We start from the raw sequence: 72,089 nt of genomic DNA on the forward strand, positions 1-72,089 counted from the left end.
TACTTGTAGGCTACATTGCTGGAGGCAACAATTGGGAAAGCAATTTGGAACTTACTGATCAAGAGTGGCAACAAATACCCGGAATGGCCCGATTCGGTGAGTCCGATTCGGTGAGTTCCCTATTCGGTGAGAGCCCTATTCGGTGAGTTTTTTTTTTAAATTATTGCGCGCCGTAGCCTAATTATCATTGCCGTTATAGGGGTTAGGGGATGGGGTTTTTTGGGGTTTGGGGGGATTTGGGGGTCTTTGGGTTTTTTTGGAGTTTGGGGTTTTTTTTGGGTTTGGGGTTTTTTGGTTTTTTTGGGGGGTTTGGGTTTTTATTGGGGGGTTTTGGGGTTAGGGGTTTTAATTAGGCTACGGTACCCGATAATTTTCAAAAACAAATTCAAAAAAATCACCGAATAGGGCTCTCACTGAAAAAGGCTCTCACCGAATCGGACTCACCGAATAGTAGCAGACCCACAAATACCAGTATCAAAATGGAAAAATTTCAGTGATTATAAGAAACTAAGCAAATTCGTTTTGAACGTAAGGATGGTCAACGATATTGCGGAACGCGGGATTAAGCTAATCACTGATTTTATTGACAGGTGTTCTGACGAAAGCCACCGGAAAGCTCTCTTGCTTGTCGTGCAAAGGCACAGAGAACAGTTCTCAAATTACAAAAAGCTACCTTAGCCAAACTCAATTGTTAAAGGAATTTGTCAAAAATTCAGTGAATTGCATGTTTGCACAACTCTGATAGGCTATTGTGTTGATGAAATACTGGGAATTGAAATCAATCAGGACCGAAGCATAAGGAATAGCATGCAGAAGAAAGAGGGATGGATCGTGTTTGAGAGTGATTAACTCAATTTGTTTGTAAATGAATCGTGTTGTTATTTCAACAGTTTGACAATAGTTCAGGAATGCTCATTCTGGGGTGAGGTATTCTTGGTCAGGTTGCGTCCAGTCCATGTCTGCAAAATTTCACCATAAATTCCAAGTGGTAAAATTTCACTTTGCAAAATTGTTGTCGTAGAGTGTTTTTGACTTCAGATTCGAGTTCTGCGACCTCAAAAACCCCGTAATCGACATATTATTATATGATCACATTACGCCAGTTTAAGGCTGTAGACTTTCATAATATCTTATCTGGACGCCATTTTTTCAAAATGGCGGCAGAACCACAGTTTTGGCGGGAAAATTCTGAAACTCTACCAAAATACTTTTTAACAAAAGTGGAAACCCGTAATACATAGCCGCAATAATTTCTAAAAACTTTTTGCAAAATGGTACACCCTACTGGACAGGGTATTGAAATTAAATATAATATGTTTAAATAAAATTTAGTTATTACTCTCTAAACTCTTGACAGCCTGTTTCAATCTAAAAGAAGGATCATCAAAAGGTCCTGAAAAATATGCAAAAGCAATAAATCGGCAATACCTGAACAGTTATTAAATAAATATACCCGGTAGCCTAATATATGTTTAAATCAATGTCAATGATTTATCAATGTCAGATAAATCGGTAATACCTAAAAAGATATTAAATATGGTTATAATATGTGTAAATGTAATATCTTGAAAAATATCCTGAAATACCTTAATATCCTGAAAAGATACCTCATCATCATCATCGGCCATGCCTGAATAAGGCGTCGGCTACCGTGAGTCTCCACAACGATCGATTGTCCATACTTCTAATTAGGTTTTCAAAATTTTGGTTTGTCCATTTTGAAAGATTTTTGAAGATTTCCAAACGTGGACGTCCCCGGTGCCTCTGACCAGGAAATCGCCCCATCATTACCGAGTGTTCAATTCCGCGTTTGCGGTAGACATGCCCGATAAATGTCATTTGTCTTTTTTTGATAGTTGTGATGAGGACGCCAGGGGTGCACCCAGAGCGTCTCCACACTTCTTCGTTAGTGATTTTATCCATCCAGTTAATTCCCATCATTCTACGAATGAACCAAATTTCAGCACTGTTGATCTTCTTCTCTATCTTCGGGCATACAGTCCAGGATTCACAGCCATAAAGATACCTATATGGTATATATTACCGATTTTTTGCTTTTGCATATTTTTCAGGACTTTATGATAATCCTCCTTTTACGGTGAAACAGACTGAAGGGTTTTAAGAGAGTAATTACTATATTTGATTTAATTCGCTTTTTGCTCGGCATTGAGCACTTTTTGTAGTATTTATTGTTTAATATATAATAATATTTGTTTATATAACTTATAGGGTTAATCTTTATATTGTAGTTTTAAAAACATCAACAACCTAGGAAATATTTGTGTTTAACATGGGTGTTAATGTTTTTGACTTGCAACTGCTTGTTGGAAGGGAAAATATTATGGGTGATAAACCTCGTATTTGCATTGAAAGTTTTGAAACATCTGGAAAAAATTTGTATATTGGAACTAATGACTGTTTTATGTATCACTTTGTTTTGCAAATTCACGAAATCGAAGATTCAGAAAGACGAAACTATTCTGTTAAACACCAGGGGAAAAAGTACATTGGTATGAAAAAACCTATAACTCAGATTAAATCTGCTGCTGCACTGAATCATTTACTTATTAATTGTGACAGTACTCTTGTTTTGCTGAGCATGTTGGACTTTTCCATTGCCACTGCTGTGTCTGGAAAGATTAAAAATTTAAGCAGATTTTGTGTGAATGAAAGGCCATTAAACCGAAGCCCTTTTTGTGTTGAAATTTGCGTAGCATTTTCAAAACGTAAATCTTTGCAAATTTATCAAGTGGATCAAGATCGTGTTGTTCCTATGCATGAAATATCTCTTCCTGACCATCCAAGAAATATGTGTATTGATGGAAGGTACATTTGTGTTGGAACGACTAACGCCTACTTCATGGTAAACTTTGAGACTAATACCAGGCAAGAGCTATTTTCCCTTGATAACAATTCTAAAAACTTATGGATGATAAACAGGGTTAGTTCATCTGAGTTTGTAATTACTGCTACAAGTGGCTTGGGTGTTTTTGTTTCTGCAGATGGTACATCTAACAGGCCTCCACTGCAATGGTCGGAAGGGGTGTTTTCTTCCACTTTGGTTCATCCATACATTGTTGCTTTGGATGATGAATTTATAACTGTGCACAGCTTGCTTGATCAACAACAAAAACAATCAATTGCCTTTCAAGGTGGTACTCAAATTTCTTTTTGTGACGATGGAATGGTGGTTGTATGTACCGCTAAAGATGTGTTTATTCTGACTCCTGTAGCACTACAATCACAACTTGAGACATTGATAGCCAGTAAACAAGTCGATGAAGCAATTTCTTTGATAAAAATTTCAAAACGCAAATTACAACCCGAACAGTATTCTACTTTGTTAAACCGAGTTTATTGCATGTCTGGGTTTGTTCGTCTTCAAGAGCTAGAATTTGACAATGCCTTGGAATTATTTACTGCTGGGAAAATAGATCCAAGAGAGCTTATTTCCTTGTTTCCTAAGTTGCTGCCTGAAACAAGTGACTTCAAGAGGATGCTCCCACCACTGCACAGTGTTGCAGATATAAACGACATGTGCAAAAATGACAAGGCTCAGGTTTCCAGTTGTCAAGAATTTTTAGCTTTGTATTTAGAGATGGTGTGTTCTGATGAAACAATTCCAGTTTTAAAATTTGACCCTGAGTATGTTGAAGGGAATACCTCAAATGATATTGGAACAGACGTTTTCTATTCTATGATCATACTTTTGGCTCAGCTGGGAAAAGTTGAAGATATTCTACATCACATTCCAATTGATTCTAAAAAAAATGGCATATTAAGGAGAATGTCATTTAATGATCAATACATATCAGATTTAATTGCAGAGCTTGAAAAGTGTGGCTGCTATCATGTTTGCGCAATGATTTATTTGAGCCTTGGAGATATTGAAAGTTCAATGAAAGTCTGGCACAGTATTGTGCAACAGCATCAAGATTCTTCCTTTCCTGGCTTATTATTTGTGGCTGAATGCTTAGCCAAGCATTGCCAGAATGCACAAGTTTTGTGGAAAAATGCTGAATGGATTTTAAGTCAGGATCAGAAGGCTGGTGTTCAGATTTTTATTTCTCAAACCATGCAGGATATTACACCTGATGATGTCATTAACTTCTTACATAAATACCCTGATGCTGTTATGGAGTATCTTCATCATCTTGTCATTGTTCAATCTGTTCAAAAAGAAAAGTTTCACACTCATCTTGCTGTTTTGTACCTTGAGAAAGTACTGTTGCTAAAGTCAAAACATATGAGTGATTATAACAATACGGATGAAATCTGTGATGCCCGAAAGAAATTACAAGGTGTTTTGTTGCATTCGGATCTGTACAGAGTTCATTTGATTTTGGGGAAAGCAGAAGAAGCTGGTCTTTATAAAGAACAGGTAATTCTTCATAGCAAACTTGGTGAACATAATAAAGCACTGGGAATATTGGTGCACAAAGTCAACGACCCCAAAGCTGCCAAAGAATACTGCATCAATCACAGTGGAGATGATACTAACTCATGTGATCAACTGTTTTTCAACCTCCTTACTGTGTATCTTCAAGACATATCTGTTTCTACTACATCAGGGACATCTAGTGCTGCTGCGATTGATTTGTTAAACCTTCATTCACAATATTTTCAATCTGAAAATGTCTTGCATCTTTTACCCAATCATTGGGCTGTTTCTGTTGTACCCCAGTTTCTGCAGAGTAGCATGAGAGAGCCACTTCATGACTTAAGAAACAAAATGATAGAATACAAACTGTTGAAGGCGCAAGTTTTGCAGTTGCAGCATCAATGTGTAAACATGCATTCTAAGCCCATTTATATTCAAGAAGGAAAGATTTGTCCAGTGTGCAATAGGCAATTTAATGATAGTGTCTTTTTCAGATATCCTAATGGTGTAGTCGTTCATACCCATTGTACAAAAGACCCACACATTTGTCCTGTGACTGGAAAAATATTTAAAACGAAAGTACCCCCTGTGAATCAGCTTTGAAAGTGCAGTATAAGTTATCCAATGTTTGTCGGTTAGAAAATAACACAATTGTGGATTTAGGTGCTTTAAATGCTTCATCTTCTTTAGTGTGAGACATAATTGTTTAGATTTATTATTATATCAGTTGAAGTGATGTATGACTGCTTACTTTTAACTATTACATCTTATGTATTTATGCCAGTCAAACAATATCATAGTGGTCTCTCAACATGTATCAGATTGATCCTTTCCTTGATTTTTGAAAGTTCAGCAATAATTTTATGTTAATCTAAAATTCACCAACGTTTAGTTGCACATTGATTAAATTGAAATTTTCATGCAAAAAACTAAGAAATCTTATTGAAAAGTGTAAACTCTGCATTCTACAGCATGCAGTAGGCCATGTGGCCATAAAAACAAAAATTGATTTACCATTTTTACCTTAAACTTGATTTACCATAAAAACATTGCTTTTGACTTAAAATATCTTGACTTTTACATGTTATTGTTTTTTGAAATTTAAAACTTTTCTGTCAATTTTTAACCAATTTGGTGCTCGTTTACCTTGCCGGCCAAAATGATACCAAAATCAAGATGAAGTGAAAAAAGTTGGACATCAGGCAGACCATGGTATCAAGTGCAATAGTCTCTAAAAAAAATTCTTCAACTATGATTGTAATAAAACAATAGATAGACATGTTTTGTTAATTGTGTATACAGTGGAACTCGGGTTGCACTTTGTTTCAATATCACAACCATACCGGTTTACAGACTGCAACCACTAAATAGTTTATCTGAAAATGTAAATTTAACTCTTCTGAAGTGACCATGTGTGTTCAATATACACGATTAGTGCAAGAAAAGATTATGTGAAATTGCGCAGGCAGGCATACCCTAAAGAATGCAACTGCACAATAAACAACCTGTGTGAAGTGCACAACAGTGTTGCCAACTTATGCTTTTTCCATATTTGTGCGTGTTTGTTAGTGTATGCATTTTTTAGAGATTTGCAAGTTGCTTGTTATTCCGGCTAGCTTTTCCAGTTTTTTTCAATCTAGGCTTTGTTTTTAAGATTGAAATTGAGAGTTTTTATAGTGGCCAATGTTTCACTTTTAAATATTTTTTTTTTCATTATTTCTATAATTGTTACGTGCCAATAATCCAATATGTCACATCAATAAGCATCTGCTTCTACTGTTGTCGGATAGAGAATTTTCTTGGAAATTTGAAGTTCTTTAAAGTAAAAGGTTGTAACATTGAAATTTGTTGATGATATGAAATATTTTTTGTTGGAAAAAAATGCAGCCCATCTTCTATCATCTCTTCACGATATTGTAAATTAACTGTGATATGTCAACAAATGCGTAAAGACCAAAGTTTATTTCTAATTTTTTCAAATGTAGTAAATAATGTTATAGTGATGCCTCATTCTTTTGAAGTAAAAACTAAATTTCGTTTTTGGATTGTCATCCATTAGAGGCTATCTACGGTATGTGAAATTTGTTAATCACTACTTGCATTTAAGGGTATATACTTGCCCAAAGCCTGCTAGCGTGACCGCTTGAATACAGTCCTGTGGGTGGCCGAGTAAGCCCGGTTCCACTGTATTGTAGAATTTTTATTACGACTGTGTTAACAGCATTTTATCTGGGAGATGAATCACAGTATTACAATTTAAGTTCTGAAATTTTTGCAGTCTTATTGCTAGTACTTAGCAGAATGCAAAAATGCCGCTTTATGAAATAAATGTGATGTGACTTCAATTGATTGCATAGAACGTGGGCACAAAAGAGCTTCGAATGTATGCGAGTTAGTGTGCTGGAAAAGTGAATAGAAATAGGCCTAGATGCTGTTCAATTTCAATATGACTCTCTCATAGAGTTTGTTCTATCCACCAGATTGCTTTCTATTTCTATCATTTGAGAAAAGCTTTATATATATATAGGTTTTAATTTATTGTTTTCTGAATTCTATAATTTATATTTTGCTTTATTTCAATGCTGATTTTTTGACATTTGTATTTTTGTGTTTTGAATTAATAACAAACTATTTTATTTGGCTTAATTGAAGCATAGTGTAAGATAGCCTCTCTATCAGTTCACATATTATAACATTATTTAGCTGCATGCCAGCTGCATAGCCGAGCGGTGAGAACCTTGGAACGGTAATCCAAAGGGTGCCGGTTCGACACCGCTCAAGAGCATGCGGCTGTGTCTGTGGCAGGACACTTAAAGGTATGCCAGAAGGTGGACACGAAGATTGGCTTCCTTGCCTTCCCGTCCACTTAATCTAAATCTTCAACCACCGGGTGTAAGCCTGGATACGACAAACAAAAAAACATTATTTAATAATAGAGCTTCAGTAGAGAGTTTGTATTGTTGAACCATGTAGCCGTACGAAGCCGAGTAACGTGATCAAATTTTACCTATTGACATTTATCTTAAAGGATCCACATGGGGGCACTTGATGATATGATAAAATAAATGACACATCAAACATTTTCATCATCACATGATGTCCCCTTCAGGAAGACATACAGTAATTTTATCTACATCTGAACATATTATAACAAAATTTGGAAGGCCAAACAAAATTTTGCACCTTGTCTATCTGTACTACAAAAAATATTGACGCCGTCAGCGCAAACGTTCGAAAAACCATACGCCGTATGCGTCAACGCAACTTGTAAAAAAAGTTAGCGGCGTCAGTGCATACACTAGCGTAAACTAAGTTTGTTTGCTAGGTGCCAAACATTCACGCGGTATGAACCACTCGAAACAAACAAGTTTTATTTTGAATTTCCACGAAGAAACACAAGCATCTGAAAGTGTTCATCTGACATTTTGCTGCGTTTTGGTTTCAATATGTCTTTGCCCATTGAAAACATTCTTTCAACTGCAGCGCTGGAAGGTATTGGCGTGTTGTAGCGAAAAAAAGACATTAAAAAGTATGCGTTGACGCTATGCGCTAAAAAACCGCGAAAACTTTACGGCGTAGCCTCAAGCGACAACTATCCAAAAAATGTGGCCGTTAGCGTAAACAAAAAGTCTACGGCGTAGAAATTTGCGGCGTATACGTATTACGTAATCTCTGATATCACATCATGTGATGTTTTAACGTTGTTTAATGCAGTTACCTTTAGATCCTCGTGTAGATTGTTGAGTGTTGAACTAGTGAGAAGTTTTTCCTGTTAATAAATTTATTTCTCAACCATAGTGTTTTATTCAGATGTAGATAAAATTACTGTATGGTATTCCTGAAGAGGACATCATGTGATGTCGAAAACGTTCGATGGTTGATTTGTTCTATGTAGTTTTTTGTTTTCTGTACATGTTAAAATGAACGTGAATATGTTGAATCTGATTTAAGTTACTCGGTTTCGTATGCCTATTTAATAATACCACAAATTTTATTACAAAAAATAATGACAAAGCTACATAATAGAACTACACACTCTGGTGTGGTCACCATTTTCTAGTTCCTACATGTTCTCCATCCATGTTTAGTTGATGCAACTTAATGTGTACCTACTGTACCAGTGTTGATTTGAAAATTAGGTGAAGATCATTTCATGGTATTATTCATTGTTAGAAATTACAATACCCATATTTATCAAACACAGTATTGAATAGTCATTTAATTGCTGTTTAGTGTCGGAAGACATGGTTTTGCTTGGTTTTATTCATAAGGTTTTGTTTTCGTTTTGTAGTAACGTGTGATGTCTTGTCTTTAAATAAATAATTAACGTTTTCTCACCGGCCATTGTCCCATGCTTACGTTTCATGATATTTTTTGATGTAAAAAAATGAATCGACATGGTTATGATTAGACATGGTTATTTGCAGTTTAACTTCTTAAAAGTATTGAGGCAATTCTGTACCAGAATATCACATACTTAAAACTGAGCAGTTCATTAATAGTTAATTATTAATGTTTCTCGGAAGCTTCACCTGATTGTTATTGTATTCAACATGGGAGGATTATTGTTCCATCCTAATGCCCGTGTGATTTAATTTCCAACAGTGAAATGGCAAAACGTGAAAGTAGTGTCTTTTAGTTGTTCAAAAGGAGAAGGTCGCATGGCATTGGCACTGCAGTCAATTTCTGCTTGGTTTTATATTTTCAAGGTAGATTGGCCAGCGTGGCTCGAAATTAACTGCTAAGAAAATTTACTTGCAGATAGACATAATGTTGATGTTTTTGCAATGTGCGGTTTTGTATGTATCGCATACATAAGTAAAAATGTGACCAATTGACTATCACTTTATGCTAAGCTTTATTTTTGGTTGTGTTTTCTTGTTGTAAAAATGAGCGAAAATTGACGTTTAGAATATACTGAGTTGTATAAGCGAGGTACACAATATTTCCCGTGGCCTGGGTCTATCTGCATCTCTTGAAAATCACTTGGAAATTTTACGGAACCCGCCATTTAAGTGCAGTCACTTGGAAGCTTGCCAGATAGGCGTTTTCACTTTGTTGCAGGATGATTTAGATGTTGATTTACTTCATTGCATAAACCAATACCAAAATAGTCATGCAATAAAGTGACCCAACATCTTAATCACATGGCGAAACAGTGAGGACTCCTGCTTGACATGCACTTTCAAAGAGTGACTTTGCCAAAGATGTCGAGGACCCAAAATATGTTTCATTTCATCTTATGTTTAAGCTTTGGTAGAGAGTTTGCTTTGTTGAACCATAGAGAAATAAAACATAGTAACTTTAGCGGGTTTAGCATACTTTATTTCACACAAAATATAACATAATTATAATAAAATAAACTCAAACGTTTTCGACACGTACGTGTGTCCTCATCAGGCATTAAATCTGCAATACATAAAATGAAAAATCGTAAGATAAATTTGACTATGCACTGTAACGACACTCTGGACTGAAAGCACAAACTGAACAAATGATACGAGAATGATTGCGAGTAAATTATGCGGTGGGAAACAGATCACATGAGGTGTAGACTACAGGTAGACTACATGGAAGCCTTAAGAATCAAACGTAACAATCCATCTCTCAACCGGCAGTCATTCGCCTGTGGCTCATCGTTCCTTTTGTGTGTGTTCTAATTGTTTTGTCCAATGCCTGTAGTCTACACCTCATGTGATCTGTTTCCCACCGCATAATTTACTCGCAATCATTCTCGTATCATTTGTTCAGTTTGTGCTTTCAGTCCAGAGTGTCGTTACAGTTACAGTGCATAGTCAAATTTATCTTACGATTTTTCATTTTATGTATTGCAGATTTAATTCCTGATGAGGACACACGTACGTGTCGAAAACGTTTGAGTTTATTTTATTATAATTATGTTATATTTTGTGTGAAATAAAATATGCTAAACCCGCTAAAGTTACTACGTTTTATTTCTCTATGGTTCATCTTATGTGTACTGTACTTAAAATATATTTGTCATAGCTTTAAAGTGTTTTCGGAAAGGCATTCTGATGTACGAATTGCCAGGCTGTGCTGTAGGCCTATTGGAAAATCTGTATTCAGCTTGTTTCATAATGGGAGTGCCACTTGAAGTCGTTTGACGACATCAAATTTCCGTTTTTCTAAAGCCTGTTTAGGTATGGTATGGCACTATTTTCGTGCTTTCTGCTTTATGACATTTGTGACCAAACTGCGGTTTGTGCTTAGGGTCAGCTTAACTGCGCCTTCAAACCACTGTTTGATGTCAAATCTTTGTTTTGTGGTAAAGTGTATGTTGACAACCCCTGCTTTCACACTTAATTGGAGGCGGTTCGCCAAAAAACCTTCAAGGTTATTGACAGCTGATAATGATATAAAACTTTGCACCTTCATTTATTTCAAGCAATTTATTTCACTCAATTTTGCGTTGTATCATTTTGAAAATGCCCTAAATACTTTCGTGTTATTATTTTTATGATAGCTGTGTAATTAATTTCTTGTGCATTGGACTAATGTTCTCACGTCATCAACACAAGTAGGCTGCCATAGCCCATATGAAATGTTGTAGCACTCCATTTTAACAGCGTAACTTAGCAAGTAGATGGATGTTACAAGTCGGTTCATCTCAACTGTTTCCTTGTTTTCTTTGTTTACATCATGTGCAATATCGGTAGTAACAACAATCGTATTTACTATTTTCAAGTCATTTGTCATTTCTAATTTTATACAGCCGATCACATCACATACAGCAGATCTCGTTTTCTTGTTTTGGGGGTGAAGCCTGTCATGCTATTGTCAGGCAAAAAATGGTGACGGCTTCAAATGAATTGGACCTAGTCAGCTTAACATAACAAGGCTATTTTCTTTGATTTAGAAAGCAATTATCTGCTCTAATTTCCTCACCTGCACCTGCCAGTGGCGTAACCAGATCCATTTTACAGGGGAGGGGCAATGCTTTTTCCAGGAAGTGCAACTTTTTTAGCGACATCATCATAAACGAAGGCGATATGAATTACTTTTAAATTGAGGTTAGCGTTGAATATTAATTGACGATAAAAGATTAACTTTTTGTCTTGGAAGGCTCGGACTTGCCATCCGGATTACACGTGCTGATTCTAGTTATATAATTGAAGGAAATGCGACACAAGTGAGAGAAAAAAAAACACTTTTATTTCGTCTGTTGTGACAATAGTAGCCTACGGTAGGCTCAGACGCGGATCTAGGAGTTTTTTTTGGGGGGGGGACAGAAAATTCGAAAATCAATTAAAAAGAAAAAGATAAAACAGATATGAACAATGATCTTACGACATATACGATATGCTATAAAATAGACATTAAAACAGCCATTTTCATCAATTGTGAATGTTCAAAAAATAAATTTTGCTTGAATAAAAATTGTTACGCATGCAAACTAAACTTGCAATCTGTTTAAAACCCTGTATGTAGAGTCCATGACCAATTGGATATGTGTATGTTTGTAGGCATATACGGTAATTGATTGAAATTATAATGAAGACTAAAAAGTCTAAAACAGCCATTCAACGTTTCAGATTGTTTCAACTGGCGTCATTTGGTTCAGCGTTGGTTTCAGCTGAGTCAGCTCCCTACAAATGTTGCTATTAAAATGTATTTGAAGTTGTATGAAAGACGACAACGGAGTTTAATCGATGGATAATTTTAACCACAGTAATAACAAAAAATTACCCCCCCCCCCCCCCCGAGATAAGTTAAGTTCGCCGTGGGACCATGGGGAGATGCGGCCTGATTTGTCACATTTTGCAGATTTGATTACCGCTACTGCTAGTGTTTGGCTGACATTTATGAGATTTTTTTACTTTTTGTTCTCTCCGAATGATATAGCCTAAAAACTCTTTTTTGGTTTGGGGAAGCAGTAGCAAATGAGAAAAAGTAGCCTAGTACCTACGTTGAATCAGACTGTTATTAAAAATTAACAGTCTGACTAAAATCTTCAAAATCAAATTGTCTTTGTTTTTAACCTCTGAGGATGTTAAAACCTACTGTGTCATCTGGGGAAAACAGTAAAGAAAGCGTAAAAATATAATATTTAGAAAAAAATATTTAAACATTCGTCTAAAGCAGTCAAAATCTGGAAATTTCTGCAAAATGTGACAATAGGCCGTATCTTTAGGTAGCCATGGTGGGACTAATATCAGCTGTTTAGAAGCATATCAAACCATTTGATGCGGAAACATAGCCTACAATTTCAACAATTCCTTACAAACTTTCGGAGGGGCGGGGCCTCCTCATAAATCCGCGCCTGGCTAGGCTACAATTGAAAACAACACAAATAAAATAGCACCATAACAAACTAGATTTCACAACAGATAGGAAGCAGCGAAAGACTATACCAGTCATCGAGCCAGTTTCTAAAGAATGAACAGTCGAACACGCTGAATTAAAAATACATTTCGTGTTTATGTGAAAAATTAACCGATGAATCGCGAAAAGCACATAGAAAAGTTTGATGCTTTTCGCTGGAGAAGTCGAAATTCGAACAAATTTTTATAACAGTTGTTTCAAAAATGTTGGAGGAAAGCCTTGAAACTTCTTTTGGTTTACTGCAGTAGGCCTACAAACAGATTACAATAAAGTGGTTGCGGGAAACAATGTAGCCTAAATACCCTAAGCCTTGAAAACTTTGTGATATTTTGCAAAATTAAATAATCGGCACCACTTAACGCAAAAATAATTCTTTTATTATTTTGGTCATTTGCATGTAGGTTACACAGGCATGGAGGGACCACGTGGGTCCACCTACTTTATTTTCTGGGTGGGTCTGGCCCACCCACTTTTGAAAACCAAATTTCTTTGACAAGCTTGTAGGCAGCTCTGGGCTAAGTGTGCGCCACGAAAAATATTTACATGATTCAAAAGTTGTTGAACCCTTGAGCTATTTTGTGTTATTCGCATTGGCTCGTATCACACTACAGAATTTCATTTCGGTGTGGAGTGGATTCGGAGTAGCCTATAAAATGATAAAAAAAAATTTGGAATCGGATTGGAGTGGAGTCTGGTTTCATGGAGTCGGAGTCTCAAAATCACTCTCCGCTCAACATTGATGTGCATCACATAATCTTTTAGTGCGAAAATTCGAAGCGTACCGTAGCTTATCTGCGAAATGAGAGGGATCGAGCTTTGCTACTTATTTTAATCTTTCTAAGCTTCGCAGTGCGAAGGTTGTATGAGGAAGATCTTTCTTTTTAGCACTCAATAAGTCAATCACACGACCAAAATGTGTTTTTTTACACTCATAGGAGTCATTGCAGAACAAGCATGAAAAGAGCTTGCATCAGGGACGATTATGCATGCAGTTCGGCCAAGTTTAGGTGTCCTCCACAACATCACATATGTTGACTGACTAACCGGAACTTAATTCTTGTTTACGAAACAGTACACAGGGACAAAGCATTAAAACCAGGGATGGAGGAACCACGTGGGCCTGGGCCCACCTACTTTATTTTCAGGGTGGGCCTGGCCCACCCACTTTTGAAAGCCAAATTTCTTTGAAAAGGTATCGAAAATGGCAAATCAGAGAGGGAGTTCCAAAAAAGGTCTTCACTCATTTGATACACACTCGTTTCATTATCTTTGATAGCTCAGTAATGAAATCCAGTCTTCAAACTTTTCTGTTGAGTCCATTATTGAAGGGCAGCACGTGTGGGTGTGGTTGCGTGTGACTGGTGGAGCAATGTATCAATCAATATAATTATTCTCTATGCTCTTTATGGTTAGAACAGGGATATCATTACAGTAGCCTACTGTATAATGCTGCATATTAGCCTATTACTCCCAGTCCCAGTATTATAACTGTGTGTGTAGCCTACTGTAGCTATTGTTGCCTTTTTATTTGTCCTACATTGCCACATTTTGTACAACGCTATAGAGCAATTCAACAATTCTGTGAATTTTTTGACCAAATCCGGCCCAAAAATGGAAAATTTTGCCTGTTGGCACGAAAGGCAATTATAAAAACGCGATGTGTAAATCAGGGGTCGGCAACATTTTTCTAACAGCGGGCCAAAGCCAAACTTTACGTGGTCTTGGCGGGCCGTAGCCTATTAATAGGCCTAGCCTACCAGTTTTGATAGATTCAGAGGCATGACTTTAAGGCGTTGACGTAGCCTGATGCTTTCAGAATATCGGCTAGTAATATCCTTGACGGGAATCTGCTGAACAAATTCTTAAACATCAAAATCTTTGTTCACTGCACGCACAAACACTGCCAGCTCAGCTGAAGGCTTATCTGTCGTGTCTGTGCTCTCATCTATTGCGAAGAACTGTAGATATGTTTTGTTTGTTTGTTTATCTGCATTGCGGGAAAGCGCACTTGAGCGCTATGCATCGGTGTACGCATTCCGATATAGGCTACACCTGACCCACGCTGCAGCCGACGGCAATGTCTGTTTCCGGTTGTCTACTCTACTTATGACTTAAATTTGGTACTACCCATTACTCGAAATCGATCACTGGGTAGAGGCAATTATCGTAAAGTTTCTTTCCCAGAGAAACAACAGCAAGTGCGGGTGACTGGAGTCGAACATGCAGGCTCTCGACTGCGAGCCCAACGCGCTAACCACTCGGCCACTGCTGCCAAAGCGGTACAATAACTTTTTGCTAGATGTTACGTTCTCCGATATCTCTTCTTTTCGTCGAGTTATGGTTCTTGTTGAAAGACTTAGGCCCATATCTGAAAATTGTTTTTTTTTTTCTGGACATATGTTTTCAATAACATTCATCTTACACCTTTTTCTAAATTCTCCATCACTATAGCCTACGATTTCTTGTCTTTTTCTATTGATTTTCTACCTTGTAGCTAGCAAAAGAATTTTCTGATTCATTGGTTTTCCTTTCCCTTGTAACAGAGAAATTTGCTGTTTTAAAGCTATTTTTGAGTAGATTAACTTTGCCGTTCCTTGTTTGGCCCATTAACTTGGAAAAAATAATATGTTTTGTATCATAATGGCGCTTTATGCTGAGTTCTTTGTTTATACAAACAGAAACGCTGCAAATCAACGTGGTCTTATTAAAATGATTACGGTACCGTAATGAAAAGTAGCTACGGTAGGCTACTTGTTCTTCCATTCGATTATACTGTTATAAACCACTGGCCTGCCAATATTGGGAAAAGAGCGGCGGGCGGATGATTCAGTTCAGTTCAGTTGTTTTTATTTCTGACCATCATATCAAAACAATACACGTCAACATAGCAAAGGTCGAGAAAAGGGTAGAAGCGACAAAACGCGAACGTTAAAACGTGCTTGAGACCGAAGTAAGTTATTGATTTGCAAGAAATTTGGCACGGTCGCAACACCTTCAAAAAAATTTAAAATATAAAGGGAAAATACAAAAAGAAAATGTTACAAAAAAACAATTAAACAACATATATTTAGGCTATAGCTTTATTAGCCCACACAGCTTTAGCTGATATATTTAAGATTTGTATGGACAGTTGCTATGAAGATCGGCCATGGTGCGTTATCAAGAGTGCTGATGGTCGTAAGGGGAACACGTCTTGATGCGTTTAGCTCATAGCAAAGAAGAGCAAGGCAGGCAAAGAAAACCCCACAAAGAAATCCTACCACGGGCAAAGCCATTTCAAGCGCAACGCACCATAGGCCTTGCACGACTCACAAAATAGATAGGCTATAACTTGATGACAGGAAAACAATGACAAAAACAAATAAAACAAACTAGCAAAAACAACATGCGGAAATTCAATTATACCCAGGGAAGTTATATCTTAAAGATATCAATTCTTCTTTGCCCCCCAGAAGTTGGATTGAATTTGACTGCTGGGCCTCTGGGTCCACCTACTTTTAAAATGGTTCCTCCATTCCTGGTTAAAACCAGGGAGTCAAACCGAACCGAATTTTTGTAAACCGGTTTTGGTGCAATTTTGTCTGAACCTTAACCGGAACTGAACCGAAAATTTGAGTTAGCTTAAACCCTAACCGAACCCGAACCGGTTGAAAAAAGCGGTTCACTCCAGCATTACGTCATTGTTCGCATTGTGGTAAGTGAAGTTGTACGTAGCATGCTGTTATCTTGGAGGCCACATTGTACGGATGAATTATAGCCTATTCCGTAACACACGATCCACTATCATCGATGCTTTGGAGAGGAATTTTTTGACCAGTGTTGGATTTCAATAGTAGTCCTAGGCCTAATTTTATCGGACCCGAACCGGAACTTATAAAACCGGTGTTGAGACTATTTTTGTCGAAACCGAACCGTACCCGAACCAGAAATCATTGTTGTTGAACCGGAGCTAAACCGGAACTCTTAAGTTTCTTCAAACCCAAACCGGAACTGAACCAAATTTTGAAACAGTCTTTGAACCGGACCCGAACCGGAAAAATCAAACGGTTCGACTCCCTGGTTAAAACTAGGACTGAACCGGGACGTATGGCGAGTTCGTCTGTAGCAGGGGTCTCAAACTCAAATTGTTCAGAAGAGTGAATGGATGTTTGTAAATTTACCCGAAGGCCTCAATAAGCTACACAAAAAAATCAATAAACAAAGAATGCAATCAACGAAGTAGGTAGGCTACGATACGGAGTAAAATCGCACTAAGAACATAAGATCGCAATAAAAGAAATAGAAAAGCAGTGAGAACCCAAAATATGCAAAAGGAAAACAAAAAAGAAAGCAAATGCAACGACTTGGACCGAGAGAGCAAAAATCTTGCAAACGACTTTCAAAAATCACAGGAAAAAACTAAATCCTTGAAGAACTGACACCACAAATATCGTGGCTATTGGTTAGGGCCTAGCGTGGTCCAACTTCTTTTCATCGCGGGTCAAAAACTTTTTTTTATCTTTCGGGCCAATGTTTTTAAATAGCGATTGATGGTTTGGCCCGCGGACCTGCAGTTGGACCACGCTGCTCTAACTGTTCTTTCGAAACGCAACCTGTCACTCTTTTTAGATAAAAATCCAAGGTTCCCTGCGATCTGCGTCGTTTCATTTTACTGACAACTTTTTTAGAAACAAGTTAAGAAAATTAAAAAAAAAATTCAAATTATCAACAATTTGGCTGCTTATTTTGGGAAAAATTGGTGTGTGAAGATTCAGAGTGGTAGCAGTTCGGTCGAGCATAGCCTACTGGGATAAAATTCTACTGATCAATTCCTTTTTGTTGCATGTTAGAAATTTGGATGGAGTAGCGTTGGGTTGGCAACACTGTGGTCAATTTTTATATTAATCAACATCACTGTTGCACTTGCAGGTTAACAATAAAAAACAAAATTTGAGTAAATTGAATTGAATTAAAGTACAGTAGAACTTGGATAACTCGTCTTCGGAAAACTCGTCAGTTTGCCCAAGTCGCCAATGATTGCCACTTTGCCAGGTCCCGGCAGAAAGCCTATCTTTTGTACACAATCAAGTTCGGTTAAGTGGTCATCGCATAATTTGTCAATTCGATTATGTCGTCACTGTTTTTCTTTCCCTGGGACGTAAAATTCGTCTAAGTTGTCATCCACCCAAATGCTGACGTGGCATTTACAGACTCTTTCGAGAAGAAATTAGGCCTACTGCGCTAATACGTGTGCAGTGTGCACCCACACACTCTATCGCAGGGGCGTTGACAGGGGGGTCTAGGTTAGGGTTACCATATTTGAAAAAGCAAAATTCCGGACAGTGCATGACTATTTTCATGAGACCATATATATGCGCTACCAAAATGCTAAAGTTGCAAAAGTTGTACGATACTCATGCTAAAGCGCCAGCTACCGAAATGAAAAGTATTGTCTTCTGTCACGAGCAGAATCTCACACCAGGCAGGGTAAGCACTCTCTAAATATAGCTACGGACCGTCACTGAAAAAAATCTCAAGTTCAGAGTGAAACATAATAATGAGAATTAGGTTGTGCCGAAAAAGGAAGAACAGCAATTACATGCTTAAAACAAATTAAAGACACGCTTGTAAGTCAAGTCACTACAAATTTACTCTTCCGACGATGCATATTTTTCTGAAGATCTAATTCTCTTCAATAGGGCCTTGTGTGATTTCAAAAATAAGAAAAATTCACTACAGCACATATCTTTGAAATTATATTGAAGAATCAATATGCCTTTCATAGCCGCAACGCTCAACTTGTTTCTTTCTTTAGTCCACTGACTCTGCATCAGTGAAAAGACTCTCTCTACATTGGCATTGTGGGATGTAACAGCAAAGAAAAACTGTACAATCCTTAAAATTTCTGAGTGGCATGTGATGTTCGTAGACTGATCGAAATATTTGCACCATTTCTTATGCGTTGGCAATTTAATAAATTCTTTGTCGTAGGTAACTTTCCACAAACTGCTTCAAGTTACAGATTTGGTCAAAGCACTTTGCATCGTCCACTTCAACCCCTTTACCAATCAGATATCCAAGGCAAGGCTCTACATCCTTCCAACTTGGTACCTCGTTCAAGGTCATCCATTTGAAACAAGCAAACTCTTCCATTGGTTTCATCCATTTGCACAGGTACTCCAAGCATCTCTCATAGAGGTTTGCAACTTCGGAAAGAAAATTGTTACATTCATCTTCCTATCCCTCTTCTCTTTTTTCAACTAAAAGCCTTTTAACTTTCAAGGACATAAAGTTTTCATTCTTCCTTTCCACAAGCACTTTATGAACCAGCTCCAAATTTTATAGCACTTCTGCAACGGAATTGTTTTCTCTCTCAACTACTTGAATACGTCCATGAAACACGGACATTAGTGAGTGCATATGCCAAAGGTATAACTCGCTCATTTCATTCTCAAAGAACCGTTTAATAACTATGGTGGATGTTCTTGTGACAAAAAGTAGGACTTCAGGGGTGAAAACATTTCTAACAATCTTGAAATTCCAGGAAACAAGCAGAGCCAGCGAGTCTTGCTATGAGAGAGAAGTCTCTTGTATTCACAATTTGCAAATTCACAGTATTCTTTCAGTTGTTCAGTTCTAATTGTGTAAACAGAAAAATATTGATATATATATCTTATTGATATTATTTTCAATATCGATGTTTATTCTTTCAGCCCCATGATGGATAGGCTACAATTGTTCAAAACGTGTGCTGAACAGCCAACCCCAATCAATGATGGTTTAACATTTTCTTTAACTTTGCATACACATTATTTCCTTGCTCATTACGTCGAAGTCCTCCAAACATAGTATTGCAGTTGTCTCCTGTAAATGCCACACATTTTTTCAAAAGTATCCTTTTTCTAAGGTGTCTTTTGCATAAGTGGCTATTGTGTCGGCAGTCTCGTTTGCCTTGTTTGTAAACTCAATCAATTTTGATTGCAAACCACCTTTCCTCCAGTCAAAATATTGAATAGTTATAGGAAATACTTTCAGTTCATTGTGATTGCTGCCATCTGGCATTAACGTCCAAGGCATTAATATCAAAGTAGTAACGTGTTGGACACCCCTAATTTACAGGATTATTCCCGCAATTTTAATTCCCCCAAAACGCGCATCATAAAATTCCGGACATTTGAGCATTTTTTAAAATTCCTCCCGGACGCAAAATTTAACCCTAAATTCCGGACATGTCCGGAATTTTCCGGACGGTATGGCAACCCTAGTCTAGGTGGTACTTTTGGACCCGGGCCCGGATTTAAACGATTCCCCGCGACTTCAAACATTATCAAGATCTTAATATAATCAGATCTAAAGGAATTGCCATCAAAGTTAAAACAGCCACTTCAGCCGTCAGATGGTAAAGTACCGGGCCCCCTTCCGGGTATAGGCTAGTGATTTCCCAAACCACAATTTTTTTTTTCAAAATCACGAAATATTTTTCTTCAGCCACTTTTTAATTCTGAATATATATATATTTTTGGTGGTAATCACTTCTAGCTACTTGCATCTGCATCATAGCCGTAGGAGATGGGGGGCGGTCGCTACCCCGCTGTTAAAAAAATGTTGCAAATTTGGGCAAAAATGTCCAGTTATTTGGGCAAATCAATCTTACCACAATGTTTCGACGCCTCACCAGTTTAGAAACTTTACATAATTGTTGTAATTTATGAGATACATTAATATTTTCCAATGAATGTAAATGTATTATCACCGACTTTGAAAACTGTTCCATGTGGTATTGCAATCTGGGCAGAATGATAAGTTTCGATTCAACAACTGTAAAAAAGCACAGTTGGGAAACAGAGGTAAGCTTATTACTGATATTCACTAACCTGTAGGCTGCATTTCTTCATGGATAAGATTTAAAAGCCTACTGGGTACTGGAAACTTTATAAGGTTTTTTGTTTTTTCTCAATATCCCACTAAAAATCTAAAATAAAATCACTCAATATCCCACTTGATTATAAAAATCATTTGGGCAAAAATGTCTAGTTATTTTCTTACCATAAGTTTTCAACATTCTACCAGTTTAATAACTTTATAGTGTTGCATTTTGTATAAAAAATATTTTGCTTTGAGTGTAAAACAGAGTATCAACAATTTTAAAAACTTTTATATTTGGTATTAAAGTTTGGGCAGAATGTTTCGACGCCTCACCAGTTTAGAAACTTTACATAATTGTTGTAATTTATGAGATACATTAATATTTTCCAATGAATGTAAATGTATTGTCAACTTAAGTTTCGATTCAGTATTTGCAGAAAAAATGCAAAATAATGCTTCGACAAGCTGAGATAAGCTTATTACAGATGTTCATTAGAATATCACACTAGCCTACATTCCTTCATTGGTAGAATTTTGAAACCCTGCTGGGTTCTGGGTGAGCTTATGAAGTTTTTGTTTTTCTCTATATCCCATTAAGGTAGTTGTTTGTAAAAATATTTGGGCAAAATATCCAATTATTGGATAAGTCAATTTTACCATGAGTTATGCTAATATGCTCGCAAAACTTGACTTAAATACTACAAAGATAGCTTATCATTTTTAGATATGGTCTAACAAAATAAGCATTTGTTATATAAACTTTAATAATCAACACTTGTGAGGCCACATGTACAGTGTACATTGTACACCACTTTTGTGAGCGTTGATCCCGGCCACTAACTATAGTTATGTACAAAGTGAAAAAGTATATTAAATGAAAACAACTTGTGAATTTTCCTGTATTTAATTTCATGTTTTTGTGAGCTATGGTTTAACTGCTTTCTATATTGAATTTTTTTGTATAAACTGCTGTTTGTCTTTGCCAGTCTTGGGGTTGATATGCTCAGCTATTTACTATCTATGACACAGTATTAGAGCAACAACAATCAAATGTAACGACACATGTTATGTTGTTTTGTCATCCAATTAATGCAGTTAATCTATCAGGCAATGTAAACAGTGCTATTTTTTTGTCATGTTTTGGTAATGTGGTCTGTATTTAGTGGCAACGATTGAGTTTGAAGTTATTATCTGGGAGTCATTTTTCTTCAGTGCTTGTGATTTGAGTAAGCCCAGTTGCTTCATTGTGAAGTAAAAATATCTTTGAAATGATCTTCTGAAAAAACATTGACTATACTTTCATTGTAATATAATATCAATATTTTTGGAATCAAAAGTAGTTTTGTTCAAAGGTGGAAATTTGATTCACATAGCATGGTAAACTGTTAAATTCTTTTCAGGCTGTAGGATTTGAAGCAGCATGGATTAAGTAATGTTACTGGTTTGATAAGTAAACGGATTGTCATTTTAGTTTTTTTCAATGCAAATTTACAAAGATTGAGTCTTTGGACTATCTTTGAATTGAAAAGATTGAGCTACTTTTGGTCAGGCCTTTTATTGAAGTTGAGCTGGAGATTTTCATATAATCTGGTGACATGAATATCCAGCAATTATTGTTATCCAGTTATTGGTGAAATCTCAGTTCAAATTTGTTTGAATCCAGTTAGGCTTAATATACTATAACAGCCTATATTTTTTTGTGATACACAAAAATGTTTTAATTTGATCGTTTATTTAATTGGGATACAAATAGGTCTATTAACGTAGATTAAATTATGTTCAGCCTTGTTTTGCTGTTGTACGTGTTTTTTTGGCTGTGGCTATATTTACACTATATAGTGTAAGAATGGTCTCAATAGTGTTGCCAGATAAGAAATTCTGCCCTAATTTGAGCAAAGTTTAAGACAAAAACTTGTATTTGGAATTTTTTTTAGTCCTGGGCAAAGATCAAAGCCCCAAACTTATTCCTAACTCTATCCCTTACCTTAACCATTCTTAACTCTGGCAACACCTCATTGTGTAAAAATAGCCACTTTCCTTTTTTTTGCTTGTGTTTTGTACAGAGTTGATGACTTTCAGAGATTGTGAGCAATTTTGTATTTTTGATAATATATACGCAAAGACAAAATTTGGGCAAATTATGTTCGCCCCCCCCCCCCCCCAAAAAAAATGTTTTACTCTCCTACGGCTATCTACTTTACAAAGAATTAATTTCCAGCCAAAAACTCCAACAATTTTAAACATACAGACAAAGATCGTGATTGAGAGCAATGATTTTGCGGTTTACGGAGAAATACCTAAATGCATAATTGCACAGTTGGGTTTGAGAATATATAAATTATTTCCTCTTAGTTTTCTACTTTGAACGGCATGTGTCATCCTCATTTTAACAGCACATCAATAAAAGTTTGTATAATACACATCCTTTATATTCATAACATTGTCGATGATGGGGGCCCGAAAATAAATGGGTACCGGGCCCGAGAAATCCTGTCAACGACCCTGCTCTATCAGGCCAGACGCACATGCGTGCAGTATGTTGGTCTGGTCGATTGCAGGTGTGTGCGCACGTGCTCTGTTGCCGATAAGAGAAGCACTATTTAGCATGTGCGTGGTTCATTTGCGACAATACTGTTTCGTGTAAACAAAAGTTGCAGCAACGCAGGATGTCGAAGAGAAAGTTAAAGTGCTTAAACTTACAAGCTAAGTATGAAATTGTAACCAAATTCAAAGAAGGGGAAATTAGGAACAAAACAAAGTTTTCTGAAAAACATGACCTACCAAGGATGACGTTGAACACCTTCCTAAAAAATTCAGAAAAAATGACTGCGGATTATGAATCTGGTAAGAATAGCACCTCAAAAAGAACCTAGCATCTCAAAAAGAAGAAGTGCGTTATTACTGTCCTACTGTACTTTATACTGTACCGTAATTAAATTCTTTTCTCGCTTTCCTCTTCGTCTCACTTTACCACCATCGCATTTAATTAGGTCGCAGAGCACCATGAAATTAATGCGACGCGAAACAATGGCAAAATTTAGCTGTTTGCATTGGTCGTCAGTTCGCGTAAGTCGTCACTTTTTCTGTTCCCCCTGGGGTGACGAGTTATCCAAGTTCTACTGTAGTTAATGGTTTGTTTCATTGAAAGTGGTGTACATTTTTTTAAGATTTGCTTGTTGTGTCTGGCAACACTGACAACTTAATTGCAGAAAATTTGCCATAGTCGTCATGGTTTCTAAGGGAGCCTCTTATACTGATTTTGAGGTACTTTCTTCTGCAATTAAGCAATGGGAAAAAGAAAATTGTGTGAACTTGTATGTGCGAAGTTCCAGGACAGTTAAAGGAAAGGAAAAAAGTCCAGGAAGATGTCCCGGAATAAAACCTGATGAACGTTTGAAGTACTACGACCTTTGTTATGCTTGTGTACATGGGGGAAGATCAGGAAAGTCACAGAGCCAAGGGATGAGGCCAAATCAGAGGTAGATTGTATTCATGACAACTTTTAATCAGCGAAATAGTCTTTTCAGCTGTAAGTTTGACTATATGTGTAATTTTTTTTTACTTTAAAGGAAATGGCTACGTTTGCAGCGTCGTAAATTCAGCCTTTCCATGCCCTTTTTAGTCTTGGCACTTTTAATGAGGGCAGTGGCTATTTGACCGGCTCCGGTCTTTTAATCTAAAACACTATTTGACCGGCATGGCGTAACGTATATTTTCTTTCAAAGCAAAAGACGAGAAGAGAAAAAATGAAAAAAGTGCCTATAAGTTATATATAACTTCTAAATTTAACAATTTTATTCAACTGGATCACTCAGTGGCGCATGCAATATTTCTCTGGCTGGTGTTCCTGAGGGAATGAGTTCATTACTACCCGGAAGCGTTCTTTTTTTTTAACTAAGTCTTGACCCGAAGTGACTTAATCGTTAGGCTGACTGCATTTTTGTGGTCAATTTTTAATTTGAGTAGCCTACAGCCCAATTTTTTATGTCTTTTCAAATATGAGTAATAAGAGTTTTTTTTAATTTGCTGGAATTTGAAAATTTCTCTGGGTAAGTTTCCGTTTGTCATAAGAGGATATGACCGTGTTTGCCGAACGACGCAGTACATTTTTGTTTTCAACAAATTAGTTTGTGGTGGCTGTAAAAAGTTACAATACTTCTTTTAAAAAATGGTTTTATCAATGTCAAGTTTACTTTTTGGCAGTGTTTTTTAGCAGGCGATTTAGTTTGAAATAAAATGCTTCAGGGTAGTTTCGAACTCATACCTTGGGGATACCATTCTGAGAAACATCATACGCGTCGCTTATTTAGTTGAATAAAACTATTAAATTTAGAAGTTATATATAGGCACTTTTTTCTTCTCTTCTCGTCTTTTGCTTTGAAAGAGAAAAAGAAAAAAATACGTCATGACCGGTCAAATAGTGTTTCAGATTAAAAGACCAGTGCCGGGCAAATAGCCAATGCCTTTAATGAGCGCGCGCCTTACTGTGCTTGCTTGAAACCAGGGCTTTGGAGCAGGCGTAAATGCTAAACTGCTTTGGAGCTCTCTTTTATCATAAGTTAGCTCCAGCTCCGGAGCTTATTGATACCACAGTTTCGGCTCCATTACATCAAAAACTGAGGTTTAAGGATGAATGTCGGTCAGTAGTCAGTACCATCGGTTGCAGCTATGAACATGTGACTGCTCTACTGTCAAATCCCCAGCAACGTGGTTAATTAGAAAAGATGGCGCCAAAGAGGCAACAATTCTTAATTTTGTGAAGGGTTGCTGTAAATTATGTGAATTCAGCCAATAGTAGTAGCATAGCATCTTATGAAATACATTGGAGCCGGAACTATTTTTCAAACAACTGGCTCCAGCTCCTGCTTCATTTGAATTTCACATAGAGCTCCAGCTTCGTTGAAAATGCACGGCTCCAGCTCCAAAGCCTTGCTTGAAACCATCGTGAAACTGCCACGTCACACAGCAATGAAGGCTGGCACAGCAGTATGATTGACAGTCTAGTCAAAGGCTTTAGGCAGGCACACTAGGTTGATAGCTTATTTATAGTAAAGTCAGAGTTTTTTTGATTGGTTATATACCGTATGTGTTATTTATCCCAACGAAAAATAACAAAGCTAGTTTGACAGCTTATTGGAGGCAGATGTTATTTTTGATTGATTGTCTAATTTTACTCAGCAAAATTGTGTTATTGATACAAAAAAAAGAATAGGCCTTAAGCCTTAACTAAGGTGATTTAGTAGATTTTTTTCAATTGAATGTGAAAATTTTATTGAACTGAAAAAAGGTAGGCGCAGCAGTATCAACCTTCAAAATTTTAGCAAGTTTTTATTTTGGCAAAATCATTGTCTACCGTACTTAAAATTACAGATTTTGAAATGGTGTCGGCAATTGGCAAAGTAAATTTACGAGACATAGTAACTGTTTTTGACCTTTGACTAGACTGACAATCAGACTGCTGTGTGTGACGTGACTGTTTCACTATGATTTCAAGGAAGCACTGTAAGACGCACAATCGCACATTATGCGCAGTAAAAGTGCCGTAAATATTAAAAAATAAGCATGTTTTTATGGCGCTGTAGACTTGTATATGTAGTCACTTCTTACTTTAAAAGTAACTCGCTATCTGCTACTCCGGCTAAACTAGTGCGTGCTATCGCTACTTCTTCCGCTAGCTTACCGTACTTTTGTTTTAACTTAAAGTGACACATGAAGTACAAAATGATCTTGAAGACAAATGATGTCATTCGTTCCATTTGTGTTATAGAAAATACGTTCTAGGTGAAATTAATTGTTATATACTCATGCTAGACGCTGAGTCCTGGTCGATTTGGCTTCAGCACGTCTTACCCAACAGAGAAAAATCTCTTTACCGCAGCACTGGAAGGAATGGGAGTGTTGCATTTAACATAGAGACATTATAAATTGGCACTGGGAAAGCTTAAGGATTTCCTTCTGTCTGAAGAAAATACCTCTACAATTGACTTTCTTCCATACTGCTGTTTCATGTGATGGCCAAAACACACCAAAAAATTTATCCTTGGAGTTGTGATTGCTGTCACTTTTGTCGGTATCAATATGACTTGATGTTTCCAGCAATATTTAAATGATTTCTGCTTTTATTTTTTCTCCCATTGTTTCCATAAAAAAATCTCTATCAACGAGTCATTTTTTTCACTTTAAATTAGAAAGTAGTGGGAATGTGATTGAAAGAAATGTAGTGCCTCTCTGCTATCGCTACATTGACAAACAGTAGCACCTCTACTGGTGCTCCAACAAAAATCTAGCAGCGCTACCGCTAACAAAAAGTAGAGATTATTGCACTACTGCCCACCTCTGCCTTTCCAAGGGTTAGGTAATCATAGCTTGTTGGACCATCTTTGGTCGACCACAATAATGTCAAGTACCTGTCTAAACATTCATGAAAAAACTTGAAAGATTTCAGGCTCGTTGGGTGTTTAATATTTCATTTCAGGCCCAATAAGTTTAATACTTTATTCTTTTTCAGGTAAAGTTGATACTGTGGAGTTTGTGCCTGAGTTTTGTGCTGACTAAAAATTAGTACAGGCCTCTAAGTTCCTTTATTTTTCCAACGACCAGATATGGCCTACCAGAGCCTTTCCTGGCAGCCAAATTTTTGCGCCTGGCTGCCAAAATAAAAGTCCTTTAAAAACGTGTTTTTAAAATTTGTTAACTATTATTAATAAGACAGGCAAGACACAACAATAACACAGGGTTGAGCATTACAACAGTATATTACATATTTACAAATAGTTCAACATTCAAACGTTTTCGACTTAACTTAAGTCCTCATCAGGAATCTGTAAATAATTATAAACTACAATAAATTTCACTTCTTGACAGTGACTACCGTAACTAACTGACTAACTAAAAGCATCGAGAAACACGCACGATTAAAAGCACTGGAGTGGAAAACATACAGACAGACGAAAAATTACATTAAGAAAAGGCAACTGCATGACTAAGTTACAAACGAATTTGCACCACGGAGTACGTGATACAACTAGGCTAATAAATATTGAGGAGAATGGAGGCGCCACCGGCAAATAATTGTTTGTTTAGATTTGGATTGTAGCGTTTGATTAACAACGCTTCCTGAATTTTTGTGTCAAATTGGGATTTGCCTTTGCGTAAAATTTTAAATGATTCAGCAGAGAATTTTTGATCAGTGCAAAAAGAACAATCCATGATATGGTCCTTGATGGCACTTTTCTTTAAGTCTCTAAAGTTCAGATGCTCCCGTACTCTCGTGGTCAAATGTCTGGTGGACATACCGATGTACGTCAATGCCGAATCACACGGACATGTAAAACAATATACGACATTTGAGCAGAGAGACGAAGGCGTCTGGGACTTTAGTTGAAAATACGAACTAATTTTAAATGTTTTATAAACAGGAAAAACGTCCACATCAAATTTATTTTTCATAAACTGTCCGATTTTACGAGCAAACGTTTTGGATTCTTTTCCCACAAACGGAATGGACAAGCAATGCTTCACATTTAACTCATTTTCAGCCTTTTCTTTTTGGTTGGAATTCTCAGAGATAAAACGATTCAATATTTTCTCAAAGTACAATTTTGGATAACCATTATTATAAAACATTTGTTTCAATTTCTCTATTTCAATATTAAAAAGAGCATCATTGCAGCAAATCATTTTAGCCCGAGCTAATAGGCACAAGATCAAACCAGACTTCCATTTCAATGGGCATAATGCATCAAAGTTCAAAAACAAACCAGTATGAGTTGGTTTGCGCCAAACCCAAGTATCAAATCCAGTGGCATTAATTTTAATTTCAACGTCCAAAAAAGGAAGGGTTTCACGTGCTTTTTCGATTGTAAATTTAATGTTTTTATGTTGAGAGTTCAGCATATTTAAAAAGGTTTCACATGAGGTTTCTTTATTGAATACCGCAAAAATGTCATCAATGTAACGTAAGAACAACTTCGGGTGAAATGCTAGATGTTTTTCAAATAATTTTGTTTCCAAATGTGCCAGAAAAAAATTAGCAATAGTAGGGCCCAATGGAGATCCCATGGCCACACCGTCAATTTGTTTAAACAATTGGTTTTTATACATAAATATGCCTTCGGTAGCTAAATTCATCAACTTGACAAATACGTCACGCTTGAAAGGTAATTGAGTTGGTTTTGTTTCCGAATAAATGTAGTCAGCAATGATGTTAACAGTCTCTTTCAAAGGTACGTTCGTAAACAGAGATTTAACATCAAAACTGACCATCATCTGTCCAGAAGACGGAGAATAATCTTTTAGTTTTTCTAAAAAATGACTTGTGGAGTTAAGCATATACGAATTAGGAATGTACGGTTTAATCATGCTATCTAAGAATTTTGCCAGTTCATATTCCGGAGAGCCTATCATAGAAACAACAGGCCGAAGAGGATTACCATCCTTGTGCACTTTTACCAAGCCGTATAATTTACCGGGGTTACTGCCCGATGGAATCAGTTTTGTTATCAATTGTTTGTCGAAGTCTTTAAAGTACTTACGGATGTAGTACGCAATTGACTTTTCTTTTGAAATGATGGGATGTGATTTGCCGCTGTCTGAAATACGTTCAAACTTCGATTTATCATTGACTATAGAGTCCAGTTTCAGATAGTAATCCGAGGTGTTTAAAATTGCTGTCCCTTTTCCTTTATCAAATTTACAGATCTTGATGTCTTTGTTTTTTGATAGAGTGTTGAGAGTTCGGTGTATTATTTGATTTCGTTTTGACGAGCAAGCACGTTTTGCATCAGACATGAATCGTTTAACCATAAACTTAATTTCATCCTTAGATTCATCGTCAAGCGTGATTTCTTTTTCTTTCCTTGCCGAGTAAATTAATTGTTCCATGTTCGTTTTTATGCTGTCAATTTGAACTTTTTTCGGCAAAATGTGATGGTCTAATCCAAACCGCAAAGCGTCTTCTTCCAATAGACTGAGTTTCTTGCTACTCAAATTTATAATACAATTAGGAGATTTGTTTCGCTGTCGTCGCCAGAGGTTGGTGAGCTTTTTTTGGTGAACATCAAGAGTTTGTTTTGCAAAGACTTTAAATTGTTCTGACAACAAAGATATTAAACATGTTTTCTGAAAGAAACTGAGTGCTGCTAGCGTCTGTCTCTTGTTTTCCTCATATTTGCTTTCCACAATGCGCAATTCCCGGCTAATTTCTTTTAACTTTCTGGTTACAATGATTTGATAGAGTTCATCCGGTTTTTTATAAACACTTAATCGTGGCGGTTTAAATTTCAAAAATTCTGGGCATATTTTTAAATTTAAGCATGTTTCAAAATATCGTTTGTCCAATCTCAATTTGACTAATTTTCTTCCGCAGCGCTCTATGTTTCTGAGCTGGTTTACAGGAATACCTCTCTTGTTGCTGATATGATAATATAGTTTCGGGAGAGAGTTTGCTTTTTTATACCAAAGACAGGCAAGACACAACAATAACACAGGGTTGAGCATTACAACAGTATATTACATATTTACAAATAGTTCAACATTCAAACGTTTTCGACTTAACTTAAGTCCTCATCAGGAATCTGTAAATAATTATAAACTACAATAAATTTCACTTCTTGACAGTGACTACCGTAACTAACTGACTAACTAAAAGCATCGAGAAACACGCACGATTAAAAGCACTGGAGTGGAAAACATACAGACAGACGAAAAATTACATTAAGAAAAGGCAACTGCATGACTAAGTTACAAACGAATTTGCACCACGGAGTACGTGATACAACTAGGCTAATAAATATTGAGGAGAATGGAGGCGCCACCGGCAAATAATTGTTTGTTTAGATTTGGATTGTAGCGTTTGATTAACAACGCTTCCTGAATTTTTGTGTCAAATTGGGATTTGCCTTTGCGTAAAATTTTAAATGATTCAGCAGAGAATTTTTGATCAGTGCAAAAAGAACAATCCATGATATGGTCCTTGATGGCACTTTTCTTTAAGTCTCTAAAGTTCAGATGCTCCCGTACTCTCGTGGTCAAATGTCTGGTGGACATACCGATGTACGTCAATGCCGAATCACACGGACATGTAAAACAATATACGACATTTGAGCAGAGAGACGAAGGCGTCTGGGACTTTAGTTGAAAATACGAACTAATTTTAAATGTTTTATAAACAGGAAAAACGTCCACATCAAATTTATTTTTCATAAACTGTCCGATTTTACGAGCAAACGTTTTGGATTCTTTTCCCACAAACGGAATGGACAAGCAATGCTTCACATTTAACTCATTTTCAGCCTTTTCTTTTTGGTTGGAATTCTCAGAGATAAAACGATTCAATATTTTCTCAAAGTACAATTTTGGATAACCATTATTATAAAACATTTGTTTCAATTTCTCTATTTCAATATTAAAAAGAGCATCATTGCAGCAAATCATTTTAGCCCGAGCTAATAGGCACAAGATCAAACCAGACTTCCATTTCAATGGGCATAATGCATCAAAGTTCAAAAACAAACCAGTATGAGTTGGTTTGCGCCAAACCCAAGTATCAAATCCAGTGGCATTAATTTTAATTTCAACGTCCAAAAAAGGAAGGGTTTCACGTGCTTTTTCGATTGTAAATTTAATGTTTTTATGTTGAGAGTTCAGCATATTTAAAAAGGTTTCACATGAGGTTTCTTTATTGAATACCGCAAAAATGTCATCAATGTAACGTAAGAACAACTTCGGGTGAAATGCTAGATGTTTTTCAAATAATTTTGTTTCCAAATGTGCCAGAAAAAAATTAGCAATAGTAGGGCCCAATGGAGATCCCATGGCCACACCGTCAATTTGTTTAAACAATTGGTTTTTATACATAAATATAACTCAATTACCTTTCAAGCGTGACGTATTTGTCAAGTTGATGAATTTAGCTACCGAAGGCATATTTATGTATAAAAACCAATTGTTTAAACAAATTGACGGTGTGGCCATGGGATCTCCATTGGGCCCTACTATTGCTAATTTTTTTCTGGCACATTTGGAAACAAAATTATTTGAAAAACATCTAGCATTTCACCCGAAGTTGTTCTTACGTTACATTGATGACATTTTTGCGGTATTCAATAAAGAAACCTCATGTGAAACCTTTTTAAATATGCTGAACTCTCAACATAAAAACATTAAATTTACAATCGAAAAAGCACGTGAAACCCTTCCTTTTTTGGACGTTGAAATTAAAATTAATGCCACTGGATTTGATACTTGGGTTTGGCGCAAACCAACTCATACTGGTTTGTTTTTGAACTTTGATGCATTATGCCCATTGAAATGGAAGTCTGGTTTGATCTTGTGCCTATTAGCTCGGGCTAAAATGATTTGCTGCAATGATGCTCTTTTTAATATTGAAATAGAGAAATTGAAACAAATGTTTTATAATAATGGTTATCCAAAATTGTACTTTGAGAAAATATTGAATCGTTTTATCTCTGAGAATTCCAACCAAAAAGAAAAGGCTGAAAATGAGTTAAATGTGAAGCATTGCTTGTCCATTCCGTTTGTGGGAAAAGAATCCAAAACGTTTGCTCGTAAAATCGGACAGTTTATGAAAAATAAATTTGATGTGGACGTTTTTCCTGTTTATAAAACATTTAAAATTAGTTCGTATTTTCAACTAAAGTCCCAGACGCCTTCGTCTCTCTGCTCAAATGTCGTATATTGTTTTACATGTCCGTGTGATTCGGCATTGACGTACATCGGTATGTCCACCAGACATTTGACCACGAGAGTACGGGAGCATCTGAACTTTAGAGACTTAAAGAAAAGTGCCATCAAGGACCATATCATGGATTGTTCTTTTTGCACTGATCAAAAATTCTCTGCTGAATCATTTAAAATTTTACGCAAAGGCAAATCCCAATTTGACACAAAAATTCAGGAAGCGTTGTTAATCAAACGCTACAATCCAAATCTAAACAAACAATTATTTGCCGGTGGCGCCTCCATTCTCCTCAATATTTATTAGCCTAGTTGTATCACGTACTCCGTGGTGCAAATTCGTTTGTAACTTAGTCATGCAGTTGCCTTTTCTTAATGTAATTTTTCGTCTGTCTGTATGTTTTCCACTCCAGTGCTTTTAATCGTGCGTGTTTCTCGATGCTTTTAGTTAGTCAGTTAGTTACGGTAGTCACTGTCAAGAAGTGAAATTTATTGTAGTTTATAATTATTTACAGATTCCTGATGAGGACTTAAGTTAAGTCGAAAACGTTTGAATGTTGAACTATTTGTAAATATGTAATATACTGTTGTAATGCTCAACCCTGTGTTATTGTTGTGTCTTGCCTGTCTTTGGTATAAAAAAGCAAACTCTCTCCCGAAACTATATTATCATATCAGCAACAAGAGAGGTATTCCTGTAAACCAGCTCAGAAACATAGAGCGCTGCGGAAGAAAATTAGTCAAATTGAGATTGGACAAACGATATTTTGAAACATGCTTAAATTTAAAAATATGCCCAGAATTTTTGAAATTTAAACCGCCACGATTAAGTGTTTATAAAAAAACCGGATGAACTCTATCAAATCATTGTAACCAGAAAGTTAAAAGAAATTAGCCGGGAATTGCGCATTGTGGAAAGCAAATATGAGGAAAACAAGAGACAGACGCTAGCAGCACTCAGTTTCTTTCAGAAAACATGTTTAATATCTTTGTTGTCAGAACAATTTAAAGTCTTTGCAAAACAAACTCTTGATGTTCACCAAAAAAAGCTCACCAACCTCTGGCGACGACAGCGAAACAAATCTCCTAATTGTATTATAAATTTGAGTAGCAAGAAACTCAGTCTATTGGAAGAAGACGCTTTGCGGTTTGGATTAGACCATCACATTTTGCCGAAAAAAGTTCAAATTGACAGCATAAAAACGAACATGGAACAATTAATTTACTCGGCAAGGAAAGAAAAAGAAATCACGCTTGACGATGAATCTAAGGATGAAATTAAGTTTATGGTTAAACGATTCATGTCTGATGCAAAACGTGCTTGCTCGTCAAAACGAAATCAAATAATACACCGAACTCTCAACACTCTATCAAAAAACAAAGACATCAAGATCTGTAAATTTGATAAAGGAAAAGGGACAGCAATTTTAAACACCTCGGATTACTATCTGAAACTGGACTCTATAGTCAATGATAAATCGAAGTTTGAACGTATTTCAGACAGCGGCAAATCACATCCCATCATTTCAAAAGAAAAGTCAATTGCGTACTACATCCGTAAGTACTTTAAAGACTTCGACAAACAATTGATAACAAAACTGATTCCATCGGGCAGTAACCCCGGTAAATTATACGGCTTGGTAAAAGTGCACAAGGATGGTAATCCTCTTCGGCCTGTTGTTTCTATGATAGGCTCTCCGGAATATGAACTGGCAAAATTCTTAGATAGCATGATTAAACCGTACATTCCTAATTCGTATATGCTTAACTCCACAAGTCATTTTTTAGAAAAACTAAAAGATTATTCTCCGTCTTCTGGACAGATGATGGTCAGTTTTGATGTTAAATCTCTGTTTACGAACGTACCTTTGAAAGAGACTGTTAACATCATTGCTGACTACATTTATTCGGAAACAAAACCAACTCAATTACCTTTCAAGCGTGACGTATTTGTCAAGTTGATGAATTTAGCTACCGAAGGCATATTTATGTATAAAAACCAATTGTTTAAACAAATTGACGGTGTGGCCATGGGATCTCCATTGGGCCCTACTATTGCTAATTTTTTTCTGGCACATTTGGAAACAAAATTATTTGAAAAACATCTAGCATTTCACCCGAAGTTGTTCTTACGTTACATTGATGACATTTTTGCGGTATTCAATAAAGAAACCTCATGTGAAACCTTTTTAAATATGCTGAACTCTCAACATAAAAACATTAAATTTACAATCGAAAAAGCACGTGAAACCCTTCCTTTTTTGGACGTTGAAATTAAAATTAATGCCACTGGATTTGATACTTGGGTTTGGCGCAAACCAACTCATACTGGTTTGTTTTTGAACTTTGATGCATTATGCCCATTGAAATGGAAGTCTGGTTTGATCTTGTGCCTATTAGCTCGGGCTAAAATGATTTGCTGCAATGATGCTCTTTTTAATATTGAAATAGAGAAATTGAAACAAATGTTTTATAATAATGGTTATCCAAAATTGTACTTTGAGAAAATATTGAATCGTTTTATCTCTGAGAATTCCAACCAAAAAGAAAAGGCTGAAAATGAGTTAAATGTGAAGCATTGCTTGTCCATTCCGTTTGTGGGAAAAGAATCCAAAACGTTTGCTCGTAAAATCGGACAGTTTATGAAAAATAAATTTGATGTGGACGTTTTTCCTGTTTATAAAACATTTAAAATTAGTTCGTATTTTCAACTAAAGTCCCAGACGCCTTCGTCTCTCTGCTCAAATGTCGTATATTGTTTTACATGTCCGTGTGATTCGGCATTGACGTACATCGGTATGTCCACCAGACATTTGACCACGAGAGTACGGGAGCATCTGAACTTTAGAGACTTAAAGAAAAGTGCCATCAAGGACCATATCATGGATTGTTCTTTTTGCACTGATCAAAAATTCTCTGCTGAATCATTTAAAATTTTACGCAAAGGCAAATCCCAATTTGACACAAAAATTCAGGAAGCGTTGTTAATCAAACGCTACAATCCAAATCTAAACAAACAATTATTTGCCGGTGGCGCCTCCATTCTCCTCAATATTTATTAGCCTAGTTGTATCACGTACTCCGTGGTGCAAATTCGTTTGTAACTTAGTCATGCAGTTGCCTTTTCTTAATGTAATTTTTCGTCTGTCTGTATGTTTTCCACTCCAGTGCTTTTAATCGTGCGTGTTTCTCGATGCTTTTAGTTAGTCAGTTAGTTACGGTAGTCACTGTCAAGAAGTGAAATTTATTGTAGTTTATAATTATTTACAGATTCCTGATGAGGACTTAAGTTAAGTCGAAAACGTTTGAATGTTGAACTATTTGTAAATATGTAATATACTGTTGTAATGCTCAACCCTGTGTTATTGTTGTGTCTTGCCTGTCTTTGGTATAAAAAAGCAAACTCTCTCCCGAAACTATATTATCATATCAGCAACAAGAGAGGTATTCCTGTAAACCAGCTCAGAAACATAGAGCGCTGCGGAAGAAAATTAGTCAAATTGAGATTGGACAAACGATATTTTGAAACATGCTTAAATTTAAAAATATGCCCAGAATTTTTGAAATTTAAACCGCCACGATTAAGTGTTTATAAAAAACCGGATGAACTCTATCAAATCATTGTAACCAGAAAGTTAAAAGAAATTAGCCGGGAATTGCGCATTGTGGAAAGCAAATATGAGGAAAACAAGAGACAGACGCTAGCAGCACTCAGTTTCTTTCAGAAAACATGTTTAATATCTTTGTTGTCAGAACAATTTAAAGTCTTTGCAAAACAAACTCTTGATGTTCACCAAAAAAAGCTCACCAACCTCTGGCGACGACAGCGAAACAAATCTCCTAATTGTATTATAAATTTGAGTAGCAAGAAACTCAGTCTATTGGAAGAAGACGCTTTGCGGTTTGGATTAGACCATCACATTTTGCCGAAAAAAGTTCAAATTGACAGCATAAAAACGAACATGGAACAATTAATTTACTCGGCAAGGAAAGAAAAAGAAATCACGCTTGACGATGAATCTAAGGATGAAATTAAGTTTATGGTTAAACGATTCATGTCTGATGCAAAACGTGCTTGCTCGTCAAAACGAAATCAAATAATACACCGAACTCTCAACACTCTATCAAAAAACAAAGACATCAAGATCTGTAAATTTGATAAAGGAAAAGGGACAGCAATTTTAAACACCTCGGATTACTATCTGAAACTGGACTCTATAGTCAATGATAAATCGAAGTTTGAACGTATTTCAGACAGCGGCAAATCACATCCCATCATTTCAAAAGAAAAGTCAATTGCGTACTACATCCGTAAGTACTTTAAAGACTTCGACAAACAATTGATAACAAAACTGATTCCATCGGGCAGTAACCCCGGTAAATTATACGGCTTGGTAAAAGTGCACAAGGATGGTAATCCTCTTCGGCCTGTTGTTTCTATGATACAGGCCTCGAAATTCGTTTTTGTTGACGGCGGACAAACGTGTCCGGTCTGAGCAGCTATCTCGGCGGACAAATTAAGTCTCACGGCAGACACACCAGTTTTAGCGTCGATCGTCACACTTAATCACTTTATCTTGATAATTCTTCGCCATTTGAGAACTATAGCTACGGTTGAGAAGTCTTTTTAAAATTTCAGCGAAGTCACTCTGAAAGGCTTTCATCAGACCAACGACGTGCGCTTGAAGAGTCAAAGCGCCGCGTAGCTGCTTAATACGCCGCATAACTAATTAACTTCCACCGAACGAGGTCGTGTGGCTTCTTACGTCACAATGCTCTGGACACGAGTTGAAAAACTTTTACACTAACGCTACTATTTTCTGTTGTGCAAAGTTTCACTAGGCTTTTTTCTTTAGGTTTATTTTTGCGAGTCATGTGAGCGAAAGTGAATTTTCTCTGGGCCTTTTCTTTCTTACTGTAATACCAAAACTAAACAAATTTTGCTGCATCTTGCTGTAATAGCCTACTCGTATAATCTAATTTTGTAACCAACCTTGCCTTATCAATATTACTCGGAGATCAAAGCCAGACATTGTGACGTAAGACTTGAACTAAGTTGCGCGTGATTAGTGTAAAAGTACCGGTACTCCCATCGGTTCTTAGCAAATAATTCACCTTTGTTACGCTGATTCAATGTCACCAATCGTTGAAGCAACGTAAAAATCAAGTTTTCCTGCTTGAATGGAAGCTAAGGGATACAGTATTAACATTTTCTAGTATGCGCGCTAGAATGCGCGTGAAATTATATATTCGCAACAATTGTTCGTGCTATGCAATGACGATTTCTACCACTATTTCTCGGCGGACAAATATGACCGATCTAGATGGTACTTCCCGCGGACATCACATGCTGTGACGGCGGACATGACCGCCGTGTCCGCCGTGAATTTCGAGGCCTGTGATAGGCTCTCCGGAATATGAACTGGCAAAATTCTTAGATAGCATGATTAAACCGTACATTCCTAATTCGTATATGCTTAACTCCACAAGTCATTTTTTAGAAAAACTAAAAGATTATTCTCCGTCTTCTGGACAGATGATGGTCAGTTTTGATGTTAAATCTCTGTTTACGAACGTACCTTTGAAAGAGACTGTTAACATCATTGCTGACTACATTTATTCGGAAACAAAACCAACTCAATTACCTTTCAAGCGTGACGTATTTGTCAAGTTGATGAATTTAGCTACCGAAGGCATATTTATGTATAAAAACCAATTGTTTAAACAAATTGACGGTGTGGCCATGGGATCTCCATTGGGCCCTACTATTGCTAATTTTTTTCTGGCACATTTGGAAACAAAATTATTTGAAAAACATCTAGCATTTCACCCGAAGTTGTTCTTACGTTACATTGATGACATTTTTGCGGTATTCAATAAAGAAACCTCATGTGAAACCTTTTTAAATATGCTGAACTCTCAACATAAAAACATTAAATTTACAATCGAAAAAGCACGTGAAACCCTTCCTTTTTTGGACGTTGAAATTAAAATTAATGCCACTGGATTTGATACTTGGGTTTGGCGCAAACCAACTCATACTGGTTTGTTTTTGAACTTTGATGCATTATGCCCATTGAAATGGAAGTCTGGTTTGATCTTGTGCCTATTAGCTCGGGCTAAAATGATTTGCTGCAATGATGCTCTTTTTAATATTGAAATAGAGAAATTGAAACAAATGTTTTATAATAATGGTTATCCAAAATTGTACTTTGAGAAAATATTGAATCGTTTTATCTCTGAGAATTCCAACCAAAAAGAAAAGGCTGAAAATGAGTTAAATGTGAAGCATTGCTTGTCCATTCCGTTTGTGGGAAAAGAATCCAAAACGTTTGCTCGTAAAATCGGACAGTTTATGAAAAATAAATTTGATGTGGACGTTTTTCCTGTTTATAAAACATTTAAAATTAGTTCGTATTTTCAACTAAAGTCCCAGACGCCTTCGTCTCTCTGCTCAAATGTCGTATATTGTTTTACATGTCCGTGTGATTCGGCATTGACGTACATCGGTATGTCCACCAGACATTTGACCACGAGAGTACGGGAGCATCTGAACTTTAGAGACTTAAAGAAAAGTGCCATCAAGGACCATATCATGGATTGTTCTTTTTGCACTGATCAAAAATTCTCTGCTGAATCATTTAAAATTTTACGCAAAGGCAAATCCCAATTTGACACAAAAATTCAGGAAGCGTTGTTAATCAAACGCTACAATCCAAATCTAAACAAACAATTATTTGCCGGTGGCGCCTCCATTCTCCTCAATATTTATTAGCCTAGTTGTATCACGTACTCCGTGGTGCAAATTCGTTTGTAACTTAGTCATGCAGTTGCCTTTTCTTAATGTAATTTTTCGTCTGTCTGTATGTTTTCCACTCCAGTGCTTTTAATCGTGCGTGTTTCTCGATGCTTTTAGTTAGTCAGTTAGTTACGGTAGTCACTGTCAAGAAGTGAAATTTATTGTAGTTTATAATTATTTACAGATTCCTGATGAGGACTTAAGTTAAGTCGAAAACGTTTGAATGTTGAACTATTTGTAAATATGTAATATACTGTTGTAATGCTCAACCCTGTGTTATTGTTGTGTCTTGCCTGTCTTTGGTATAAAAAAGCAAACTCTCTCCCGAAACTATATTATTAATAATCACCACTCACCTCTTCCTTGAGTGTAATAAATTTGGTAGGTGTGGTTGCTGAAGGAAAAGTGACAAGAGAAAAGAGCTATTCACACTTAATCTCATTAGTGCTGAAGGCCCAATGTAAGGAGAACCTTATCTTCTCATTCTCCAAAGCTCAGTAACTGAGTAAGGTCTGGCCAAGATTGGTTAGTAGACAAAATTAATTGTAAAAATGGTTATGAAGTTGCCATGCCTTGAATAATGGTGCGTTTCATATACATAATGTCGACATGTCTTATTTAAAGTTTTAATCTTGCAATTACTGGCACAGCACGAAATGGCCCGTTTCGGTGAGTTCGATCCCTTAACGGGGGATTTTTTCAATTTTGTTTTTAATTATTGAGTACCGTAGCCTAATTATCATTGCCGTTTTAGGGTTAGGATTAGAGGTAGGAACTCACCGAATCGGACTCACCGAAACGGACTCACCGAATCGGACTCACCGAATAGTAGCAGACCCGGCACAGCAAGTAAAAGAAAAGCATTTTGATGTTCATTTTGACATGTGTTGTACATATGTGGATTGATGAGATAATGATGCTTTGAAATCATTTTTAGAACTCGTATCACAGGCTGTTCATTTGCGATAAAACTTAAGGTAACTGCAGATGGAAAAGCACTTCGCGTCACTGAGATGAGTGATGTTAACGATCATAACCATGAATTGGTGGTAAGTATAAAGTGGTAATTAATCGCTTGATCCATTCAGCAGTAGATTCGAGTTCTAAAATGACATCCTGTGGTAAATGGATTCTTAGCAATAAACTTAGCTCTGTTAATGCTCACTTTGGTTATTACTGATAGTGATACATACGGTAGTGTATCTTATGCTTGTTTACTTTTTCTGACTTTAAGGAACTTGTTTTTAAAATTGTCAAAATCTAATCATATATACAGTTCTAAAGTTTGTTATCTTATCAGTTAACATAATGTTCTTCATATTTGAACCACTGACTGCCTGGATCATGTATTCAGGAATAGTCCATTCCTAGTCTGAGCAAAATGATTGGAATGCCTGGTTAATCCAATCAGAAATTAAAAGACCCAAAATGTAGATACAGTACTAAATTCATGTTCAGCAAACGTTTTGAATACTATACTGTTTTTCATATTTGATATATATCATTCGAAACGTTTGCTGAACATGAATTTAGTATCCTATTTTGAGCTCTTTAGCCTATATTTTTTAATTAGTCCATTCCTCTTTACTGAAAAAAGTAACCTTTGCAAACCTTTTCAATGTATCATAGACAGATGACAGACAAATGTCCAAAAAAATAAAGAATTGTAAAAAAATATTTGCCATAGAAAATGAAGTAAAAAATGTTAACCTGTGTTATTAATCATATAAAAAAAGGGGGGCGATTACTTTAAACCCGTATCAACGTAAAGTCAATCGGGGATCCGCGTAAAGCAGATACAAAAGTATCAAAAATTTAAGAAAAATGTGAACACTATAATATAAACGACGACCTTTTAGAGTACATGCATAAAAGTGAGACAAAGTCCAATTTGAAATTCTTTTGTTGCATTTTTCCAGTTAGAAATTCTTATGTTGCATATCGCGCGATTTCGGGTATTTAACCCTCATCAGTACAACTTTTATCAACAGCATAGTACAGTAAAATTTACAGCAGTTCACTTTAAAAAAATGGCTAAAAATGTTATTTGGTTGCTAAGAAACAAATTAGTCTACGAGCAAAAATTAATCTAATTTGTTTTGTTAGCTAATTTGTTAGCAACCAAATAACATTTTTAGCCATTTTTTTAAAGTGAACTGCTGTAAATTTTACTGTACTATGCTGTTGATAAAAGTTGTACTGATGAGGGTTAAATACCCGAAATCGCGCGATATGCAACATAAGAATTTCTAACTGGAAAAATGCAACAAAAGAATTTCAAATTGGACTTTGTCTCACTTTTATGCATGTACTCTAAAAGGTCGTCGTTTATATTATAGTGTTCACATTTTTCTTAAATTATTAATCATAGATTGAAAAACCAGGAAGAGGTTTCAGATCTCACAGATTTCCAAAGGAAAAACAAAAAGAGCCGAATGTGTTGGATCAATCTGTTGTAACTATGCCTATGATTCAAAGTGAGATTCAGGTAAGTATGTGCACACAGGCAATTGTAAAACAAACGATTGTCACAAATAAGTCCGCCCCGATAGCTCAGTGGTTACGCGCCGGGCTCAAGATCACACGGCGCTGGTTCGACTCTCGGGGTGTGCGTTTGAGCAACGCATTTCAGGACTGCTCTCCATTCAGCGGCACCTAGTGAATGGAATAATTTCTCGGCAACAAGACTTCAACAATCGGAAAACTTCACTCTGCCAATCTCGGTAACCGGCCCTGCGTCAAGTGCCTCTACAAGTATGCGAACAAGTACCAGGAATAACCTATCAAGGCTTTGTCAGTCCGAGGATAAAGATTCAAAACCAACCAAAACCAACCAACCAACCAAGTCTATGACGTTTAAGTGTGTATAGGTTTAAAGTTTTCTGTTTACATTAATTAAATCATGCAAGCTTTCACTTCTTAAAATTGGCATATTAAATAGCAGTGTATGAGGATTCTTACTATCAGTGGCGTACACAGGAAACATTGAAAATGTTTCATAACCTCCCTTCCTCTTGAAAATTCTCTAAAGAATCAAACATATGATGAAGATTTTGATGCTTTTTCGATAGCAGCAGTCCGAAATAATCTATTTGTTTAGGCATACTAAAAATTTACTTCACGACCCAGTACACTTGTGAGGTAAGGAGAAACTTGCACAAAACCTCAGTTAAAAATCGGTAACATTGTCAAAATACCTCCATCAACTGAATCTAAAAGAAATTTAAACTGTTCTAGAAATTAATCTTGATGCACAAAAACCTTAAGACTCGGTTCACACTAGTCTATTGCTATGTATTGTGCAACAAGACTATTCTGCGCCTGGTTTTTTCATACTCCCACTTTTTCATAGTCACATGCACTTCATAAAGAATATTGGATCCAACTTCATTAGCTTACTAGAGTACAGTAATTTAAAGTTGTAACTGAAATTCAACCGTTGCCTGTTCATTTAGTTTTAAGCATCCCAACCTTTCTACACAGGCCATGACAATGTGCACGTGCAGCTTAAAATTTGACTGAAGGCCAATCTGTTAGCTAGCCAAAATCGCTAGTATAACGCAGGGTATGGGATGGAATGGAAGACGTTTTTTCCATCTTCCATCCTGAGATTTTCTTCCATTCCATCTTAGAAATCTTCCATTCCATTATTTCCATCTCAGAAATCTCTTCCATTCTAACTTCACGTTTTGTGATCTCCGCGTCGAATATGCCACAATTAAATTTAAAACCATAGCTTTCTGATTGGTCAATTCTGCCTAACGACAGTACGTTTGACAAATACGCGTCAGGCAACAGTCCTGTTGGTTTAAAACGAACCGAAAATCGAATTATGTCAGCAAGCAACGTAATATTTTGCATGTCTTGATAAAGCGTTAGAAAGTTAGTAATGGAATTGGGATGGAATGATGGAAGATTGCCTTCATCCCATCATCAAAATCTTCCATTCCTTGACATTTTCCATCTTCCATCCCAAAATTTGTCTTCCATTCCATCTTCCTCCGATTCCCTGAGTATAAGTTGATAGTTTGAGTATTAGTTAATAAATATACGGTAGTCTTAGTGAAATTTTGAGTTACTTTTGTGCTATTCTTACCATTTAAATAACAGACTAAATTTTGGAACGTGCCGGAAATCTGAAAAGCGTCCGGCAACACTGGTTATTGCGCAAGACTTGTTCTATTTTTTCAACAAATGATGAAAAGTTTTGCAGTGATTTGAACTTCAGTGATCACACTTTGGCAATTTGTTTTTCAAAACTATCATTTTAAAGGGATCTAAAATAAATTTAGCTTAGAATTTCAAATCGAAATTACATCGGCCTTCAGTCAGGCCTCGAGTTTGCACGTTGTCAAGGCCTATGGCTATGGTTCTAAGCAATGAATTGCTGTTCTCTGTAATAAATTAACTTACTCATATACGGTATCTGCTTTTTGTGTTTGGTTACAAGAGACCTACTTTCTTTGCCACGCACTATTTTTAAAACTCTAATATACAAACACAACACAATGTACCTAGCGAATTGCATCAAATATAATTATTAATCACCTAAAAACCTAATTCTATTTCAATAAGAACCCAAGTAAAGGCTACCTCCTTTAAATGAACTCAACTGCATGTAGCTTAGGTCAAACGATGTCTTTGAGCAATACGAAGCTACAGAACGCCTTGTACGAAAAGATTTGTGTAATACTGCAAAGTTATCAGTGTGAATTAGGACACAGTGTCTTGTTTAAGAACATATCGATCAAGAACGGATTGAAAATTGAAGACCTTTTCTTTCCTGCAGTTTTTTTTTCATCTCTTGAAGGAAATACCGGTACGTGTATATCTACGTGTTCAAATGAATTCAACCAACCTTGGTTTGTTTTTAATTAATTTTCAGGTGAAGGAAGAGATGGTGCTGGACACTGAATCATCTAGTTGGAATTCGCCATATGAGCATAGTGAAGAACAGTCGACATGGACTGAATTGCAGTTCTCAGAACATCCTAGCATTCTTATTGCCAAACTGTGCAAGCTTATGTACGAGCTTGGTTGGGCAACTGGGGCTAGTGGTAGCGTGTCAATCAAACACAAGTAAGATAGTAGGCCTAATAATAAATTTTCTATGAGAAATAATAATTGAATACCGTATTTACTTGATTGTAAGCCGCGGCTTATAAAGTTTTTTTTTTCATCATGTTTGCGGCTTTAATTCAAGGGCGGCTTACAATCAAAGGCGGCTTACATTTTTTCTTTTTGCCTTTTTCCTTGTCGACTTTGCCATAGATGTTTTGCCGTACTGCGTAGTCTGATGCTGACAATTGTGAAGTTGTGACGTGCATTTTAAATTGTCACATGCATTTATGACGTGCATTCGAAAGAAAAAAAGGAGTTGTCAGTTTTATTTATGGTCAATAATGAGCGTGAGAGTTAAAATAAACCTGTAAACAGTTTCAGCTTTGCGTGTAAACATTATTTGCGGCTTACATTCAAGGGCGGCTTACATTAAATTTTTAACACTATCACATGCGGCTTACAATCAAGGGCGGCTTACAATCAAGCGCGGCTTACAATCAAGTAAATACGGTAGGTGAATTCAAAAAGGGCCCAATTCCTACAAAGGTGTTTTTGAGGTAAATGCGTTTTATTTATTTTGATCATTCACTTTTGCGGTGGAATTGCGTTAGTGGTTATATGCTTAGATTAGGGATGGGCAATATAGAATATCGAATAGTTACAATCCGAATATCTAATTATTCGAATTGAAATGACCTTTCAAATGGAATTTTCCAAACCGAAATGAAAATATCCACTTTTCAGACTACCAAAATTTTTTATCGATTTTTCGCCGATCAATTACATTCGGCTCAGCGATAGCTAGCCAGCTCTCTTTACCAGTGCGGTTTGTAGACGTCGGAAGACCGTTGTGCTGTGGATTTGCATCTATTTTTATCGTACGTACAAAACATGGAACACAGTTCAACTCTGGGTGAGGCTACCGCTACACCTAGTGTCATAATTTCCGCAACAATGCAGCAATCCAATGAAATGGATGATCTATTGAGCTCCGGTGTTGAGGCGACAAATACTTCAGCATCAAGTAACCATGACAACAAACAGCTTTGAGTTGCCGTAGAAAAGCGATCCTACCTTAAGGCAAAAGTGCCATATAGCGATGCAATTGAACGGTGGAACAAAAATCAAGAAAAGTTCCCCTGTTGTTTGATCTTGCAAGGAAGTATTTAGCCACTTCTGCATCCTCAGAAAGACTCTTTTCGAGTGCTGGATTAACAGCATCAAAACTGCGATTGCGGCTCACTGGCGAGCATTTAGAAGCTTTAAACATTCTTCACTGCCACGAAGACATGCTCTCCTAGGCAATTACTATTGTTTTTCGTTTAGTTGCCACTTTCCATTATGTGTCTTTTTGACATTTTCTGACATTAAAAAAAATTATTCTAAAATAGGTATTCGAAATTCGAAAAATTATTCTAGAATAATTCTAGAATAGCTTACTGTTCTATTTTGCCCATCCTTAGCTTAGATCAGTGCTCTTCAACCGGGTATACTGTATACCCAAGTGTATACCAGATCAAAACTAGGGTATACAGCTGGAGAAGGGTATACGAAGGGTATACAGCTTAGATCTGTGATAGTGGAAGTCACAACAGAGGTACGGTGGCTATCGCAAGGGAAAGTTCTTTCTCGTGTGTTTGAACTTCGCGAACAATTAGGGGCATTTTACACTGAACACGGAGACCCAAGGGCTTCCAAGTTTCGTGAAATATTCTGGATTGCAAAATTGGCATACTTGGCTTAGATTTTTGATCGTTTGAACCAAGTGAACATCAGACTTCAAGGAAGAGGGGGTGATATATTTCGGTCAACTAGCAAGATCAATGCGCTGAAGATAAAAATTGCACTCTGGAAAGAGAATGCTTTGTCGAGGAACTTCAATGACTTTCCTGTATTACCGGTAAGTCAATACATGAAAGAGTCTAGCTAGGAGTTTGAGGACGTTTCTACTGAAGATAACTTGTCTGCCCTTATTGTTGGTCACCTGAAATTACTTGCCGACAATTTGACTACGTATTTTCCTGAAGATAACGACCAATGTCTGGAAGCAGAATGTTGGGTTTCTCTTCTTGAATTTCCCGAATACAAAAATCTCGCGCAAAAAGCCATTGATGTCTTGGTGCAGATGCCTACCACTTATTTGTGTGAAGAAGGATTTTCCAGTCTTGCTGAGATCAAGTCAAACAAACGAAACTCGATATTTGACATTGATTCTGCGGGGAGGAATAGAGAAAGAGCTAACACCACGTTATGTCCAACTTGCCGAAACAATGCAACAACAAGCTAGCCATTAAATCAACTTCAATTTTGACGTTTTTTGCACTTTTGCGTAGTTTCTTGTGCCCAGTTCAAGACTACTATAATCACTTTAACAAACAATTAATTAATTATTAGTTTTTTTTTGCTTTCTGTGCACAATTAAACATTGCTATTTGTGAGGTATACGAAGTTATTAAAAATTGAAAAAAGGTGTACCACGGACAAAAAGGTTGAAGAGCACTGGCTTAGATACACATTACACAGGTAAAATGTATTATGCCTGAAAATCTCACTCGGTAAAGATTCTGTGGAAAAAAAAACTATGGAGTTGAGCTTTTAAAATCAATGGAAATATTAAGGAGTGAATTTTTCATTTGTAGGTTTGAAACAATTGGACGTTTTTTCAAGTAGCATTTAGAAAACACTGAAAGGAATCGGAAAAGCATAAAAACTGTAATTTGAAGAAAATGAAGTTGGGTCCTTTTTGAATTCACGTAGTATTCAATTTTTATGTTGGTTACATTGTAGTATCTATAATTTGTTTGATTAATAAAAAATTTTGATTGATTGATTGTGGAAATCTTTATTCTTGGATTGAGAAATCTTCTTTGAGAGCTTAATCCTGGTCACCGAGGTTGACAGAGTGAAGTTTGCGATTGTTGAAGTGTTGTTGTCTGAATTATTCTATCAACTAATTGCGCTGCATGGAGAGTGTAGTGCACACCCCGAGAGTCGAACCAGCGCCGCGTGATCTTGAAGTTTCTTCAATCATAAGCTAAGAGCTTAAATAAGCTTAACAAGTTGCATAATGTTCATACTAAACTTGCCATCAAAGCTATGTGTCATTTGTTCTTAAATTATTCTTCTTCTTCTTCACATTGTTTTTCTTAAACTGTTGGTTGTGTGGTGCTGAGCATAAAATTGTTTTTTGTTTCAAGTGACAAAATTTATATAACTCCATCCGGAATACAAAAAGAGATGATACAGCCTGAAGATATATTTGAATGCAATAAACATGGTAAAGTTATCAATGCTCCTCCCGGACCGTTGAAACTGTCACAATGTGCCCCGTTATTTATGAACGCTTATACAAAGCGGAATGCAGGTAATTTCTGTCAATGCTCGAGCTTTTTCTTGTGTTAATGTGACATAAACGGTTGCATTATGACTTAAGACGCTGGGAAAACAAAGACATGATTGATTGTTAGTTCGTCCACTTCACAGGTGCAGTTATTCATAGTCAGGCCGAATATGCCGTTCGTGCTTCATTGCTGTTTAAAGGTCATGAGTTTCGCATATCACATATGGAAATGAATAAAGGAATTAAAAAAGGATCAACCGACAAATCATACAAGTAAATATACTGTATTTATGGGGATAAGTTTGAGTAGGTTACATTTTGAAGCTTACGTGTTTCATAATACACTAGTTCTAGATTTATCATCATCTGTTTGTCCCATCTTTGATAGGTGTGACCTGGTATGTGTCTGCGCTGGTTTATGCAGCCCTTTCGGCATACTTTCCGGTCGTTGCGGGTTGATTCAATGTTAATAGGTTGAATATATACATTGAGTGCCTTATCATTGAATTGTAGACTTTCCGTTCGTGAAAAACCAATTAGCCTATTGCATATCCTAGGGGAACGTTCAAATATTACGTAACGCTTTTTTTCTGAATTTTTGACCCCCCCCCCCCTATGTAACGCCAACGTAACGCTTTTTTCAATCCCCCCCTCCCCCATGTAACGCTTTTTCACTACGAATTCAGCACAAAAAACTACCATTCCGTACTCGAAAGCGTTACGTAACGTTTTGCTTGAACCCCCTCCCCCCCGATGTGACGCTAACGTAACGCTTTGCATAAACCCCCCCCTCGAAGGCGTTACGTAATATTTGAACGTTCCCTAGGTTAAAATTTATTATGCTTTGCAGTTGCTCGCTAAGTTAAGAAATTGTGTGCGGTAATCATTGGTTTCACGCAGCTGCATTGGATAGATATTGGATAAATATAAGGTCTGTTGCACTTGTTACAATATTTATTATGTTTATTTTAAGGTATGATGATACTGTTCTGGTACCAATTGTTGAAAATGTGCCTTATGAACCTGATTTATCCAACCGTATGCAACGGGCAATGGATTTATATCCCGATTCTAATGCTGTACTCGTTCGTCGACATGGTGTATATATATGGGGAAACACTTGGCTGAACGCAAAGGCACAGTAAGACTTGTTAATATTAGATTTTGAGATACGATTTTAGCATTTAAAGTGCTGTATTGTAATGACTGTGCAGGACTTTGGAGTCATATAAACACTGTTAAAATGTAGCAGTTTAACTTATTATTTTAGTTCTGAAAAACTTCACAAGTCAAATTTGATTTAGAGCTGAATGCTACCACTACTTATTCCGAATGGCGGTAAAGATGAAGAAAATCGGTGTTCATCCAGATGTGCCGCCTCGCAATGAAACAGGAATTGTCGATTAGTTTTTAAGTCAAAGCCTTATGAGCTTCATCTGATGTTAAAAATGATCATGATCGTGGTTCATGCAAGCAAGCTGTGGGCTGTGGCAACTAACCAAGTAAACAATGCTGGTCGCTGGATTTTACTGCGATGCACAATGGTTTCACTGAGTATGAAATGTTGAAAAACTGTAACTGCCCGCAGAGCTCTGTCCTTGCTAGGTCTCATCAGTGTAGTGAAGACCAGACACCGAACACAAAGAGAAATCGGTGCATTTTTGTTCCACTACTCTCATGTTACATGATTTTTATTTGTGCGTTTTGTGCTATGTATTTTTTTCATAAAACTGTTATTAAAATTTTCAATATTGTCAATACACTTGACTGGACACCGGGTTGTGTTTCTTCGATGCTCGGGGTCTAAGCTCCCCAAAATTGGAAATACTTCAATGAATTGGGGGCACTGGTCAATATAACCCCGTGTATAGTCTAAAGGTCGCTATACACACAGCCATCCTACCGATAGTCTACACATTACCTAGAGACACTGGAATACCGCGGCCACTAACTTTACTGATTTTTCTTGCGGTATGGACACTTGGACATCTGGAAGGTCACTGCAAAATTCAAAAACTGGCAGAACTACAAAACTTTTCGTTGCTTTTACGTAAATTCATTCCCAGCTAATGAAATGCTATATTTTACCGGAACTTCAGGGCGCTAAAACATCCACAGAACCTTACTGCCGTAATGTGAGGCTACTTGCCGCTGTGGCGTGTAGTCTACCGCTGCATTATTATGATGACCTGAATAGTAGGCTACTAAATAAACACGTATTTCCATACATTTATTTTGGCAATAGGCCTGCACACTTTGTAAATTTGTGGACAGGTCGCACACGCTGTTCCTAGGTAGAATATGCGACGTAGACCTCAAGCTGTAGTTGCACCAAATTTTGTCATTAGGCTAACACTATAACCCTCGGTTGTCCACTTTTTGAATCCCCTGCGGGGGAGGGTGACTAGTCCTCACACCCGTTGGTCCACGTTGCCGTACATGCGAGAGTGGGAGCTCCCGATGTTGGGTTTGCTCAGCGAAAACAAGTAGGCTACCCCCTTGTGTTGCTTGACAAAATGCTCTATTTGACTGGCAGAGGTTTCTGGGCTATATCTGGTTGAAAAAATGTGGACTGGTTTGGAAACAGCCTTGAAGGAAGTTGCTTCCATCTTATGGGCAAGTCTCTTTTTTTTCTAGATGCAGTTTTCCATTTGTCTTTTATGCTTAATTGGTATTTTATTTCGAAAGAGCACCACTGCTTTGAAGTGAGTCATTTCCAGGATCATTGTTTTGCCCTTTGACAGGTAAATTTGACGGATGCAACCTAATTGGTACCCTGAAAAAATGAATAAAAAAAAAGCCAAAATAGCACACGGATCGGAGTTTCCGCTTAACCACTTTAAATTTTTTGTGGAAACTCCGATTAGCGACTTCGGCTTTCTTGCGATCAGCGGCTTTAGCTTTGTGCTATTTTTTTTCTCGATCTTTTCAGGATAGCCTACAAATTAGGTTGCACTCAAATTTAACAGCTTGGCTGTATGAACTATGAAAGTGCAGTCAATCTTGCTAAATGTGGAGCAACTACAGGCTGCTTATTTACTTTCCAGACATTAGTGGTTTTATCAACATTTTGTTTTTTAAGCAGGGACACTGCATCTTGAATATCTTTTATGATACATTTTCTTTTTCATTTTTCAGATATTGAACCTCTTTCTTTAGGGTAATTAAATCAGTATACATAGCAACAGCATTCAGATGAAATATATCCAGTGGGGGAAATTTGCTAGAATCAGTATAAACTAAGATTGAGATTCCATCCTTCAGTTCAGTTTATTTTTTGTTTTGTTGGCGAAAAAGAAAGACAAAAAAAAGCAAAAACACAATAAACACAAATAATTCGCACAACAAGGATGGCAGCGAAAGACCAAAAGGTCACCAAAGTCAGCTGCCACCCAAACATTTATAGTGCAAGCCCTTAGGGGAAAAATGAGCATCTTTAGGCTAAACATGCCCCACGCCGCTCCCCTGCATCCCCCTGCAGTTGATGAATCCAACCCCAACCCTAGTCATTAGTTGAAGACATTTCATGGATAATTTCAATTAGGCCTATGTCTTTGTAAGGATTTTACGTGTCTGAAGCCCCTAGTGTAGGGTTTTTCTTATTCTAATCCTCTAGTGCAGGGTTTTGGCTATCTAATTGTGGCATTATTTTTTATAAAAGGAAAATAAAAAGGATAATTTAGGGAATATTGAGTGACTCTAAGTCTCTAATTAAAAAGGATAATTTATAGGATAATTTAGGCTTTTGGCTGTCTAGTCTAGGGGTATGTCTTCCTACAAAAAAGCAAACGAATTAAGTAGGATTAAACATTTTTTATTAATCAGTGTTACAAATTTGCTATTCGGGAATTGAAAAATATCTCTAATCAATATAATTTATTGCGACCGGTGTCAGAAGAGCGACATTCCCCAGTCGTGAATTTAACCTTCTTGTTCTAAAGTTCAGTCCGTTCGCTTGGAAGTCTATTTTCGAATGAATGTCTTTTTCAATTCCCCGCTTACTTCATAATATACCGGTAGAGCCTTTTCATCAATAATGGCTATCGTAAGAATCAAGGGAAAAGCTATACCGGTTTCATAGTTATGTCGCATTAGAAATACAGATGTGTTGAGCTAGATTCTGTGTGAGTGGCATTTGTTAAGAGGAAGCTTGACTTATGTTCTGTGAGAACGTTAGGTTTTGAATTTGCAGCATTGAAATGCATTTTGCAATAATGATAAATTTCGGTCAAATGTTAAAATATAAATTTGTTAGTTAAAAACATGGTAGCCTACATGTTACACACTTCCCTCCTTACGGCAAAATAACAGATAAATAATATTACAATAACTCGGTTATAGGCTACATGATACAATAATATACAGGTGTGTGGTTATAAGATATTTTACAGAGAAAATTAACAATTGTAGGCTAACAATTGCTAGGGGAAGACACATGACCCCACTCCTTTCGTGGGATGAGGAGATTGGACGCACACATAAGTTAACAAGTAGTCGATAACGTGATTGCAGGGATAACAGTCGTTTATCATAAGAGATAAGGCGATGTCTTAAGTTCCCTGGGAGCCATTTTGGCTTAGTAGGTTACGATATACAATATTTGCAGTTTCAGGGGTAACAATAGGATGGGTACAGTTTTGCCTCTTGTCCAGAAGGGATGCAGTTTCACCTCATACTCAGGAGGATCTGTGGGTCGGGTACAGTTTTACCTCTTGTCCAGGAGGGATGCAGGTTCATCTCATGCTCAGGAGGATCTATTGGTCGGGTACAATTTTACCTCTTGTCCAGGAGGGATGCAGTTTCACCTCATGCTCAGGAGGAACTATGGGTTGCAGCTGCTACGTTGCTGCGTCATTCTTGATTAAGCATTACGAATCATTTTAAAAATAAAATACACAAATATAGTAGGCTATAGGCAGGTGAGTGTCCTTGATTGTTCATGCCCCGCGTCCGGGGAGATAAGGCTTAACACTCATAGAAACAACCATAATAATAATAAAATCGCGGCGAGCGGCGCGTGCGCGAAGGTTGTACAAGCTAGACAAAGATGGCGTTTATGAGAGTAATGTCTTTGAGGACCAGTTATGCTATACAGTTCAAGCAGGTTGAGTTCGAGACTATGACAAGCAGTGTTGATGAGCAGTTCAGTTTATGTCTGTTGACGGATGATGAGCAGTGAGCACGACATGAATGAGTGGTCAGCTTGTAAGGTCGCAAGCTGTAAAGCAGACGTCTTGAGCAGCTGGATGCTGGATAGACAGTGCAACTGTGGTGCACGTCGGTGTGTCGCAAGCAGCAGTGCTTCTTGTGTGAAGAAGGCTTGAGTGCGTAACAATGCAACTACGCGTGGTGTCGCAATGTAGCAGTGGACATGGGATTGACCATGTTGAAAGGTAACGATGCAGCTTCGGTGCATGTTGGCGGCTATGAGGTTAGCCGAGTTGACGTCGTCTGCGCAGAGCTTCTTTAAGTAAAGGCATCTCACGTGCAAGTAAGTTGATGAGAGTCACCGTGTGGTGGCGATAGAGAACTCTGTCGTGTCATCCGTCGTAGTGCGGTCGGTTTCTCAATGTGTCTCAAGGTCTCTCGCATCTCATCTAGCAACAACCAGAGATGGGCGTGATCTTGAAGATCACAAATGATCTTGATCGTGATCTTCAAGATCATTTTTTTTTGGTGATCTTGATCTAAGATCACTTTTTTTTGTGTGATCTTGATCTTGAAGAACAATAAGATCAAGATCACTTTAAAATTGAAGTTTACTTGCTGGAAAGAGGCATTTTTTTAGAACTCGTACTGTACAAAGTAATTAGTGGCAACTACTAACATTAAGCCACTGTTAATACGATATGTGTCCAACAAAAGACGATTTAAAGTCCATCTAATCTGGTCAGTGTTGCCATTTCAAATAGAAAAAAGTTTTCTGTGGTGGTCATAATAAAGAAGTCAACTTCCGTGTAGCCTACTTTATGTTGACTTATAATAAAAATGATTTAACTTTGTTCACAATTTCCATGTGTGAATTTTAAAGAAATGTTTTCTTTCTTTGGCTCAATTTTAGATGTTTCAAAAGTCTAGAATGGCGGTGTTAAAAAATCTGGACTCTAGACGGCTTTGGTCATGTAAAGTGGTTTATTGCAGAAAATCAACCAGACCAAGACTTGTTTACAATGTTTAGGGTCTGAGTATGGAGCGGTTTGTCTGACCGAAAACCTCTGAACTTTTTTGATTACAGACAACAGTATCAAGGTTGCCAGATGGGTCAATGGTGCAATAAACATTGACATAATACAGTGAAAGTTAAAACTACTTAGTAACACGAATAAAACTCCCACATGAACCAGACAAAAATTTGATAAAAAATGATGCAGTTCAGAGTTTATTTTTATTTATTTATTATAAATAAAAAGCATAACACTAATTTGGCGACTTTTTCAGTACTAGTGTGTGTAACCTCGGCCTTGGGTGTGACGTTGCGATTATACGCAAATTACGTCAACAATTGATAGGCCTAAATAGCAACAGTCACTAACTTATTACAATTCTTAGGCCAGCGATCGAGTAGTTAAAAGTTAGCAATACCAACTATATACCTTTACCCAGGTTGCTTATAGTAGGCTAATTATTTTATGCAACATCATTGATCAAAAACTTGATTTTTTTTTCAAGTACACAAAAAGTGATCTTGAAAGTGATCTTGATCTTCAAGATCACGATCTTGATCTTCAAGATCACATAGTTTGGTGATCTTGATCTTCAAGATCACCTATTCTTAGGATCATTACCAGAAATTTTAAAATTTTGCGGAAACTGCGGAAAAACGGAAACTGCGATCAGCGATGTTTTATTTTTTTCTCTCGAACTTTTCAGTTTGTTTGCGGATACCGATACCTAACCGATACTCCGATACCCTAACTACCGAGTACCGATACACTCACCTTGCGGAAACTGCGATCAGCGACTTCGGCTTTTTTTAATTTGTTTCTCTCGATCTTTTCAAGGTACGAACTGACGGTACGAATTGTTCATGGTACGAATTAGGTTGCACCCCCACTTAATTACTTTTTATATTAAACCTTATTCAAGTAGAATCAATGCTATGCTCACAAAACTTAACTTAAATACAACAAAGATGGGCTAGCTTATCATTTTTAGATATGGCCAAATGTGAGGCCGCATACACCACTTTTGTAGGCATTTGATCCCAGCAACTAACTATAGGCCTGCACAAAGTCAAAAAGTATATTGAAGTTTCTGGGGCCGTCTTTAAATGTAGCAAACCTAGCAAACCTCGCAAACCTAGCAAACCTCGCAAACGTAGCAAACCTAGCAAACGTAGCAAACCTCGCAAACCACAAGGTTGCCAGATGGTATTTTTTATTGTATTCTTTTAAATTTCTTGGCTCTTTATTTATCGGATGCATGTTTTTTAAAACCCTTTTAAACATGTTACTTGTTTAGTGTTGATGTTGCAGATGTTCTATTCTCATCTATAAAAAGATATCATAATCTCTGCTTTGTTAGTTATGGTTAGTTTTGATATAAATACATTTATTTTGTGATATGACTGTTAAAAATTTAAATTCTATGGACTTTGAGTCTGATTGCAAATAAATAAATAAATAAAAAAAAAAAAAAATTAAAGCAATGCCTTTGCGATCAACATTTGTGAGATAGCCTATTGCAAGTTGATATTAACGTGTAAGATATTTTCTCTTCACTTTCTAAGTTTTGAAGTTCACATGTTTACGAGTGGCAGTATATTGATAAATGCCCTTCTTTGACGGCATAGTAGCTTTCTCCTGGCGATTGATCAACCGCAATTGATGTACTGGAAAGTTGCTTAGCTTAAAACAATATAGAAAAAACACTTTATTTTGGAAAACATTTTGGTGATTTCATATGCCCTTGCAAAACACGGTGGCTCCAAGTTTATTGTGACGTAACGATTTATTGAAATCATCGTCCCTTGGGATCTTAGTTTATCGCGTACGGAAACAACATTCCGTGATTCATGGAAAATATTGTGTTCGATTTGTTGCTTCTTTATTATAATTTGGGAACTTCAAAACATGTAAAAATTTATCTTAAATAAGCCCACTTGTGCCTGAAATATCATCAGACAGTTTGTAGCCAACGTTGGGCAAAAGTTCTGTTCATCTGTGAACTTGGGTTGTTTTGTCAGCCAGTTCGGACTTATTTAGTAAGTCGAGATTTGTAGAATTCGGGCAAGCAGCTTTAAAGAGATTGCTTCATGTGAGTACCGTACAAATTGATTGCTAATTTGTAAATTTAGCCTTTGCTACTGTATGTGTTAATAGTCTGACGTATCTAAGCTGAACATATCTATCACTATCAGTTTTGTACGCGCTGTGTTCACTTGTAAAAGGGCTTACTTAATGACACAGCTTTATTGTGCATGATCTACGTATTTTCGACGTATCGTAACGCGTTAATTTCATTTGTTATAGCTGAATTGTAACCGCATTGGAATCCTGTGTAAAGAATTTCAGACTGTTGCTGTTGTCGCAATTCACCGGCTTACTTGGCAAAAATTGGTATGGACATTTTAATTATGTGGAATTTATTGCTGATTTAATTCACACTATCTGTCCGTAAAGCGCTAAAGGTCGACGCATATTCACGATGGATGTAGCAATGTAAAAAACTCACATTAATCATTATTGCCTTGTACTGTAGTTTTAGGCAAATGCGTGATTTGTGCTTTTATGTTATTTCAGAAAACGACTTCTTTGATCACACTCCTGTTCTGATCACTCGGGATTGTGGTTTGAGAGACTGTTGGCAAAAACGTCAAGTATCATTGTTATTTCGCTCCAATTTAATAAACCATTTCCATCTATATTCGACAACAGTCGGATTGCCTTTGCGGTCGAGCCTAGTGATAGAGGATAATATCACATAACGCAATATTTGGTAGTCAGACATTCGGGAATCAGTACTCCATCCCTTAGTTAGACCATGGTTGGATGAGTTCACTAATCACTGGTTTTCTAAAAACCGGGCTGCAGACGATAAATAAAACTTAACTTTTGCAGACGACCGTAGTTCCAGCCCTGGGCTACGCCGTGTGACACAAAACGAAGAAGTTTCTAATGACAAGTTTTTGTGTGTGTTTAGAAAGTAAGGGATATTTTGTGAACGAAACCGGTTTTTCCAAGGTTTGTTCCTTTGAAGTGTGTTTAAAATGCCTATATGCTTTGGCTCTTTTTTGGACTACTTGCAAAAAAATGGTTTGTTTTTGGGATTGGTTTGAAACGTGTTTTTGGCTGGGTAATTTTGTGGAATCTGGCAACTCTGCAAGGTTTGCTTCTTTAAATGTAGCAAACCTAGCAAACCTCACAAACCTCACAAGGTTTGTACATTTGTACAATTACCTAGTGATGGTAGCTACTATCTAGGCTATGACTTTTAAAAAGGTCTGTGCATTTGTCAATTGATAGTTATGAGGTTTTCTCAGCGGGCGTCTTTAAATGTCGCGAACTCCGAATTCCTAGCAAAGCTTGAGAAGGTTTCTGCATTTGAAAGCCTACCGCAATAGGTTTTCAGCCAGTCTCCCTAAAGAAGATAGATTTAGACTAGCAGCAAGTAATGATAAGGTTGTCTGTAGTCTAGGCCTATCTATTTGATGCAAACTATGAACAGTTGAAAACCTCATCGGCCATCAATTGTAGAAACCTTCCTCAAGATTTGCGAGGTTTGCTAGGTTTGCTACATTTAAAGAAGCAAACCTTGTAGAGTTGCCAGATTCCACAAAATTACCCAGCCAAAAACACGTTTCAAACCAATTTTTTTTGCAAGTAGCCCAAAAAGGAGCCAAAGCATATAGGCATTTTAAACACACTTCAAATTACCAAAACTTTTGGAAAAACCGGTTTCGTTTAAAAAATATTCCTTACATTCTAAACACACACAAAAACTTGTCATTAGGAACTTCTTCCTTTTGTGTCACACGGCGTAGCCCAGGAACTACGGTCACCTGCAAAAGTTAAGTTTTTTTATTTATCGTCTGCAGCCCGGTTTTTAAAGAACCAGTGATTAGTGAACTCACCCAACCATGGTCTAAGGGATTAATAACTGATTCTCGAATGTCTGACTACCAAATATTGCGTTAATATTACCTTTCAAGTTTCAACATCTCTCAAATGTTGATCGCAAAGGCATTGCTTTAAATGTATTTGATTGATTGATTGAATCTTTATCCTCGGACTGGGAAAGCTTCTTGCAGAGCTTAATCCTGGCAGTTTCGCATACTTGTAGAGGCTTTGAATCACTGACGCAGGCCCGGTCACCGAGATTGACAGAGTGAAGTTTCCGATTGTTGAAGTCTTGTTGCCGGGGAACTATTGTTTGTTTGTTTGTTTTCCAACTATTCCATCCATTAGATGCCGCTGAATGGAGAGCAGTCCTTAACGTGCGTTGCTCAAGCGCACACCCCGAGAGTCGAACCAGCGCCGCTTGATCTTGAAGCTTCTTCGTTCCAGAAGTGACGCGCTAACCAATTGAGCTATCGGGGCAGACTTATATCAAAACTATCAAAACTTATATCAAAACTAACCATAACCAACAAAGCAGAGATTTTGATATCTTTTTACTGATAAAAATAAGACATCAACATTAAACAAATAACATATTCAAAAGGGTTTTAAAAAACATGCACCCGATAAATAAAACGCCAAGAAAAAAAAAATACAATTAAAAAAAATACCATCTGGCAACTTTGTGGTTTGCGAGGTTTGCTTTTGCTACGTTTGCTAGGTTTGCGAGGTTTGCTACATTTAAAGACGGTTGGTAACCACTGCTTTAGAGGCACTGTCTACAAACCTACATTTAAGTACCTCAGATTGAAGTGTACATTTTGCATCTGTGACCTGTGCACAACAAATTTTTTGTGGCTTTGCTAGCTTCTTCCTTTGTGTTTTGTACTGGTGCACTATTTTGACATAATCATCACTGTTGCAGTCTGGAAAAGGAAAATAAAATTAAGCTAGTTGATAGTTTTTTTTTGGTGAACGTGATGTGCAGGTTTTACAGATTTTCATATTGTATCTGGCAACAATGCAAACTTAATTCCAGAAAAATTGCCATCAGCTATCATGGTTGCTAAAGGAGCAGTGTATACTGATTTTGAGGCTCTTTCTTGTGGTATTAAACAATGGGAAAAAGAAAATTGTGTAAAACTGTATGCGCGAAATTCCAGCACCCTTAAAACAAAGGAAAAATATTTAAGAAGATACCCCCAAATAGATGAACGTTTGAAGTACTATCATATTAATTATGCTTGTGTGCATGGGGGAAGATCGGGAAAGTCACAGAGCCGAGGAATAAGACCCAATCAGAGGTAGGTCGTAATTATGACAACTGTTAAGATTGGCAAAATATACTTTTTAGATATATGTCTGACTATGTGTAAAATGTTTCATATTGATTACCTCTTCTAGGGATGGGCAATCATGGTTTCTTGGGCCAGTTTGGCCAACCATAACAATATCAGTTGCCTGTGGACATAGGCGCCGACTTTTATTTTTGCACGGGGTGGCGGATAGCACAATATGGCAACCTAAACACTTTCAAACTGCATGTTTTTGTTTGATTTTTACTAAGCGTGTTTCGTAGATGCAATTGTCTTTTCACACCTGATTTGTAGCTCGATAATTTACAAAGCAACTTTAAAACAAAGCACAGGAGGTATGTCGTAAATTTTATTGTTACGTTGCTGCTCTGACACTTAACATTTGGCAAAAGTATTTTTGCGAACAGCAACTCTGTCAATCCAACTGTCAATCAACTGGTCAAGTTGTAACCGTGAAGCTTCAGCTTGATAAACATTTAAAATTAGGACGTGGTTCAATCGCTGTTGCGTCATGGTAGATCGCAAGCAGGTTTTTATGCGCCTGAGTGCACAAAACGATCGCTCCGCCTCGCAGGTGGTGGAAGGCAACGATAATCTTCCACCTCCCTGATCGTGCTAACGCCTTTTGGCAGTGGCACACTTTCGTTTCGTTCAGGCGTTTGGTCACTTTCATGCTGGTGGAAATCCTGACTAGACGCAACAAAAAATGACTCAATGGAGGGCTGCAATTTTGAACACTTTTTCGGTGGCATCTTTAAGCTGAATTAAACTGGAATGTCGGCGAAAACTTTTACTGGACAACTTTTCGTAATTTTTTCTTTGATGTAACAAGCAACTCCTATGTCAGACCAATAAATTCCCGCCTCACAGTTTGTCACGCATTGACACGCAATATTACTGCATGAAGTAGATTAGTAGATAACAAAGTAGAAATTAAAGCATGAAGTAGATGACAGTTCACTCCAATTGAAATCGGAAAATAATTCAAAATGCAAAATCTTGAGTAATTGAAAAAGGTTGCTTTTATTATTGGGAATTGGCAGGGGTGTAGCTTTCCTCGAATAGAATCATGTAAACGTGTAAATTTGCAGAACGTTAACACTGCTACTTCACTAAGTGCACTTTTTAAATAAAACTCAAAAAGTTTCGAAAATTGCATTTTTTTAATGAAATTTGAAAATAGATATTGATTTATTAATTTAGGGGGTGGAGCTATCAATCATCGAAATAATTTTATTTCCAAGTATTTTATAGCTGTCATAATTTATAGCGATATAATGAGCAGTTTAAAATTTAAAAAAAAGATTTTTGAGGGAGGCAATGGAAAGATCGTATTTTATTGATTATGATTAATAAATCCCATTGTAAACCTAACAAATGTAACAATGACTTATGACAAGTAACAAATAAAACGATTGTAACAACAAGGAAAAAACTCGTAGCCACGTGTTGCGTAATCTTTACGTAGCTTGCTTGATGTTACGCGAGTATCATGCTTGTGACAAAAACAATCATTTTCTTCGCAATACTGTATTGGTTTACCTCTTGCTTTACGTTGACTTGAAGCGAAAACCAATCATCAAAAAAAGATTTAAACGTCTGTTCAAATTACATGTATTTGCAGTAAGTAATGTAACCTAAACGGGGTGGCCGCCACAGCGGTTACGGGGTGGCGCGGCCACCTCGTAAGTCGGCGCCAGTGCCTGTGGAAACATTCCAACTCAAACTTTTTTTTAAAATTTTCAGGAATGTTGGGTTTGCAATAAGTTTGATATTTTATTCTTTTTCAGATAAAAAAATGATATTTTACCGCAGGAGATGCAGCTTAAACTAACTAAACTGTAGCCTTATACTTTGATTCAACAATTCGAATGTCTTTAAATTGCACAAACTAGTATGTAGACCCTGAAAACTATGCAAAAAACATATATACTAGGTGGGAAAAAAAGTTTTTGCCATGACAAGGGTGGCAATTAACTAGTAGAGCGTATGGTCGTCTCGTTATTACCCTGTCACTTTTGGACCTTGTGCACGTGCAGTGTAGGTAGGCCTTAATTGACAAGTTTTCATAATTAATACAGCCCAGTCTTACTATTAATTGACATTTGACAATGTGCAAACCTTCTTTAGGTCATAGCGTCATACTAATTACCATTGCCAATTGTACAAGATTAACCTTGCGAGGTTTGTGTAGTTTGCAGGATTTGCGCAATTTAATGAAGCCCAATAATTCCAGTGCATAAATAGAATTTTGCAAATCTAGTAGCTGGTTTGCTCCCAAGTTTTCTTCAGGATAGCCAGTGCCCATATTTCACAGTTTTCCATTTTTTTAATCCAAATTGCTGCTTCTGGTTCAGAACTATCGCTCATTGTTAGTGGGTGATTGAAAATTGAATTTCTAATTGTCACATTCTTTTTATATGCATATTGTAGATATAAATTAGGCTATTCTTAAAACACTGCTTTAGTGCTTTAAGATGTTTTATGGTCAATTTATTTAACTGTTGAATAAAATCTTATGAGTTATTTAAGAAACACACAGTTAAGAACACATCATCTGAAAAACAAATATAGTTATTACTATTTGAAGCCTTAACAGCCTGTTCCACCTAACGGATCATCAGAAGGTCTTATTCAAATAGAATCTTTGATTATGAGTGATGAGTTTAAAAAAGTCGGACTGAAGGAGGAAGATGCAAGGGACAGGGTGAAATGGAGAAAAGGGATTAAGACAATTGCTGCGCGGAAACAATCGGCCACCCCCACTAGTGGGGAACAAACCGACGATGGATTATGATGATGATGATGATGATTCTAAATAGATTCTAAAATCAAATCAGATAGATTCTATTTGAATAAGACCTTCTGATGATCCGTTTGGTGAAACAGGCTGTTAAGGCTTCAGATAGTAATAACTATGTTTGATTTAATTCGCTCTGCTTTGCCTTTTTGCTTAGCATTGAGCACTTTTTGTAGTATCAATAGTTTTCATTGTTTTTTTTTCATCTGAAAAACATGTGCATTTTGTGAAGTATTAAGTAGGGCAACAATTAAAATCACTGCTAAGTAATCATCCTGCAACCTGCATTTTTGGTTTTAATGAGAAAAGCGCTTTTATTTTATTGATTATGTGACTGTGGATACAGTATATAATTTGATAACATAATGATACATTTGAAATCATTTTTAGCACTCGTATCACAGGCTGTCCTTTTGTGATGAAAGTTAAGATAACTGCAGATGGAAAAGCACTTCGCATCACTGAGATGAGTGATGTTAACGATCATAACCATGAATTGGTGGTAAGTATAAAGTGGTAATTAAGCATTTGATCCATTCAGCAGTAGATTCATGTCTGCTGTAATTTGTTCTCAATCAAATTATAAGATTGTGGTATATGGATTCTTGTAAATTGACTGTGTTAAGCGTATTAAACATTTTGGGTGAAATTTTACCAGACTGTTAAAAGGTGGTGTAGTGGAGTCTATGACAATTTGATGACACCGTTTCTTGAGATAACCTGTTTTTGATGATACCGATTTGTCGTTAGAGGAGACAGTTGTTTTCAGAGATGACTGTATCGGTGCGGATGTTGTCTAACATCACGTTTTGGTGCTGGAAATATTTATAGAAATCGTAGGAAAAAATTGGGTAGGCGATTCCTATGTTGTGTTTGAACTACATTTCTAGGAGGTAAATGTACATTGGCTGTAGTGTTGTGAATAAATCTTGCAGAGCTTTCGATTATAGGCTACTTTAGTTTAGGTAATTAATGTTTTGTAAAGTTCCATCTCTCCATAAAGTTCTTGTGCGACTATTCCAAATGGACACACGGTCATGAACTGTTGTTTTTTTTAATGTTTTTTATTATATGTTTTCAGAACAGTACATCTTTTTTTAAACTAGAATTTGCATGAAACTTATTTGGCTTCTTGGTTTTAAAACAGCATGTTTTTGAAGCAGCACCGACTGGAGTTAATTAGTTTACCCATTACAAATGGGTCTGTGCCATCTATGACAGTAATTTAGTTAACTATTCCTGTAACTAACTAAAACGTTTTTAAAAATTAACTTATGTTGTATATATAGTTTCTATTGATTAGTCCAATGTTTATTTTGACAATAATACAATGTGCGCACTGCGTATGTGATTTCATAATAAAGAAGAGATTAGTTGACTGTCAGCCTGTCTTTTACCTTTATTGACTCTGAGCTTGTGTCCACCAGTGGACCCCGGAGATCAAAATAAGGTTGAATTTGTCAAAATTTTCAGGGGGAAAACTGCCACATCCTCTGCTACACTATTTGGTTTTTCTGACCTGAACCTAAAATTGTATATTTTATCTTGCAAATTTTTCAATTCTTTGAAATATCTGGTAACTCTCCTAATTGTTTTTCTAGATCCGCTACTATCTCAGAGATTTCCAAAATAAATTTTCAATAAAAGTTGGCTGAAAAAGTTTGGGAAGCGCTGGTCTTTGGAGTGATGCCAACATAAGCCGAATAACATGCAGTAAATGCTCATTAATTGCTTAATCTATATTCGAGCTGCAAAAATTACTCGCAAGACAAGAGCTAATGTACATTTGCTAGGCCTACGTAACTGATCCCTACAATTTTTTTGAAGTCCAAATAAAAGCAACACTGACACAGAATTTTCAACAACGTCCACACTGAACAGTTATCTTCCAATCAGTCATCTTCAAATTGGGCTAATCCATGTATATTATATATTATATAGTCATAGGCGTCGATTTTTTCTTAGAAGAGAGGAATTCTAGTAGAAAACCAGTGATGGTTACATGAAGGGCGTACTACATGACTACTACGTACTACATGAAGGGCTACATGATGAAGGGCATACTACATGAAGGGCTACTGAAGAAAACCAGTGATGTACGCACATACAAAAAATATTGACGCCGTCAGCGTAATCGCAAACGTTCGAAAAAACACACGCCGTATGCGTCAACGCAACTTGTAAAAAAAGTTGGCGGCGTCAACGTCAGCGCATACACTAGCGTAAACTAATTTTGTTTGCTAGGTGCCAAACATTCACACGGTATAAACCACTCGAAACAAACAAGTTTTATTTTGAATTTCCACGAAGAAACACAAACATCTGAAAGTGTTCATCTGACATTTTGCTGTGTTTTGGTTCCAATATGTCTTTGCCCATTGAAAACATTCTTTCAACTGCAGCGCTGGAAGGTATTGGCGTGTTGTAGAGAGAAAAATACATTAAAAAGTATGCGTTGAGGCTATGCGCTAAAAAAACGCGAAAACTTTACGGCGCAGCCTCAAGCGCAAACTATCCAAAAAAATGTGGCGTAGAATTTGCGGCGTATACGTACATCTCTGCATTTTAGGGTATTTCGAGGCCCCTGATTCCGAAAATGCACTTGTTTTTTTTCGAATTGGCTCTAGTTTTTGAGATACAGCAAAAACATTTTTTTTGCAATTTTGAGCCCCTATAGATTTAACGTCGTGTGGTTTATTACATAGACAAAACTGAAAGTAATCCCAGGCACATTTCTGATTTGTACAAAGGCTATTTGCAACCAATTGCGTTGATTACAACCCAAACAAACAGTAATTTAACGTTTACTGGCCCAGTAACAATCAAAATACGACGTGAAGCAAGCCTGAGGATACAAGATGTAGAATATATAACTTGTGTTTGCGTTTATATATTTGCGTTAATATATTTGTTGACTTCAACAGTATCAGATTCACTAACTAAGCTACTGAGTACAAACAAAATGCATACATTGTTTTGCTTAACAAACTAGACAAATAAGCAAAACAAAGCTATCGATGAACAAACGCAACTCTTTATTATGGTAAGCCTACTGAGCAACACCCCATCAAGGTATGAAGGCCATTTATGTAATAACAGAATACAAAGTTATGTCTTTCAGTAAAGTAGCTGCTCAGAATTTTATCCTTGTTACGGAAGAGCGTAATCTTGGCCTCAGAGTCAAGAATGCCACATTGATCGAGATGAGGAGCCAAGATTCCAGCTGCCACTTTCAATAACTAAATCTCTAACTACAATAGGTGGTAGAAATGGTTTTGAGAAAAAACCTTGACCTTGCTTCAAAACAGTGCTGAAGGTATTGAAGTTACTCTCGGCCATTCCCGTTTTATTACTGTTTCAAGCAAATCCCCACTTGAAACAAGAGAGGACAAAGAAAAACCATAAATGGCAACGTCCATGCAATGGCAGTCTTGCACACTCCATGTAAACATGATGTTCCAACTTCCTTTGTGACGACTTCATTCGAACATGTTCACCGTACATAAGTAGCCTATCAATAAGTTGATTCCACGGCTCTCTTTACGCCATGGCACTCTGAACTTCTTCTTAGCCTTGAGCCCAGAAACGGGTTTGAGTGCAATGTTTGCATACTTTAGGAGGAACCAAGGACTTATCTTGATCAACCAGTTTCATGTCAAAGTAATAATGATAATGCTTGTTTTTATATAGCGCTGTATCCATCGCAAAATGCGTTGCTCCTCAGCGCTTCACAAAGCAGACGGTGTCAATGCAGCCGGACAGAGGACAGCATCCTACTCGTCAAAGGCATATTTTATTAGCCCATGCCATTTATTAGCCTATAGATAAAAAAAAACTTCTTGCAGAAAGACTTGGCCTTAGCAAAGGCTTAGAATAAAATTTCATTTGAACAAGTATCCATTTCAGTAGGCCTACCCAGGTTTTTTTTTAAGGTTTGGTTTGGGTGACCGCTAAGTAGATTTAAGAGACCGCAAGTGTTTCATTTAAATACCAAAAAATAGCCATATTTGCTTAAACGAATTAATTATTTATTAGGCTACTGGCAGTGCACAATCACAGAACAAATTTTTCAGGTTCTATCGCATGCAACAAAACAATCAAACAAAGTGTGCTTGTTGGCTTCTGCTTGTTATGTTTCCACACGTAAAAACTGATCATTATGCGCCATAAATCAGAAATAAACATTGACGAGTATCGAAGGTGCACTTCTTTTGTGAATAACTCTTTGATTCAGCTGTTAGCTGTACCTCCACTTATTCTTTTTTCTGTACGTGAACTATTGATTGTAGGCTATATTTGTATTATCGACAAAACATAGCGAGAAACAACCATTACTTTTCTACTGTAGTTGCCAGTCCAAATTTTGGGAAACCGCTGGAGAAATTTGGGGCACCGTTTCGGTCCCCCAAAACACCTTAAAAAAAAACACTGGGCCTACCTTTTCAATATAAAGCTGCATTCATAAACACATGACTTTCGAGCTATTTTTCTTGTGAGGTACTTATTCACAACTGTTTTCATTGAATATTCATGTCTCCCTAACATTAATCACAGTTCATTTCGACCCTTGCTTGCGTTTTGAAGTTTCGTACAATATCAACCAATTGAACTAGACAAGTGCAATCATGACATCACAATGAAAATCAGGGCTGAAAATAAGTAATGTGCCAATTGAAAGCTTTTAAGTACCGGTAGTGATTTCAAAAAATATTTTCATTGTCGAATATCTCGAAAACTAGAGCCAATTCGAAAAAACTAAGTGCATTTTCGGAATCAGGGGCCCTGAAATACTCTAAAATGACTCTCACCTTTTGTGCTAAAATTTTTTTGTTGGCCTGTGTAATCAAAGAAAGACAGTTTTATAGACTCTCACAAAAAGGATGAAAAACCAACTCATTGCTTTTTTAGAGGGAACGCTGTTCATGAGTTATGATAGAAACGTTTTTGCGGTAATTTTCACAAGCGTTTGTTTCATGGTGCCTGATTTCTTTCTCCCTGTTATTGGAGCCTATTTTTTGCTGATATGTTTGCAGGTCACTATTTTTGCCTGTATTGCGATGTGTCAAACATTTCCTTGTTTACTGAAACTGTTAATTGCAAGATATCTTTTGTGAAGCCAAGTGAAAACACCACTCTTTGCTTGGCAATGAATATTCGATGAAACCGCTCGCCTCGCTTTAAGTGCGCAAAACAAGAGGCCTCGTTTATTAGGTAATGTTTGGTCACAATGGTAAACCATAATCTCTTCGTGGGAAAATTGTAACATAAGATTGCCGGATCCGTTCGTCTGTATGTAATGACCGAAAAGAAACACTCTTCTGAAAACGTCTATTCAAGAATTGTATTTCTGCAAAATTAGCCTCAAGGCTGTCGAAATTGGGACGCAACACCGTACGCCACTAAAACTTGTCACTACACAACAAATTACTGAGATAAAGACGGAAATTTCGTCCAGCTGGCAAGCTCTAAGCAAAACAGTTAAATATGCGACCAACTTTCAAGCAACAATTTTAAGAATGACGAGAATAGATTGCAATATTTCAAACGCACGTAAGCAGTTTTTGTGACGTAATAATGATATGCATTATGGAGCTATTGAAGCACCTGTTCAAGTTTGGTTTACACCTGTCTCGTAATTCAAGATTTAACGATGATGTAATGTTATGCTGCAGCTGCAATGTTTTACAGGTCTTGCAAACGATAGTGCAATCTGCTCATTTTTTAGAAATATTCCATTACGTATTACGCTAAGATTGAGTAGACCTGAACGGTTTTATATGACCTTTGATTTGGTGAACAATTGTCTGGAACAATGTTAAAGAAGTCAAACGTGTTGTTAAAGGAGCTTGGCCTGGCAGTAGCGTTGTTCGACTAATTTTTTTGCTGCGGTATTCTAAGATAAATATTAACAAGTAACGCTGGATACTGAGTACGAAATGCTTTCTTTTCTAGCATAAGAGTCGACCTACCTAAAATTTTATTGGTGCGGCCTGCCACAGCTCTCCTAAGTGCCAAAGTGGCTCGCATACAAAAAAGGTTGGTGACCTCTGCCTTACGCTGTCCTGGAACTGAAGTTTGATTGTGACGTAACGAAAGTGAGACCATTTGGAGAAAAGATTAAACGTGGCTTTCTCTCATTAGGAATTGCCAGCGTGTGGCAGTTGCAGTAGCAGCAACAATGCAGTGAGTACCGTCTTTTTTTTTCAACGCAGCGTTGTTACGGAATTGCTTTGTTCTGTCGGATATCTAGCGAGAAACATAGCCTAAAACAAGACGTTGCGCTGCAGTTGGTTGGATAATCCAGCATTCCAGCATTTAACAAAAACGGAAATAATTGTAACGAACACTTCATAAGTGTCATGAAAACAGGGTGGGCGAAACATATTTTGCCCACCCTCATTTTACGGCAGGGTGGGCGGCTTTGGGTGCGTCCCACCCTATTTCGACGCCTATGTATATGGTGTATATTTGAAGGTGCACTGGGATACGACATGTCTTTTTAGGGCGATTCTAGTCATCATTTTTGTTGATTAAGCAAATCTAGTCTGTTGGTCAGAGGGTTTGAAACTTCACTTCATAAGATTTTTTTCTCCTATTTGAACTTGAAAAAAGTCTTGTACGCACATTGCACAAATTATGCATGGTGCATGTTTACTTACGGATGCGAAACATGGACAATGAATAAAACAGACAGAAGAAAGATTGACGCATTTGAATTGTGGTGTTGGAGAAGGTTACTGCACTGCGTGTTCCTTGGACAGCCAAAGTAACAAATGAGAAAATTCTCGAACAAATTAAACCGGATATATCTCTAGAAGCTAGAATCGTCAGGCAGAAACTTTCATATTTTGGCCACATAATGAGAAGCAAATCAATGGAAAAAGACATCACGCTTGGTTTGGTCAGTGGAAGAAGAGGAAGGGGGCGCCCAAAAACAAGATGGCTTGACACAATCGCAAATGACAGTGGTATGGGAGCGCATGAAGTGAAGGAGGCTGCATGGGATTGATTGATGTGGAGAAAGATGACATATAGAGTTACCGAGAGTCGTAAACGACTGAACGGATGAAGAAGAAGCATGTTTAGATTGTTTACTGTACCTTTTAATGAAAAAGTTAAAACACAAATACACGTCCAATTAGAGACAGTAGTTAACAGAACTACATCCTGGAAAAAGGGAATGGAAGCTGGGAAAGACCAACATGGGAAAGACCAAAGAAATGATTTCTGGTCTTGACATGAGCTCTCCAAGAAGATCAAGAAAGCATCCTTGCTCGGTATGCTAAGTGTGGAACTGGAAGAAACTTTATCTTCTGCACCAATTGCTTGTATTGCTCCCACAAGAATTGTGGCCCACTCAGACCAGACCCACGATACTCATGCCCATGCTCTAAGGGCACAGTAAGATCCATAGACGGTTGGCCAGTAAGCATTAAGCAAGGTTCAGGTTGAAAGTGACATGCTTGATGTGGTAACTGACTTTTGCTACCTTGGATATACCATGTCTTTTGGAGGAGAGTGTGAGCTTGCAGTCATAATGCGGTCCAAGTAAGCCTGGAAAAAGTTCAGAGAACTCCTCCCTATCCTCACAAGCAAGCCACTTCTTGCTGCAATCAGAGGTCAGGTTTACTCCAGCTGTGTGAGGAGTGTCATGCTCTATGGCTCCGAAACGTGGGCATCATTAGCAAGCACCACCGAACGCCTACATCGTAATGACAGAGCAATGATAAGAAGGTCAAGCCTGAAGACAACAGCCAGTTTGAAATTCTTTTATTCATACTTAAAATAAGAGACATTGGCGAAGTTCTCCAATTGGGTAGAATGAGATGACTGGGACACATTGAGCGCTGCACTGTCTAGTTCTCGCAGGTCAGATGTCTCAACATTGCAGCACAGTGGGGCCAAGGTAGGCCAAAACTTTCTTGGGAAGAACTCATTAAGTGTGATCGTGTAGCCCTAAACATGGAATCTGTCAACCCAACGGACTGCGAAGTGTGGAGAGGAAGACTTCGCTCTCGACAGACAGGCCTTAAACATGAGGATTAATTCATGGCTTGTATGATCAAAATTGACAATGATGAATTGTAACAATATGGCCGACAAACTACCTCACTTCATATAAATTACGTTCAACTGTAGCAACTAATTTGGACTTGGCAATGAGTATTCTGCTAAGGATTTTTTTTGACTTACAAAACACATGCTACCGAGTAAAAATCAATTCTTTTTGATAAGCTAATGTCAAGAATAAGGCAAAAAAGCCTATCAATATTATGACAAACTAAAAAGAAAAAGTATTGAGAAATTTTCTGTGAAGTAGCAAAGCAATCACATTGAAATATAAAATTGTTGGTTGCACTGAAATTTGGCTTTTCAGAGTAATTTACATTTGAAAATATCATTTAAAAAATATAGATCTGTAAAAAAATTGCCATAGAAAAGTAAGAAAATGTGTTAACCTGTGTTAGGAGATAACAAAGAAAAGAAGAGGCCGCCGATCTCACATATCTCCAAAAGAAAAACAAAAAAGGCCGAAAGAGTTGGATCGATCTGTTGTAACCATGCCTATGATGCAAAGTGAGATTCAGGTAACCATGTGCATTGTGCACAACAGCGATTGTAAAACAAATGATTGTCACAAATAAGCCTATGACATTTAAGTATGTATAGGTTTGAAGTTTTCTGTTTACATTATTTAAATCATGCAAGCTTTTACTTCTAAAAATTGACATATTAAATAGCAGTGTGTGTGACTGTATACTTACCCCCAGTGGCTCATGATCTCCCTTCCTCTTGAAAATTCTCTAAGGAATCAAACATATGATGAAAATTTTGATACTTTTTGGATAACAGCAATAAAAAAAAAACAGTTATTTTAGGCAGTAAGTAAAAACTTTTTTGATGACCCGAAACGTTTCCTTTGTGTGACAGTGAGGTGAAACTTACACTAAACCTGTCAAAAAGTGATGACATTGTCAGAATACTTCTGTCAACAGAAACTGAATTTAAAAGAAATTAAAACTGTGACTGACAAGTCACAAAAGCTAAACAGGAAAAAATTTACATTTGAAGAAAAAGTATATGATATATTATAAATAAACAAAGTTTAGTCTTATTTTTCAATATATTCTTTTCTTTGTATTTTTCTTCATATGTGTATTTTTTTTTCTGTTTGGATGTATATTATATACTGTTATTTCAATAAATATTTGTCTACACTTTGCAACTGTTAAGTTGTTGTTTTAAATGATTTTCACATTTGATTCCTCTGGTTACCTAATTTTACAGTTTCATTTACTTGTGCTTTTCCAGACATATTATATACCGAAAAAAGCCGACTTGCGGCATCGAATGCTTTATCAATAAGTTATACAAGTTTCCAAACCGGACTGATTTTACCCACTTTGTACAAAATAAGCAAAATCTGTGACTACTGACTAGTGGTTACAAAATTTGAAAAAATCTGATGATTATAAATGGAATGCCCCACTTGCAACAAATTATATACGGTAGTTAATTGTATAAAATGTAATTACTAATCAGGACCCAATTACTAATCACCTAAAAACCTAATTCTGTTTGAATGAGAACTTTTTGAAGAACCTAAGTGAAGGCCACCTCCTTTGAATAAACTCCTGTGTATTTCATTGCTTGTAGCTTCATGAGCATTAAGCTACTGTATAGTACATAAGCATTAAAATATGTAAAGTTACAGAACGACTTGTAGGAAAGATTTTGTGAACTTTGAGGTAATCAGTGTGATTTGACTTGTCATCAATGTCTTGTTTAAGAACGTTGAAAACCTTTTCTATCCATTTTGATTTATTTCCAGTAGGTTATAATTTTTTTCATCTAATCAAGGAAATACTTGTCACCTTTATTCAGTGAAAATTTTTACTTGTTTAAATGAATTTAACAAATTTTGATTTGTTTTTAATTTATTTTCAGGTGAATGAAGAGATGGTGCTTGACACTGAATCATCTAGTTGGAATTCGTCGCATGAGAATAGTGAAGAACAGTCGACATGTACTGAATTGCAGTTTTCGGAACATCCTAGCATTCTTATTGCCAAACTGTGCAAGCTTATGTACGAGCTTGGTTGGGCAACTGGGGCTAGTGGTAGCATGTCACTCAAACACAAGTAAGATAGTATCTTTTCTGTGAGAAGAAATATTATGTTGGTTTCATTGTAGCAACACTGGCCAACAATATTTTTATGTTTACAAGTCGTTTTATGATATTTAGGGGCTGATTGCAAAAACGCTTTTAGATTTTGTGAATTAGCTCTAGTTTGAGATACGGTACTCTGTGATATGCCTGTTTTACCTACTGTTTCAAGGAAATCATCACTTGTGATGATCTCATGTGTAATTTTTACTTAATTGTTGTTTATATGGGTTGACGTAATGCTACTTAGAATCAAATTGTTTTTGTTTCAAGTGACAAAA

General features: G+C 36.8%; 3 protein-coding genes across 7 annotated transcripts in view; all 3 read left to right on the plus strand.

Moving 5' to 3' along the window:
- The first annotated feature begins 2,290 nt into the window (after positions 1-2,290).
- On the plus strand, positions 2,291-6,952 carry LOC145772267 (transforming growth factor-beta receptor-associated protein 1-like). The gene has a single exon (XM_082584131.1). It carries the CDS (start codon positions 2,291-2,293, stop codon positions 4,982-4,984), a length of 2,694 nt encoding a protein of 897 aa, XP_082440257.1. The 3' UTR covers positions 4,985-6,952.
- Positions 6,953-23,164: 16,212 nt separating this feature from the next.
- Positions 23,165-49,229, plus strand: LOC145771677 (methylthioribulose-1-phosphate dehydratase-like). 3 transcript variants are annotated; one of them, XM_082583408.1, is made up of 8 exons: positions 23,165-24,048; positions 40,003-40,114; positions 41,437-41,553; positions 43,951-44,144; positions 47,324-47,490; positions 47,610-47,739; positions 48,440-48,607; positions 48,771-49,229. In XM_082583408.1, the coding sequence occupies exons 1-8, from the start codon at positions 23,798-23,800 to the stop codon at positions 48,871-48,873; spliced, it is 1,242 nt and encodes a 413-aa protein (XP_082439534.1). In that variant the 5' UTR covers positions 23,165-23,797; the 3' UTR covers positions 48,874-49,229. The 3 variants fall into 3 exon arrangements, with proteins under 3 accessions (XP_082439534.1, XP_082439535.1, XP_082439536.1); XM_082583410.1 differs by having other exon boundaries at positions 24,034-24,048; positions 40,017-40,114; XM_082583409.1 differs by lacking the exon at positions 41,437-41,553.
- Positions 49,230-58,473: 9,244 nt separating this feature from the next.
- Positions 58,474-72,089, plus strand: part of LOC145772064 (methylthioribulose-1-phosphate dehydratase-like) — a 19,987-nt gene continuing 6,371 nt past the window's right edge. For 2 of the 3 annotated variants that reach the window (XM_082583876.1, XM_082583877.1), the window contains exons 1-5: positions 58,474-58,828; positions 62,031-62,142; positions 70,109-70,228; positions 71,589-71,782; positions 72,082-72,089. The exon at positions 72,082-72,089 is cut by the window's right edge and continues 159 nt beyond it. In XM_082583876.1, coding sequence (XP_082440002.1) covers positions 58,584-58,828; positions 62,031-62,142; positions 70,109-70,228; positions 71,589-71,782; positions 72,082-72,089 — 679 coding nt within the window. In that variant the 5' untranslated portion in view covers positions 58,474-58,583. The remainder of the gene's footprint in view (positions 58,829-62,030; positions 62,143-70,108; positions 70,229-71,588; positions 71,783-72,081) is intronic. The other variant, XM_082583878.1, reaches the window with a different exon arrangement.

The sequence above is a fragment of the Aplidium turbinatum genome, chromosome 6 (genome assembly GCF_918807975.1).
Source record: "Aplidium turbinatum chromosome 6, kaAplTurb1.1, whole genome shotgun sequence".
NCBI lineage: Eukaryota > Metazoa > Chordata > Ascidiacea > Aplousobranchia > Polyclinidae > Aplidium > Aplidium turbinatum.

Coding starts and splice junctions, on each gene's coding strand:
- LOC145772267 (XM_082584131.1), top strand. CDS start 2,291: ATGGGTGTTAATGTTTTTGACTTGCAACTGCTTGTTGGAAGGGAAAAT.
- LOC145771677 (XM_082583408.1), top strand. CDS start 23,798: ATGGTTTCTAAGGGAGCCTCTTATACTGATTTTGAGGTACTTTCTTCT. Junction 40,115..41,436: donor ATCATAACCATGAATTGGTG/GTAAGTATAAAG, acceptor TATTAATCATAG/ATTGAAAAACCAGGAAGAGG. Junction 47,740..48,439: donor TCAACCGACAAATCATACAA/GTAAATATACTG, acceptor GTTTATTTTAAG/GTATGATGATACTGTTCTGG.